Below are 72,089 nucleotides of genomic sequence, written 5' to 3'. Positions count from 1 at the left end.
CTGAAACTGAATCATGCAAAGGCTATGGCGCGGATGGTTATAGGATAGGAAACAAATATGGTATTGGACTATGGGATAAAAGAAAAAACACTCGAACTAAGGGTAAGATGCGAACTTGACGGTATATCTGAAGCTCTGGTTACCACTTAATGTAGACAGGGATCCTGATCTTCCGTCAGGTTCAAGATAAACAATAATTTGTTCGGAGAGCGACACACCGATCCAGTTTCAGATCACAAAGACCCGAATCCTACAACCTTAGCACCACGTCTCCTCTGGTTATCAACCGTGTCACAATCCGGTTGACCTCGCCAAGAAGGCCAATCCCTGCTGTGAGTCGAAGAACACAAGCAAGAACAAGATAAAACACAACTCAATTGAAGTGACAATTGCAGATGAATGATTAAGCACTCGAAGTTGGGGCCTTGCAAACCGATAACGACGATTGTTCAATGACAGATTGATCTAAAACAAAACCCAAAACCTAAAGTAGGTGGTGGCTACTAATTATATAGCCTAAGGGATGTCCAAGGATCCCTCTTCACGTCCTAAAGGTGTCCCAACACGTTACAAGGCCCAACAGCCCAAAAGACGACGACGCAGCGCCATGACAGATTCTAGACGTCAACTTGTTTCGACGATTCCCATTGATTCTGATGGAATTTTGATGTGGGACCACTTCCATTGGTTTCCTTATGAAATTATCTTTCCATCCATATGTGGATCATCAAAAATGGAGTTCGTATGCGACCTGGACGTCCGTTTTACTACACGCTGGTCCTGGAGCCCGAGATGGACTCGAACTCAAGTTGGACTGGGCCTCTGGCTTGGCTTGGACGTCCTTGTTGGCCTCCTAAGGTGGTGGTCAAGGATGATGACGTCCAAGGCCTTTCTTGGTGGGTTCTCCAAGTCCTTGGGTGTGCTCCCACTTGGGTCAGGGTCCCAAGGATGAATAACAAGCCCATAACGACAGTATAGCTCCCAGCAGAAATAGCGACAGAATATCTTGATGGTTTGGAGGCCTTGCTAATGTGATATTGAGATGAGATCAGATCTATTTGAAATATTATCAAACAAGCTTTCCATCAAGTGCTCATTGACCTCGATCGCACTCTAGATGGCTGAGTTATGGCCTTCCCAATGATGCACTGTTGAGCTGCCGATGAATCGAAAATTTAACTTTGATGAACTTGCACGTTGAGACATATTTGTACCTACATTCAAATAACGACATGTACATGTGGAACCAAGTGAATTGTACCAAAAATCACTATGCAAATGTAGGAACGAGCTTATCTTATAAACAATGGTCGTATCCAATGGTGTCATGTCCTCATCAGTCTCTGGAACCCTCGTCCTTGCGATCCTGCATCGAGGGATTTTGGGAAGCACTCTTCACACGGTTGATCCTAACTTCCATGATGGATCGTCTTCTATCCAAGTCAAGGAGAGCAGGTCTCTGGAACCCTCATCCTTGTGATCCTGCATCGGGGGAGGAGGTTTTTGGAAGCGCTCTTCACATGGCTGCTCCTAGCTTCCACGATGGATCGTCTTCTATCCAAGTCAGGCAGCGCTACGTCCTGACGTATTCGTCATCAACTGCTCCAAGCTCTTCCTCTGCCATTCATCGATGACTTCGTAGTGCGCTGCCACCATAGTTTCTCCATCCCGAGCGCCTCCATCACCGATGATTAGGAAAGCAGGTCTCTGGAACCCTCGTCCTTGCGACCCTGCATTGGGAGAGGAGGTCTTTGAGAAGCGCTCTTCGCACGGCTGCTCCTATAGCTTCCACAACATATCATCTTCCATCCAAGTTAGGCTACGCTATGTCCTGACATATTCATCGTCAACTGCTCCAAGCTCTTCCTCTGCTACTCATGGGCAACTTCGTACCACCATCAACAACAGTGTCTCCACCACCAGTAGTGTCGTCTCCCTCTATAGGTGAGAGGTACACACCCCATGATCCAATGTTGTCGTTCATGTTGTTTAATCTAACTAGTATGCGAGCAATGCTCATACTAGTAGTCTTGTTCATGCTGTTTAATTTAACTAGTATATGAGCAATGCTCATACTAGTATTTGTGTTCATACCATTTAATTTAACTAGTATGTGAGCAATGCTTATACTAGTATCTGAGATTATCGTGATTTATGTTAGGTCTGTTTGGATGTAGATATTGGGGGAGCTGGAATTGAATTGGGTTCAATACTAAAGCGACCATGGTATTGAACTGGCTGCAATTCGAATAATATTGTTTGGATGACCATTGAATTGGCTTTTGGAATCCTAGCAAGTAACTCAATACCATTTTGTGTTTGGATGCCAAAGAATGGAATTGAAATGTTGAGCCATGGTAGGGGAGCTCAACTATGGCCATGGGGGAGCTTGACCCCAGCAACGACGAGAGGACCTCAACCTCGACCAACATGGTAGACGAATCTCGCGCCGCTGGTCATGGTGGACCTTGCGACGCCGGCCTTGGGGAAGAGGAAATGTAGGCCGTGGTGCCATCCATGGGGAAGAGAAAGCGGATCTCACGCTGCCGTCCATGGAGAAGAGGAAGAGGAGGTTGTCGACCATGGGGAAGACGAAAAGGAGGTTGCGCCATCATCCAGGGGGGAAGAGGAAGCAGATCTCGCGCCTCCGGCCATGGAGAAGAGGAAGAGAAGCTCCTCGGGCATGGGGAAGAGGAAGAAGAGCTCGCCGGCCACGGGGAAGAGGGGCGCTGGCCACGGTGACGGGGAAGAGGGCGCTCGCGCCGCCGCTCGCCCGCTGTCGAAGGGAAGAGGGCGCTCGCTGGCCATGGGGAAGTGGGGCGTTGGCCACCGGCGACGGGGAAGGGCCACTCATGCCGCCGCTCGCCCACTGCCAACGGGGAAGAGGGCGCTCGCCGGCCATGGAGAAGAGGGCGCTCGCGCACGGTGAAGAGGCAGTCGGGTTCGATTCCACTCAATACGGAGGGGTCGGGCTCTATATTGGGATAGGCCCCTTTCAGTTATAGTTCAATACCAAGAAATTGGGTCTTCAATGCCTAATCTCGATTCCATGTGCATCCAAACAGCAGTATTGAGGAAACCTGATTCCAATTCCAATGTCTGGGCTCCAATATCTACATCCAAACACTACCTTATGGTTTTAATTTAAAAATTGCTTGCTTTCTCAACAAAAGGTTTCGATTAACATGCTATGATGATGCATGGTTATAGATATGAAGACTAATCTTCCTTTCATCAATGATTTGAGCCTTGTGCATCTCCTAGCTACTACTCGTGTAAAAGTATATAACTCCATTGTCCACATAGCTTACTCTGATTTCTAATTACTTAGCAAATGCAACTTAAATAGTTTGCAATTATTCATCAAATTTCTATGTTATCTAAGTTATTTGTGTTATAGGTGATCAGCATCCCTGCAGAATCTGTATTCTCAGTTTTCATTGCCTTTCATATCATTTCAGAAGAAAACAAAAGCAAAAATTTGAGTGTTACTCAAGTCTCAAGGATGTAGGGATGTCCTTGGATTATTGTTGAATTCACCAATTGGAGCAATGTCATATACTCTTGCTTTCCATCTTTATGTTAAAGATACTCTAGAGTTCTTTGTAGTCATAACCTTAGGATCTTTGTTTTTTTTGAAGGGAAAGGGGACTTATATTAAATCTTGGCACAGTACATCCCCAAACTACACATGAAAAAAATCTAAAATAAAAAAATACATAATAATCTATTCAGATTCTTCCATCGTCTTCTTCCCTAATGGCTTCCCTCGAACGCCAGAGCTAAAGTGTAGTCCTCATGCCAAATCCAACGACCAACCCCAAAATATTGGACATGCTACAAAATCCAACGTTTCACAGTTAGTCTAAAATGCATCTAAATCATTGAAAGAATATCGACAGTTGCATCATCAGGTACGACATAGGATAAATATTCATCACTTGATTTTCTCTTCGCGACCATCGACAATGAGATCGATGCCCTAGAGTCGCTATCCTCGTAGGGGGCTCCCAGAAGCACCCCTCCCCTTGCAGCCTACCAATCAAATCGACACCTGCAACGAAGATCTCATCATGGTAATCGCTAAAGTCATCGCTAGAAACATGATCCTAGGAGAAATTCATCTGATTTCGCCGGAAGATTTACTTGACTAAAACCTAAGCAACTAGATATGAAAATCAAAACTACAAGAAAAACGATGGGTCCCCTCCCCTTCTTGTCCCCGGCCGATGTACCGGAGAGGAAGACGGAGAGGGGTCCTAGACGCAGCGGTGGCGGTGAGAGTCTCGGTGGTGGCAGCGGCTACGTAACCCTACGTGCGGCTCTGTGTCAATGATTCGTTATCCTTGTATGTATGGCTAAGAAGTTCTTAAAACCTTAGGATCTGATGCTTCATGGCTTCCTAGTGGCAAGTAGCAAATCAGGCACTGCTTAATATTTTCTCATTAATGTTGTTACTCGTTTGAATAATTCTTTGTGGATTTGTAAAGTTTCATAGCATGCAACAATTAAGGCTTTCATTGGGCTGTCGTAGTCTTATATGTCCATAGTACTCTCTCTACGTTCCTAAAAGAAGTCGTTTTGGAAAAGGTTTGAGTGAAATATTGGGAATATAAATCATGAATAACTTTTAAGTTGTTGATTTTGAAAATATGAAAACCATATGAATAGATTTGTCTTAAAAAATACTTTTATAAATATATATATATATATATATCATTTTTCAAAATATGTTTTATAAAAATAAGAAGTCAAAGTTATGCTTTGGAGACCATATCGCTATCCAAAATGACTTCTCTTTATATCTCTTCATGTTTGATCCATCCTTGATATTTCAGAAATGCAGAATAACCCTGAAAAGGCAGAAGTGCTATAGAACAGCATTGAATTCTTTATTTAGAATTTTCCATGCATGACTCAATGGTTAAGCAAAGATGTGTTGTTGAAGAAATGTTATTTGCAGTTTGCATGGCGGGTTGCGCGCGCTGTGGTCTTCAAGGAATTGTCCCATCCCCCATTTCATATTTGGCCTAGTTTTAGATTTTATGATGCTATATAAGATTCAAATAATTCTAGGCAAGGAACAAAAATGTAGAGCATGATTATTTTAAATAAAACCGGTTTCATATTTTTTGTGAGTAAAAACAATTTTTCTATGGTTAAATAAGATTTTCGTTAATTTTAACTATTTTCTAGAAAAATATTTGGATAAATTTTTAAAAGTTATTTCCGCATGTCACTTGATTCTATCTGTACAAATATCATGACCCCTGTGCACGCATGCATGCATGTGCGTGGCAGGGTGTATGCAGCCACGCAGGCTAACACGAATACTTTTAAAATTATTTAGGGTATTGAACTATTTCCCACTACAGTCCTAACAATGCTTTACTAGCGCTTTTGTGTAGCTCGGATGATCAATATCGACTAATTATAATAGATACGAGAATTTTTTGTACTAGAAAATAAGCACCAAAATGGGTCCATCAAGATTCAAACAATTTCAACCTAGGCACCATAACATAGAGCATGATTTTAGAAAATTTAAAACAAGTTTCAAAATTTTCTAAGCTGAAATAAATTTTCTATGAATTTTCAAGATTAAACTAGTTTTTAGGATTTTTAATTACAAGAACTTTCCATGTAAAAATATGTTTGAATAAATAATTGAACTTTTTATTAATTTTTAGATATTTTTATAAAAATATTTCTAGTCTGATTTATCTTCTTGAACTTTCAACTTCGTTTGATTTACCCCGTCTAACGTGGCGCCACATTAGCAAAACTACTGTCAAAACCATCGGGGTGCAAAAGTGAACGATTTTCAAAAGTCGAGAGTTTAGAAAATCCACCCTCAATACGAGTAGTAGCATGCACCTAGCGTCTTCCAAGTCAGCGGCGGTCTCGGAGTCTTCTCCATTGTCGGCAACGACGAGCAGCACGAGGTATAGGTCGGCCATATGGGGCTTGGTGACGTGCCCAACAAACGAAGCTGACGGCGGAGGAGGAGGAGAGGTGGTCAAGGAGAAGGGTACGAAGGGGATTGGCAACGGAAGAGGTATGCGGCGCTCGGAGGTCGGGGAGAGAACGAACGGGTGGGGAGAGAAAAAAAAATAGAAGAAATGGTCTCATAAATGATAAATTGGCCCCACATGTCAGGGGAGATATTGAGATTGAGATTTTCTCGTTTTATTGAAGATGAAGCTTTTTAAAACCCTCAAAACAAAATTATAGCTCTTTCTCAGTAACTAGTTTGGGGTGAGATTTTCTCCTACTCACGGTAAGTAAGTTAAGGTACTACTACTACTTATCGTACGTGTCGTGTGAGTTCGAACGCTGAAGTCTACATAACTGCTGGGCTGTGTGGGCCAGGAGACGAAAAGTGCCCAAGATGGAGAGGGGTTGGTTGAGGCCTGCTGTTTTGTCCAGAGAGGAGGGAATGGGCTATGGAGATCCGGCCCAAGCTAAGAGACGAGGAACAAAATTATTTACTCTCTGATTAGGTTTTTTTTTTTTTTGCGATTTACTCTCTGATTAGTTTGATCGAAACGTATCATGTTGTCCGTTAAAAGGTGGAGGTAGATTACATGTTAGTTATCAGGTGGAGTACATGTTAGTTATCTGAATTAGTTTGTCATGTCACGTTAAAACATCAACAACAACAACAACAAAGTCCCAAACAAGTTGGGGTAGGCTAGAGTTGAAACCCAACAGAAGCAATCAAGGTTCAGGCACATGAATAGCTGTCTTCCAAGCACTCCTATCTAAGGCTAAGTCTTTGAGTATATTCCATCCTTTCAAGTCTCCTTTTATTGCCTCTACCCAAGTCAACTTCGGTCTTTCTCTGCCTCTCTTCACGTTACTATCCTGACTTAGGATTCCACTACGCACCGGTGCGTCTGGAGGTCTCCGTTGCACATGTCCAAACCATCTCAACCGGTGTTGAACAAGCTTTTCTTCAATTGGCGCTACCCCTAATCTCTCACATATATCATCGTTCCGAACTCGATCCCTTCTTGTATGACCGCAAATCCAACGCAACATACGCATTTTCGCAACACTTAGCTGTTGAATATGTCATCTTTTCGTAGGCCAACATTCTGCACCATACAACATAGCAGGTCTAATCGCCGTCCTATAAAACTTGCCTTTTAGCTTCTGTGGTACCCTTTTGTCACATAGGACACCAGACGTTTGCCGCCACTTCATCCACCCTGCTTTGATTCTATGGCTAACATCTTCATCAATATCCCCGTCCCTCTGTAGCATTGATCCTAAATATCGAAAGATATCCTTCCTAGGCACTACTTGACCTTCCAAACTAACATCTTCCTCCTTCCGAGTAGTAGTGCCGAAGTCACATCTCATATACTCAGTTTTAGTTCTACTAAGTCTAAAACCTTTGGCCTCCAAAGTCTCCCGCCATAACTCCAGTTTCTGATTCACTCATGTCCGGCTTTTATCAACTAGCACTACATCGTCCGTGAAAAGCATACACAAAGGGATGTCCCCTTGTATGTCCCTTGTGACCTCATCCATCACTAAAGCAAACAAATAAGGGCTCAAAGCTGACCCTTGATGTAGTCCTATCCTAATCGGGAAGTCATCCGTGTCTCTATCACTTGTTCGAACTCTAGTCACAACATTGTTGTACATGTCCTTAATGAGCCCAACGTACTTCGTTGGGACTTTATGTTTGTCCAAAGCCCACCACATAACATTCCTTGGTATTTTATCATAAGCCTTCTCCAAGTCAATAAAAACCATGTGTAGGTCCTTCTTCTTCTCCCTATACCACTCCATAACTTGTCTTATTAAGAAAATGGCTTCCATGGTTGACCTTCCGGGCATGAAACCAAATTGGTTCATAGAGACCCGCGTTATTGCTCTCAAGCGATGCTCGATAACTCTCTCCCATAGCTTCATAGTATGGCTCATCAACTTAATTCCCCGGTAATTTGTACAACTTTGAATATCCCCTTTATTCTTGTAGATCGGTACCAATATACTTCTCCACTCATCAGGCATCTTGTTCGATCGAAAAATATGGTTGAACAGCTTGGTTAACCATACTACAGCTATGTCCCCGAGGCATCTCCACACCTCGATTGGGATACCATCCGGTCCCATCGCCTTACCTCCTTTCATCCTTTTCAACGCCTCTCTGACCTCAGATTCTTGGATTCTCCGCATAAAGCGCCTATTGGTGTCATCAAAAGAGTCATCCAACTGAAAGGTTGTGTTCATATTCTCACCATTGAACAATTTGTCAAAATACTCTTGCCATCGATGTCGGATCTCATCCTCCTTTACCAAGAGATGCTCCCTTTCATCCTTAATGCACTTAACTTGGTTGAAGTCCCGTGTCTTTCTCTCACGAACCCTAGCCATCCTATAAATGTCCTTCTCTGCTTCCTTCGTACTCAAATATTGGTAAAGATCCTCATACGCTCTACCCTTTGCCACACTTACAGCTCGTTTTGCAGTCTTCTTTGCCACCTTATACTTCTCTATGTTGCCCATACTCCTGTCATGGTACAAGCGCCTATAGCATTCTTTCTTCTCCTTAATAGCCCTTTGGACTTCCTCGTTCCACCACAAGTATCTTTAGCCTCGCGTTCCCTTCCTTTGGTTACTCCACACACCTCTGAGGCTACCTTCCGAATGTTGGTTGCCATCTTGTCCCACATATTGTTTATGTCGTCTTCTTCCTTCCAAGAGCCCTCTTTGATAACCCTTTCCCTAAATACCTGGTGAACTTAATTAGATTGTCACGTGTTACATTTACATCAAATCAAATAGGGTTAAAGGTGAAATCCAATTACCATTTAGATCTAACTAAGTGGATGATTTACAATCATTTTTGAGTATATAGCATAAAAACTGTCGAAACAATGCAAACGCAAATGCGAGATGATAAATGAAACGCTGAAGAACATGACACCATCTCTCGGTGGTGTGCGTCGAAGTCAAATCATGTCTTATTATGATTTAAGTTAAATTCAAGTCCAGTATAAAACTACATTTGCATTGTAAGTGTATCACATTTGTATATCTCAATAATAGTTACACACAAACACGAACTAAACTCAAAACCACTCTCCGGCAACCACAGAGATACAAACCTGCCTGCTGTGGCAGGGCGGCTAGATATTGAGAATCATCTATCTGGTATCAGTGAAGTTGTAAATTGTAACCAGTGAGGGAAGCCTTGTTAATGTTGGTGCCTATCTGCTAACAGATGTTTTAATCAGGCTAGTGACATATGTGATCGCCTGAATATCAGATCCGAATGCTGCTCGACTCCTGGGCAGGTCTTATGCCCTGAGGCGCAAGGACTGGTTCATAAGTCTACTGTTCAGCGATCCAGATTTCTTAGGTGTATGCCTGATCAGCCTACTGACATAAGGAGATTGATCTTTGTCCAGATGGGCAGCTTCAATCTTGTCAACCAACGACGACGATGACCAAGATGTAGAAGCTGGAATAGAATCAGGCTGTACCACTCCACTCTTCTGCATTGCCTCGCTAGGTGAAGTCTTGCCCGCATAGGTCCGCTTGTTGAACAGGGAGCTGATCCTGGAATACCTTTGCCTCAGTGGTGTCGGAGTCTCTTCATGGCTCCAGGTCTTGGCAGAGTCCACGGACGAGGCATCATCATCCAGATCCTTTTGGCCGCTGCCTGATTTCTTCCATTTGCGGTGAGGCCATCTGAGTAGGACTTTGATATGCTTTGCTGCATCTTGGAAAGAATTCAGCTTCTTCAGTTTGGGTCTCAGGATGTCAGCATCTACCCTGCCAATAATGGAGGAAAATGATACTGCTCTTTCGCTGATGTCCGGCACGTCAATTCCAGCATCGAGAAAGATCTCAGCATCTGATATCTTGAATGATGTCCCTGGGCTCCCTACAATGGAGTGCATCTTTATCTGCGAAGCGATAACTGACCTAGTCTCATGGTCCCTTGAGTTTGTGAACCCACCAGCCAAAATCAATTGTTTGATCAGTATTTCTGATGACGTCGTTCGTGGCTGTTTCCTGAGTAGATCAAGAGGAGTCATGCCATCATTGTCACAGATGTTGAGGTCAATAGAAGGCACACTCATCAAGTGTTCAACAAGGTCTGGATGCAGATTGCCAACCACAGCTAAGTGAAGAATTGTCTTTCCATCATAATTTTGTGCATTGATAGTACTGCTGATATCCACAATTGCTCCACCAACTAATTGCCTAATAAGTTCCATCTGACGATCAAGCCTTCGGAATTCAGGAGTCCCAAAGCCAGTCAGTGCCATGTGAAGGAACGTGTCACCAGCTTCATTTATTGCTGATATAAGAGATGATGATGCAGTAATGAGAGCCTCGACCACTCGAAGATGGCCTCGAAAGGCTGCTATATGCAATGCTGTGTTCCCTTGGTCATCTACAGAGTTCACTATATCAAAAGATGCAATGAGATCCTTGACAACCTGCAGTGTTTTGTCATAAATTTAGTTTAGTACTTTGTAAACCGTCTGTACATAGAAAATTAAGCATAGGGCCCATTCCAAGGTTTAACTGTGGAGCAACAAATTGAAGGAAAGGTCATTAACCCCTCTAATGATGAAGAATCATCTCGAATGATCATCCTTCAATCAATGAACATAACAAACACAAAATGTTCCATGCGAGCAACATAAATGTAATGACTAGGCACGTGAACCAAAATTTCCATTGCCAAAGCATCAATGAATAAAATCAAAAGTGTTCATTGTCATAACTCTAAATTCACATGCTACCAAGCAAATCTTAAGTACTCTTTTGCCGTGGAATTTTGATGGCAGAAAACCTTTATGAAACTCCAATCCAGTGTTAAAAGATAATGTGAGTGCCAACAAGTACAGCCATTAGTTTAATCAAGACATACCACAAGTTTAATGCATATTTGAATGATCAACTAACAACCTGGCAAGCATGTGCATGGGATCAACTTTAAGGGCCAAAGTGGGAATAATATCAAACACTACGGGATAAACAATTCTTAGATTACAGATCAGAGAAGCAGTATTGACTCTAAATGAATTGGAGACAATGATCAACATGCTTTTCCCACTCAATTAAACTATGCAATATAGAACATATGTAAGAACAAGGATATCTGTGAAGGAGACTGCTGACAACCTGGCTAAAATGTTCTGAGTCAATTTACAAGGAGAATCAAGTGAAAGACAACATATATTTGTACAGAATTACTAGGCTATATAGATCAGGCCGCACGAGTAATTTCAAATGAAGCAGTGAAAAAGTTAAAAAGACTGAATGTTCCATGAGACTGAAGTTTCGCGGGACATACATAGTACTGTAGATTACAATGTACATTCATTTCATCCTGAAAGAAAGAATGAAGCTGAGAAGGAAAAACTGCAACTGCAACTGCAAGACATACCTCAACTTGGCCCTTTGCAGCCGCGGCGTGCAAGATGGTTGATCCCTGCGCGTCCCGGTAGGCCGCGGCGTCGGAGCAGCCGCGCAGGAGGTCCCTGAGCACGTCAAGGCTGCCTCCCCTCGCGGCGGCGTGCACGGCGCGGCACATCATCTCGCGCCTAAATTCGTCACCCCCGACCGGAGCCGGACACGACGCCGCAGACAGCACGGCATCGAACAGGAGGCGGAACACCTCGGAGCGTCCGCTCCTCGCCGCGGCGTACAGGATGTCCGTGACGCCGTACTCCCCCTCGCCGAAGACGAGCAGCGGCTGCGCCGCGAGCAGCTCCCGCACAAACCTCTCGTCCCCGGCCGCGGCGGCCGTGTAGAGGAGCCATCCGCCGTATCCGGCCCGGAGGAGGCGGTTGGCGTTGCCGTCGCCTCCTCCCCCGCGGGGAAGGTGGTGGCACTTATCGGCAGGCTCGCAGTCGAGCAGGAGGCGGCGTGCGACGGCGGCACGGTTCGTGGCGGCGTCGTGGAGGCGCGCGTCGTCGTCCCAGACGGACTCGAGGCGGCGGATGCGGCGGAGGGAGGTGAGCTTGACGAGGAGGTTGGGGTCGAGGCGGAGGAGCTCCCGGACGACGTCGTAGTGGCCGCTGGCCGCCGCCCAGTCGATGGGCGTGGCGTACCACCACTGGTCGCCCGTGCTCTCCCACCGCAGCGGCAAGAACGGGTCCCTCGGTTCCTCCGTCGTCGCCACCTGCACCTCCATGGGCTCCAGCAGCTATTCTTGACTAAAAACTGGGAGGTGATTCGCACTGTGGAAACGAACAATGGAAACGCAAGTAAAAATCAGGCGGCGGCGGACGGCCGGAGACGCATCCGGAGCCAACCGTCCAAGCTTTTTTTCTGGTCGGCCCCGCCAAGCGGAGGAACACCACGAGATCGAGATGAGATGGTAGTTAAAGTGAAGAAGTTTGGGAATGGGAAGGAAGGACAAAAAGCCCAACCATGACCAGGTCATTCCATTCCATTTTCTATCTTTTTTTAGTAAAAAAATTATGAAACACCATAGCACGAGCCAGGAATGCAGGCGCAAGTTTTGCAGCGGAAGCAACCGTCTGGATGATACTCCAGAAAAACAGCAAGGGAACGAGAGAGCAGGCACGGCGGATTTGGGCTCACCTGTTGCCTGCTGAAGCTATTTTTTACCCGCTGATCGACTCTGTCCAATTTTTCAGCCATTTGGCATCAGTTCGTGCTCAGCAGCGTGGTGGAGCACGCTTGCAGAGAGTAAAAACTCGAGGAGTTACAGAGAAAAAAGATTTCTGCATCTTTCCGGAGTTCACGTACCGGCGGTGGAAAGTTTGAGTGGAGACACGAGAGGACGGGAAGGGCCTAAGGAATACGCATCCAGGATAATGATGTGGACCGGCATCTCGGGAGCCAACTGCTCCCGTGCTTGTTCCTTGGAAATCCCGGTGACAACCGAAGCTAGGAAATGATACGATTGTTTTTTTTTTCTCCGGTGTGCTATAAGTAATTGTGATTTTGTCCTATTTTTTTTACTTTGTGATTTTGCTCTTAACTGTTCACAAGTCAACGCGATTTTGCCTCTGGTCAACGGTAAAAACAGGGACAAATTCGCGTTGACTTATGAACAGTTAATGGTAAAATCACAAAATTAGAAAAACGAGAGCAAAATCACAATTGCACATCTGTGTAAGGGGCAAGAACATAATTTTTCTTTTTTTTAAGGGGGGCAAAGACCCTTGGCTTGTTTTTGGTTTGTTTCCGGTCAATGAATAATATTTTTCTCTCACACCAAATTAGCTAACAGTACTTTTAGCCATAGCTTATAACTCAAACACGACCAAACGAACATGCTACTTGTTTATTTCCGCTTGTAAGTGGATTCTCAACTATAAAAAAAACAAGAATTCAACGCAAAAATTTTGATTATTTTTTACCATTATACTTTAAGAATATTTTTGAAGAATCCCTACGATAGGGACATGCTATATTAATTAATATATCTAAATCGAGTGTCATGTACTTGACTGATCTGATTTAATCAAATTAACCTCGTGATCCCTAGGAGATGTCATCCACATCTCCACTACGTCGAGACATTGGATTCTGATTGTGTATCAAACCAATATAGCCGCCACAAATTAAGATCATATCTCAACACAAGATTTCATAATTTAGTGAAAACATGTATTACAAATCTCACCAAGTTAATAAACTAATTGTACAATATTAATGAAAATACATACTAACCTATGTGTAGTGAGAACCTGATGGCTTATCTTGCCATGCTATACCTAGGTTGAAAGCCCTATGCTATGAATTAAGTGTGTGTGTTTGGTTGAGTCGTGGCTTCTGAAAAGCTACTTGTGAGATGTGGGTTGTGAAAAATTGTTTTAGGTTATGGGCAATGGAAAAAGTTGTAAGCTGTTTGGTTCATACAAATATAAAACTTACTTCATATCTCCATTTTCCTTGAAACAACGGTGAAACAACTCTCTATTTTCACCATTTCAAAAGACAGAAAACCAAAAGCCAAAAGCATGGTCTATTGTGCTTTCAAAATTGTACTACCCAAAAGTAGTTGATTCTAAAAAAGTAGCTTCTGGTTTCCACCTCTTTAGTTGGCTTTTGGCTTTTCGGAAGCAAAATCAATTCCCAAAAGCCTAGCCAAAGGCACCCTAAATCTAACTAGTTGCTACCTTGCCCATGGGTGTCACCACCGTATCTTAGACGACTTCTGCCATTCACCCACTTTGCCAGCATCAGTGGGATGACATGGCCACAAATGTCCTTTAGATACTTGTAAAACAATTTAATGGCAGCACCGTGAGTACGGGATTGTACTCCGCACGAAACAAAGGAGTATGCATTTGACATTGGCAAGGAATAAAAGTTGGGTTGCTTAAATAACATTTTATGCATAAGGTAAATGTTGTCTATCATCTACATGTAAACATAGCAAAGTATAGCAAGTATGAGCATTAAGCATAAATGAAGCTCGATCTTTCTTTAGTCCTTCATCGCAACAAGCTACTCTGAATCTAGAACTAAAAACAACCAAATTCGTTCGAGCACTTCAAGTATTCGAAGAAAACTCTACAGAGGTGTATAACTATACCCACACTAAAGACTAGGACGATGAACCTCCATACCCATGTCTGAGTAAGGGTTGCCTCAAGTCCCTAACCTTTCACACGTGTGGCCAAATCGTGCCGGCAAGCACATGAACCTCGGGAGAAAAAATCTTTGTGTCATTTGTCTCCTTGGACCACTTGGTATTCTTTGATCGGTTGTCTTTTACTGGGATTGGTAACTATCTCTATCACTTGTATTACATTCTTCTTTATCTTGTGTAGTGATAGTTTGAGTAGAGTAGCTCTCTTGCTTAGTTAGTTGTTTAGCTAGACTAGTTTGTGTAGTTGTATTAGTTTGCTAGCTAGCTTAACTAGAGTAAGAGTAGTGACTTAGCTCTTTGTATGTGCCTAAAGATCATAATCTACTAGAATTATTGGAATAGGTGGTTTAGAACCTCTGTAGAGCTAGAGCAAAAAAGCTTTGCTTATTAATTGACTAACACTTGCTCTAGTATTTTGTGAAAATTTTTATTAGGCTATTCAACCCCCTAGCCATTAGGACCTTTCACCTAGCATTCTGAACTGATGCCACCAGAAAGGTTTTTGCCCCACCAAAAATGTCCGATGCCTAGCACCAGCATTTCAGTGCCTCTTCGAGCACTGCCTAACACTCAGCCGTGCAGCCTATTCTCCGATGTTGCCCCTATATCAACGCCGAGTTATTTGGTTATGCTTTAATAGCTGGCCCTAAGTCAAAGGCATAGTGCACGTGTGTCCAAGCATTTTCTTCGGTCATGGGGCACCTCATAAGTCCAATGGTCCTAAAAACAACACACCGAACTCATCGCTCAAATCTCTTTTCAAATGGCTAACTCCCAATAGTCACTACTACAGTAAGAGTTTCTCCGGACGAGCAAAAATGAATTTTGGAGGCGGACCCCCATTCAACATGTGTGTAAATCAATATTTACACAGGCAGATGCCTAGCTGCCTATGTTAATAAAATAAAAAACAAAAAATGATGAGTCCATCCATGAGGCCCACCAGGCCCATCACGTGTCGCCGCCGCTCACTAGATCTGCATCATCACTGTCGCTCATTGCTCCACTCGGTGAATTTGCACTGGGCCAAAGGAGGGAGCCGTGTGCAGGCCGACGGAGGGCCTGCACGCCATCGCTGTCATAGGCCCATGCGAGGAGAGAGGAGAGAGCCAGAGGAGGAGGAGGTGCTCAACGCACCGGATTAGATGGTGGTTCGATAGTTGCTAGGGAGCTCGAGGAAGTGCTTGCCGTGGATCCACCGCTAGGAGGCCCCCACCACGCGGCCGACGACGGGAGATCCCGCACGCACGCCGTTGGCGTGAGGGCCTCGCACTATGTAACACCCACACCAGAGAGAGAAGAGAGAGAGAGAGAGAGAGAGAGCCAGTTGAGAGAGATGATGAGCATCCAACCCCTAAGCAGTCTTATTTATACACATGGGAACAGATAATGGGCCTCTTGGTCCTTTTGGACCTCGGCCTTTTTTTTTGAGATGGGCCTCATAAGAGGTCCGTCTCAAAAAATGGTCTCCATTTTTGGAGGTGCCTCCGTAAATCAATTTGGACCTTGGGCTTTTTTTTTCTGAGACGGGCCCCATAAGAGGTTTGCCTCCGTAAATCAATTTTAGGAGACGGTTACTTTTTGACCGTCTCCATAAATCTATTTTAGGAGATGGACAATTTGTGATCGCCTCTGTAAATAAAATGACCGCCTTCGAAAATCCTCAGCTATTTTAGGAGACACATAAGTTTTGTGACCACCTTCGTTAATGATTGGGCAGTGTCTCACGAAATTATTTTTATAGTAGTGGCTGTCCCACAAGACCACCACACCTTTATCACTATGTTGTCATTTTTCAAAAGTATTTTATAGGTTTTGCTCTTGCTCCTTTCCATGCTAGTCGATATAAATGCAACACAAGTTAGGTCTCACCTAGTGGCACTAAATAACCATTTAGCTCCCAAAAAAGCCCCTCTTGATAGTACAATTACCTATCCTAAATCTAGTCAAGCACTTCTCTACTCAACATTGGACCGATGAAATAAAATGCCCCACAAATATACCTTTGTCTTGCGCATTCCATTCCATCTTCACGTCAGTGATGCTACACTAGCATCTAACCTCCATGTTCATCAAATGCTGAACAATTGTCATCCATTCATGTAGCTAACCATGCTACCTTGACCATTGCCTATAGCATGAAGCTCCTTCATCATTCTTCATCAAAGCCACCGGCACAAATGAACACTTGAATTTATCTTCCATGAATGATATGATCCACTTGATAGCATCGCATGGCCTTATTGGTTCATCGATTACAGCCTCGCTTGCTCTTCACCATTGTCTTGGTCCATTGGTGCCAAGCCCTCTACTCATGCTTCAGCGTCTCGACAGTCCATCGTGCCCGAGCCTTTAGCTTGCCCTTTCACACTCGTAGCCTGGTCCTTCATCGCCAAGCCTCGCCGCTTGATCTTCTCCACCTATCCATATATATGACATCATGTCATGTCTCATATGCAATGAGCTCCTTCATCTTCACTAGTTGAGCCCTATCATCACATGTTCAAAAGCCACCTCTCCACCATGGCTCTATATATGTCTTGACCACACTAGTGTACCTATCGACTAAGTACCTTATTTATCTAGTCCACCTAAGATTGTCATCAATTACTAAAACCTAACCGAGACTTTCACTAGGTTCCAAACTCAACTAGACCAGGTTTCACAACTTCGTCAACCGTCACCGCATTTGTACGGTACACACGATCTAGCATTTGAGTCGTCAACATAATTAATGTGCGCTAACAAAAGCACAAGCTCCACTGCTACAATTTTATCTTGTGGAAAGAAAAGATATTTAATCAAGACAACTTGGGATAATTTGAGTGGACATAAGCAAGCGATCAAGCAACATACTTTGATCAGTTGAATTATTTGAATCAGTTCGTGGCTCACACCATTCTAAATTTCCAATCCATAACAAAGTTTCCACCCACCGAATTTATATATTGAAATTAGATGTTCTCTGCTTATTTACATACCTTATAAGGAGCAAATTTTTGCCATCTCTTCCTCACTCTCTCCTCTATCTATTTGCCCACCTTGTTCTCACAATCCTATCTCTCTTGGTCTAGTCACTATTTCTCCCATCCATCCATCTCTCACTCCCATACCTATTCATCTATCCCTTAACCTATCCTTCCACACCTCTTCTTCTGTCACTCACCCTCACCCTTCTTCACTTTTCATAGATGAAAAAATAGACCAGTGATAAGGGCCCAACCTCAATAGAGATAGATTGTATCCACCTCTGATACAAACAGTGGTTATTGTTCCCATGGTCCTACCCGTCTTGGTCTGTCAATTTTTCTCTTTTCCATTTGTCTCTCACTTTTGAACCTATTTTTTTGTCCTCATTCCCATCATTTTTAACCTATTCTTTTGTCCCTCGCTCCCACCCTTCCCACACCTCTGCTTCTATCCCTTACTCTCCTTTCTCGCTTTCACATATGGAAAACGCAAACCCATTACAAGAGGCTGAGGCTCAGTAGAGATAATAAACTATATCCCCATACAAAACGACGTTGATTTTATTACTGTTTGGAGATGCAAAACTTTTGGTGTTGGCACACCACTCGTGTAGTGGCTTGGATGTCCGAGCCCGCGAGTGTTGTGACTCGGAGCACGCGCGCACATGTTTCTCACTAGCCATGTTTCTTAACCTTGCAAAGGTGCAGTATATCAATCCATATAAAGGCCTTGGATGTACATGTATTCATCTCAATACACATATGTTGATGTGGATTGGAGTAGAATTAAACTGAGTTCTATTCCATTTCACTCTAACAAATGTGAATTGAAGTGGATACACATGCTTCCGAACCAGACCTCAGTTGAACCAATCTCCAATCGATCACTTTCCAATACGAGAATAATCTTTTATTGCACGTAGCACTATTTACAAACCTTAGAATCTATTTGATTTAAGTGTAAAGCACGAGTATATTTGAGAGTCCGTCCACCCTACCGACAGGTCTGATCTGTTCTACGTCATCCTTAATTGGGCCGAATTAGCAGTTAGCCTAGGCCTAAGTTACGTCCACCAATCCAAGCGTGCTCCCTGCATGGCTGAACGGGCCCAAAGCTTGTCTAGGCCAAAACTGAAGTTGGCTTAGCCTGAACGGCAGTACTATTTTCGTTTCAATTTTAATGGGCATTTTTATATTAACCAACCGGATATGTCTGCTATCTTGACTACTGTTTGTAAATTTAACTCGTAATTACAACGCACGATCAATTCTTAGTACTTGCTACTAGTTGAGAATAATATGCTAGCTAGCTAGGTGAAGAACACACCTTAATATTTTTGAAAGGTTGGCACCACGTACTACGTTTTGCAAGCTAGTTGAACAAGACAAGATAGTGCATATGAAATGTTAAGCTTTCAAATATAGTCATAAAATACATGCCGTATGATATGGATTGTGTTTTCCATAATTACTTTTGAGCAACAACAACCTACCTAAAGATTACAAAAACACCTCTCGCAAAACAAAACTACAAATTATCAACTTGTAAGTATCTTATTTGAATCTCAAACAGTACTTTTCAGTGATCGGACAGTGTTTTTCTCTCACAACAAATCAGCATAAGCCAAATTTCAGCGAAACGAACACGGCTATGCTATGAGATAAGTGATGCACGTGGTTTGAGAAGCATGTGCACGTGTAAGCATAAATTTTAAGAGGCTGCTAGTTGTGAGAAGGCTAATATTGAGAGGGACACTGACTAGTGAGAGCCGCGGTGCCGCACGCGAGGTCTAGCCTATAGGCTATAGCTACATAGAACATGTAACGCCATGTTTAGTTCATCCCAAACTCTCAACTTTGATACTATGCAAAAAGAAGATTCTCCGTCACATTAAACTTGTGGTACATGCATGGAGTACTAAATATTGATAAAATCAAAAACTAATTGCACAGTTTGGTTGTACTCTGCAAGACGAACGTTTTGAGCCTAATTAGTCAACGATTGGACAATTGTTATCAAATACAAACGAAATGCTAGTGTTTTTGGCGGAGCCAAATTCAGGCAACTAAACATGGCCTAAGCGCGACACAACTGTAGGATTGTAGCAGTTGGGCAGGACGTGCTAACAACGTAGGACCAAGCAAAGCAAGCCAATCAGTGTGCGCTAACAAATGTGTGGATCTCAGCGAGCGAGCGACATATTTTCATTCATCTCTTGGACGGCTCGCACGATTTCAGTCCATAAACACCAATTCAAACAAGCTGGTGGTTGACACGATTTCAATACATATATAACAAAGTTCCAACCAAGTATACATTACATAATATATGTACTGGTGAAACAAGAGTATGCAAACGGTGTGGTAGTGGAGGGAAAATGCCAGAAGAAGTAAGTGGTAGGGGGGGGGGGGGGGGGGGGGGGGGCGTACGTACGTGTGGCCTCTATATTATATTATATATAAACGTTGCAAGTGTGCCACAAAATTGTATCGTGTGCTCAAGGAGCCGCAAAATTATACAAAGTTTGGAGATGCAGACAACCGCGTGTGTCGGTCTCGCCTTCCTCCCCGCGAAGCAGGTAGGGTCCAAGGGGAGCCACCACAAAGCAGCAGGTGCCTCCGCCGCTGCACCACCGCCGGTACTGATCGGCGGCGTCTTGGAGTCCAAGCCGGTGCTGGCTCGGCGACTCCCGTGTTTTTCGTGGAGCCACCGTGTTCGGACTTGGGCCACTGCCGCTACCACCCCACGTCAAGACCTTCTGGACGAAGAGGGACATCAAATTATTAGGAGGAGGAATGTCTCAAATTTTGAACCTTCCGTCTGGGGAGATTTCTTCCTCACCTACTCCAGTCCTTTGGCTTCCTCCACCGAACAGGTACGTTTTTAGCTAACTGCTTAGAGCATCAGCAATGTATTTTCACTGCCTCGATAGGAAGGTGTACGGCTGGACGGAAAACTCGAAGCTCGTTAGCTCGTTTGGCTCGTGACTGGCTCGGCTCGGTTCGGCTCGTTATGATAACGAGCCGAGCCGAGTCAAGATTTTAGCTCGATAGCTATAACGAGCTAACTCGAGCCAGCCCGCGAGCCGCTCACGAGCTAAGCTTATAGAAAAAAGTATCAAAACTTATATTAGTTTTTGTATTACTTCATGCCTTGCACTTTATAACTGACTGGTAACTGGTCTAGACCCTATAAATTGACTGGTAACTGGTTTAGATGCATTTTTATGCCTTACACTTTATAATTGACTGGTAACTGGTCTAGAGCCTATAAATTGACTGGTAACTGGTTTAGATGCATTTTTTATATTATTATTATTCTCAAATTTTAGATAAATACAAATATTATATTTAGTGTATTTTTATACCTGGCTCGCGAGCTCAGCTCGAGCTTTTAATGAGCCGAGCCGAGCTGGCTTTCTGACTCATTAGGATAACGAGCCGAGCCATGCTAGCTCGTTATCTTAATGAACCAGAACGAGCCATGCTAAAAATTAATTAAGTGGATTAAACTTGCCTATAGCTAATAGGACAACAAACTAGCTAGACACCTAGCTATCTCATTAGCTGGCGAACCTAGAGCCTGTTCGGCTGGCTGGTTCTGGCACTCACGAAAGCACTGTTCATGTCCTGCCAGAACAGTATTTTTCTCTCACAACAATCAGCCGAAACAGTATTTTTCAATCCTGCCGAACAGGCCCCTAGCTAATATATTAGCAACTAATTGATGGTACGTTAACCAAAATATATGTGCCCACCTATTGATAAAGTATAGCAACTAACTATTAGCCGTGCAATAGTAAAAAAAGGGTATTTTTATAAAATAGCACTCTAACCATCTATTAGCTAATGAGATCCAAACACCTTGCAGCTAAGAATTAGCCCGCTAATTTTAGCTCTGAGCTACCAGCAAACTAACTATTAGTTGCTTGCGGATCCACTCACTACCTCAGATCTGGACATCACTGTCGGTTCAAAACCCCCCTTCACTGTCGGATTTTGAACCGACAGTGGCATACCGGCAGTAATGGGGGGTTGACATCACTGTCGGTTCTTAAAAACTGACACTGATCTACAGGAAACAGTGTCGGTTCCTAGCTTCACCCGACAGTGTCTAGTTGAACAACACTACCGGTTTGTAGTCCCAACCGACAGTGATGTTTGCTTTAAGAGTGTCGGTTCTTGGCTCAAGCCAATAGCGTTGAGCAAGCCTACACTGTCGGTTCATGGCTCAAGCCGGCAGTGTTGAGCAAGACAACACTGTCGGTTCATGGCTCAAGCCGGCAGTGTTGAGCAATCCAACACTGTCGTTTCATGGCACAAGCCGGCAGTGTTGAGCAAGACAACACTGTCGGTTCATGCTCAAGCCGGCAGTGTTGAGCAAGACAGCACTGTCGGTTCATAGCTCAAGCCGGCAGTATTGAGAAAGACCACTATCATTTCATGGCTCAGACCGGCAGTGTTGAGCAAGACAACACTGCCGGTTCGTTGCCATCCGCCAGTGATGGCCCATTGGCATTTTATTGTTTTATAATTGATTTTAATTTATATTTTTTCGTGGAATCAGGTTTCGCTTTATATACGCTACGTAGATGATAGGTCCATCAATATTAAACATTACAAATGTTACGGTTACAGTTCAAATGTTCTTATCTAGATCTCGATCCCTCAAAACAAAAAAGAAATGTTCTCGGACTTCACAGATTGTGCAATGCTTCTCGGACTTCTTACAATAATCTAGCGAGCCGCTCTGGGCCATACTAGTCCTTATACCTCACGGATTGTGTAATGGAAAATACTCCATCTTTTTCCAATACCTCGGCTAAGATAAACTTTGCGAGCTCCGATTGCAGTGTGACGATCTCCATGTCTAACAACCTTTGGTGGTTATATTTTTTGCGCCGTCGTTCAAAATAGATGATATCCAAAGAGGAACAGTAAATCATTTTATTGAATTATTAACAGATATAAATAAAATGAGGATTATACACACCAACTTATTGGCTTATTCCGATTTTCCGCCGATGTAGCGAAGCATTGCCCATATTACATAAAACCCACATTCATTGTTTTTCACCGGTTGTGGCAGGTACTTCTCCTCCATTTCGACAACCTTGAATGGGACCTGCCTCCCACCGATATGTCTTCTTCGGACACTAAGCAACATTAAAGGGAGAAACATTAGAAAGCGGTATGTGTGACTAGAAAATAATATGTTATTAGGATTGCTTACTAATTCAGCACTGCCACTAGTGCATCCAGATGATGAAATGGTTTTTTCTTTGAGTCTCACACCTCGATCAGATTTTTGGCAAGATTGACACAAATGAAGATGAAATGGTTGTTACAATCATAGAATCCTAATTATCGAATAATCTTAACGAAAAAAGAAGCATAAAATTAAAAGCCGAGAACACATACTCGCAGTTGTAGGCTAGAAGTATGTGGGTTTTCTTCTTTATCGTGAATTCATCGAAAACAGCAATCAATCTCTATTTCAGGTCTTCCACGTCACATCCATAGAGGTCTAGACATGTCCTTTCGTTGACTCGCAAGGGGTCCAAGAAGCCTATGTAATCTCATTTGCTTTTTACAATGCAAAATTTTGATATACACCTACATAAAATCATGGGAAGTGCTCAAAAGTTAACAATTTGTCTCGAGAGAGTAGTTAATTATAATATCGCGCATGTATGGTACTTACATAGTCCACAACGTCAACATTTGAACATCGAGATCGCGTTTCTGGTATAGCTGGAACAAGCACTCCCACTCGACATCGAACTTCTCTTCTTTGGGATAATGGAAAACATGTGGCGAACGGATAATAACCTCAAAACCAAAGTCGTCCGTCTCTGTTGCTTGAGCCATGTAATATTCATGCAACTGACGCATATATGTTGTCAGATTTTTATACTCGTCATCAGGAACCAAAAGATTGCCCCTTTCATACTTCATTGCCGGTGTTCCCGTCCCTTGTATATCATAATAGATCTTCGCGGCCTCTTCCATGGTTAATCCTGGGTTGTCTTCGACGTACTTCTATATGTTCCTTAAATCTTTATTGTGTATTTCTTCGTCTCTTGTTGTAGCGTATTTATTCTATGTTTACCTTTCGAATTCGGACGTCAACATATATGAAGGCAGTGAGGCACAGAGATTGAAGAAAATAACACAATCTTCCTTCGACATGTGTGCTGTAAATTTTTCTTTCATCAAGGTGGTAACGCTGCCACTGAACGACCTCTTTCTTTTCTGTTGGTCCACTTTGGGAGCATTAGCGACCGAATCCAATGACCTTTTCTACGACTGCGAGGATGTCTTTAATCTTGTTTTGGGATTAGGTGGAGGAGGAGGACGACGACGAGAATTCTATTTTCCTAGCGCTGATGAAGATGGAGGAGGAGGGGGAGGAGGAGGAGGAGGAGTCTCTTTTCTTGAGGCTGATGAAGATGGAGTCAGACGAGGAGGAATAGAAGGAGACCTCTGTCTTCTCGGGGGTGATGGCTCCGGATGAGGAGGGGAGTGATCTCTGTTGGGAGATGGTGAGTGATCATTGGGGGTGGGCGAAGATTCACAGTCGTCCTCATCATCAGAGGACAATTGATGGTCAATCTTAATGAAGCGCTTGCACTAGGCCACTTGAGAGCCCTTGTTTTGACCAAGTTTTGGCCTGTCTTCCGCTATGGGGTACTCAATGGGTATCTTGTTAAACTTCTTATCAAGTATTCTATCAATGGTGATGTGAGCGTACCCTAGTGGAATTGGGCGACCATTAATTGTCCTGTCTCCTGTAGGCCAGGCCTGGCCGAGCGCCACCTTGTCCTTTGTCCATTCCTAACGGATGTACAACCTGACATTGATGGGTTTAGTGATGTCGTCCACCGGATGAGGCACATTCACCTCTTCTTCATCGAGCAGGGTCGATCCACAGCTGCGACCCCTAAACTGTGGGCTAAAGGCACTAGGAGTAGGGTTTTGTGGTACTACTGACCCCTTGGACAGCAAAATTTGCTCGACTCATGCTTCAACGGTCGCCTCAATCCGTGCTTCCATTCTGTCTTCTATCTCTTTTATTCTTCTAAAATACTCTGCCTCATGTTCCGCTCTACCCCTCGAGCGGCTCTGGTAAGTGTTACATTCTTGGGGGAATGCTAGTTTCCAAGGAACAACACCGGTTCCTCTAGTGCGACCAGGGTGCTCCTTGGTTCCGAGTGCTTGGGTGAGTATGTCTTTCTCCCTATTAGAAGTGTGAGTCCCTTGCCTCACCTCCTCAGTTACCTAGGAGATCCTCTGGATGAGTTCACTCATGGGTTGATTTGAGGAGCTAAAGCTCCCGTCCTCGGCGTGCCGTACATTTCTCCCCATATAGTATAATACCGATTTGGGCTCCCAATTGGTGGTCTCAACCTGAATGCCTTCCTCAGCAAGGTGATCCATCTTTTGAAGTTCTGCTTCAAATTCTGGCATCTTTTTGGCGTAGCCACGAGAGCCGAGATGATGAGGATTCGTCACTTTCTGCAAATTCTCCTTATTCTTCTTGCTTAGTTCTAAGTACTCCTCGGATAACCTGTATTCCTTAAAATCCTGCCAGAAGTCCTTCTGCTTGCTAAACTATCCACCATCGAAATCTGGCTCTTTATTTTGGAGGACAAAATTCTTGTACAATGTCCCCTTGAAATTCTTGAAGCATGTCCCCATGATTTCTTTTACTTTTTTCTTGACTAACTCCCTGTCATACTCGGTTGGGAAAGTGAAATACTCTAGGATCTTGACATCCCATATGTAATCCTTCTCGCTTTCAAGAACCCTCCACCGGTCATCATCTTTCCCAATCCACTTCCTGTACTTAATCAAGATGAAGTCCCTAACAAGTAACCTAAGGATAGTCTTGTATTTGGTCAAAGGTATAGGTGGTGAGAGTGGATCCCTGAATTCATCGAACTCAGTAATGTGCCAGTGTGCATTCCTACCAATAGGAATCTTTGACACGCCTCGCTTGGATCTGGCCTTCCTGCTACCCGAACCCTCTGGCTCCTCGGCCGGCAGAGGCTCCTGCTAGAGACACTAAGTAAGCTATGACCCTCTCAATTGATTAGCGTGTGTGGCTGCATAGTGACATGATACCAAAGTTACGTGGCCATCTTGGTCATTTTGACCTAGATCGAGCAGGCCAGACGGGGTCCATGGCTGCTCGTTCTCACCGACCTGATTGACACCGTCACCGTTTGTCGGATCATGTGGCTCTCCCATCCCAGCGATATCAGCCGCTTCTTGTTGCCGATCAGTTCTTCGGTGATGGGGTAACAGGCGATGAAATGTCATGACCGTGACACGGTCATGGTTAGTTTTGGCCATGGACAACTACTAATAGCATATGTTCATATATATATATAATATGTTTAATGCAAAGTCTAATAATAAGTCCACATACAACAAAGTCAAATAATAGCATATGTTCACCTAGAACAAATTCATTGTTTGATTGACCACATACAACAAAGTCCACCTACTCTTCTACGAAGCTAAGCCTACATCAACTTCCAAATAAGAAAAGCGATGACCATAGCCATAAATAAAAGCATGACATCTTTCCAAGACCAAGGAGCAATTCTCCTAATCTTCACATCTCCGGCGGGTGGCTTCTCTTCGATCTCTAGTGCCAGCAGATGGCCATGGTTTGCATTCATTGGACCATAGGAGGCCGGTTGCCCATGGTTTGCAAGGTAGGCCGGATGACTATAGTAGGTCCTCAAAGCTTTAGCTTCTGTGTTGTATTTTTTGTGCAAATTACCAGGGTAGCGATTGACTTGAGCATAGCAATCTTCCCAGGTTCGATAAATCCTAGGCATGTGACCAACATGCACTACATACCATGCCATGGTTGCCTATACATTTAAGTAAATTAGGTTGTCATTCAAACATGATGTATTCTTATACAATTTAATATATTTATGAATAACACACGACCATTGCATAGATAGGAGTGTTTAGAAAATAGCTATTCATGTGCCTTAGTAATAGTTGTTAGATGTAGGAAAGATATAAAGAATATTTTTTATTTATTAAAAACCAAATGATGATTTAGAGAGCCAGTTTAAGACTTTTGGATATACTCCTAGAGATATCTAAGAGTCTTCAGTCTCACTATAAATCCCCCAACCATCGGTGCGAGGTTCTTTCACAAGTATTAGTGCAGGTAAGCATCTTTCCAAATTAGTGATACTTTGATCTGAAACTTACATGGTTGGTAGGGGCAAATATGGATCTCATACTATCCTAGGAAAGTGACATGCAAAAACTCATAATAAGATAGGATTGTTGGAAAATATTCCCAGTTTAATGCATAAGGCTACATAACTATGTATTACTTGTAATCTTGCATAAGTTAATAATTATGCATCTTTATGCTGATAGCATGGAGAATTCCATGACAAGTTTGGACATATATTAGTTCTATAGGTCTAAAGTATATATACTCCATCCTCACATCCAAAAACATTGAGCATCGGTGGTATAGTTCCAAAAACATTGAGTACCTGCCTGATGGGAGCGCAGTTGCAATTGCAAGCTACGAGGTGAGGCCAACCATTGGTTTCACATATGTATCCGGCCAAGCTCTAATGATGCACAAGATGGTTTCACAGAGAAAACGTAAGTTTGTTTCATAGAGAAAATACGTCCAGAAACAATGTACTACTTACTAGCAATGCATCCAGAAATACAAAGAAACAGATAGCACACACTGTGTGGCAAACCTAGGTTCTAGCATTCACAGCTGCATGATCAAACTGTATGACAGCACACACTGCATGATCAAACTAATTCAATTAAGCAGCTATGGGACATTTCATCAGACACATAGCGGGCAGTGAGCCATGCACTCACCATGGGGGTGGGAAAGCAGCTATCTGTGTGCTCCTGAAGGCCTCGGCGGTGGGATGGACGGTGTGGTGCTCTGGATGGCGTGGTGCTCTAGCTTGGCACGGATGGCGTGGTGCTCCAGCTTGGGGCGGTGGATGACATGGGGCAGTGCTCCGGCGTGGGGCGTTGCTCTGGCGTGGGGCGCTACTCTGACGTGGGGCGGTGCTCCGGCGTGGGGCGGTGGACAGCATGGGGCGATGCTCTGGCGGTGCGGGGGGAGGGGTTGGTGCGGGGTTGAAATGAATTGGGATAATTTCAACCCGCGCCACTTTTATAGCAGTAGCTCATCACTGCCGGTTCTGGTTGTAAACCGACAGTGATGGGGCACATCACTGCCGGGTCACTCCCCAAACCGGTAGTGATGTGATGTAGCAGTTAGGTGTTAAGTTAGGTGTTAAGTAGGATAAGTTTTCGTTTTCTTTCAAACTCCTCCTACTAGCGCAACGGTTAAGACCCCTCAACTTAGCCCCCGAGACCCATGTTCGAGTCCCAGGCGGCCCAAATTTTTTTGTTCTATTTTATAAATTATTAATTTATTTTGGGAAATAGCTCATCACTGCCGGTTTTGTTTGCAAACCGACAATGATGGTGTACATCACTGCCAGGTCATTCCCTAAACCGGCAGTGATGTTGTGTAGCAGTTAGGTTTAACTTAGGTGTTAAGTAGGATAAGTTTCCATTTTCTTTCGAACTCCTCCTACTAGCGCAACGGTTAAGACCCCTCAACTTAGCCCTCGAGACCCGTGTTTGAGTCCTAGGCAGCCTGATTTTTTTGGTTTAATTTTATAATTTATTAAGCGGTCTAAAGGCCAAAAAGATAAAATAAATGTGTTGCATCCCTGAATCGAACCAAAGCCTACAAGTTCTAGAGCAGCGGACAAACCATTGAGCTATCACCTGATTTCAGAAAGTTTGAAGGAATTTATTCCTTTGAGTGATTATCTGTCCCTGCTTTGCGCGTAGGCCCTTCAACTCCCCGGCCACGCTGGTCGCACGGTTTCCCATATGAAGAGCCGCTGTTTTAATTACCCGGTCCATGAAGCGCGGTTCCCATGAAGAGCCCTTCAGTTCCCCACGAAGAGACGCCGCGTTTACCCATCCATCGGCTGCTCGTGCTAGTTCCCAAATGCAGGCGCGCTCTGTCTTCCCAACGCAGGCGCGCTCCGCCTTCCCAACGTAGGCGCAATGGCGGTTCAACTACGGTTCCCAACATAGGCTTACATATTGGATGTTGCATTTTGTATGACCTCGTTTTGCTTACCTCGTTGTCACAAAGACCGTAGTATATGATATGCTACGTACCGGAGATCGAGGGGGCCGACAGGACTGTTGCTCTTCTAGATAATACTGTGTTGCAGCATGTCTGTCATCTATCACATCACTGCCAGGCCATTCTTTAAACCGGCAGTGATTTTCGTGTGTGGTTACAACATAAGTAATTATCTTTTCCACATCTTTCAAACACCTCCTACTGGCTCAACGGTTGAGACCCCGCAACTTAGCCCCCGATACCCGTGTTCAAATCCCGAGCGGCCTACTTTTTTTGGTTTAATTTTATAATTTATTAAGCGGTCTAAAGGTCAAAATGATAAAATAAATAAACCATGGCACACATCCTATACTAGCGCAGCGGTTAAGTGTCTGAACTCTGTAGCCCGAGACCCAAGCTCAAACCCGAGGGCTGTCATAATTTTTTTTAATTTTTTATATATCACTGCCGGTTTTCAAAATAAACCGACAGTGATAACAAGCATCACTGTCGGTTTCTTCTCATCACTGTCGGTTTCTTGAAACCGACAGTGATGTTTATATATATTAAAAAAATTCTTTTATATACTGAATAAATAGAAGCATATATATTCCTATGTCGAAATGACTTGAATTTTTTTGACAAGCGTGTACACCCAAATTAAGATCCCACACATGAACTTAGGTTTTTCTAATCATTTTTATTAATTATATTTTTCATTGTGCAGAATGAGACAAAAGAGGGTGAATTTCATCTTGGACCCAATAGATTTTTTCATCCACCTCCACAAAATTCTTATCCCTAGGGCACATTAGAGCCTATGTAAAAGTTTGGCACCATTCCGGATCTTTTCGTGGGTAGACTCAGTTCAACCTATAATTAAACGGTCTCGTCGCGCGAAAATTCAATTAAACCTCAGAAAGTAGCAAACATTCTCTGAAAAATCTCAAACTTGGTGTTTTCTTCACACATAGCACGTGCAAGCCTAAGAAAAAGTTTGAGACCAATACGACACCGAAATGCCTATGAACCATAGAAACCTTGATAACCTATGTGTATAGTCATGGTTCGATGAAAGGGCACATGTACCTCTGTGAAGCATGTATACTTCGCCTATGTCGAAATGACTTGAAATTTTTTTAGCAAGCATGTACACCCAAATTAAGACCCCACACAGGATCTTAGTTTTTTCTGTTCATTTTTTTATTTATTATATTTTTCTCTGTGCCAAATGAGATAAAAGAGGGTGAATTTCATCTTGGACCCAATAGATTTTTTCATCCCCCTCCACAAAATTCTTATCCCTAGGGCACATTAGAGCTTGTGTAAAAGTTGGGCACTATTCTAGATCTTTTCGTGGGTAGACTCCGTTCAACCTATAATTAAACGGTGTCGTCACACAGAAATTCAATTAAACCTCAGAAAGTAGCAAACCATCTTCGGAAAATCCTAAACTTGGTGTTTCCTTCACACGTGGTACGTGCAAGCCTAAGAATAATTTTGAGACAAATACGACACCGGAATGTTACACGAATTACATGCATGACAATAATTAAACACACAAAGCCGTATATATTAAAATTAGAACCCAATTAAACTACGACCTTGAAAACCTAGCTAAATAAACGTTTATTACTATCGGAATCACTGCCGGGATCGATCGGGCCACGCACACTAACATGCCTTTGTAGCCATATATGGTAATTGATGTCACGGATTATGTATCCACTTGTATCGATGAAGTCCAATACCCTAATGAGTGCACTCTCTCGTGCATCACAATACCAAAAGAATGGTCGACCATAGATGTAACCTACTGAACGACCACTGCCCCTGTTAGTAATCCTTATGCAGTACTAGCATCCTTCTATAGTGAGCTGGCCGAGGTTTCCATTGCAGAAGTCCCAATCGTACCTGAGTTGCTCCGTAGCTTGGTCTAGAACGGCCTACAAGCCACATGCAGCATAGATAAGGTCCTGTAGCACAATCTGCATGTGGAGAAAAAGAAAAAAATTAGAGAATGTTATTACAATAATAAACAACAAATAACCATGACTCAGGTATAAGTGACCATTTTACCACATCCGCATGGTTGTAGCTCGCAAACCATTCACTTGCTTACAGGATGGGGATATCACCAGCATTCAAAGCAAGTGCCTTGAAGTGCGAGAAATCAGGCATATCATAGCAAATACGTCGAAGTGCCTCTAAACAAATGCACACGACACTTAATTGGTCGCTTATCATGTTCGGGCTCTATATTCCTGTCCCGTGGATATGGTTTCGATGATTTGAACCCCTCACAGGGATGAAAAAACTGAGTTCACACGTCCATAGCCAACCACTTGCATTAGATGCCGTGTTCTCGACGATGTCCGAGATAAAGAACTAGCTAAGTGTTGTTCGCAGCCAATCTATTAGGGATATAGTCTGCGACATATATGCATGCAACAATGATTTTAAACTAATTACAGTTATTTGTTAGCATAAAAAAACAAAAGATGTTGGAAAATATTTCATACAATAGCTAGAACAGGGAACCGTGGAATGCCCATATTAGGAGCGAATGGCTCATCGCCAGGGTGGAAACCTGGTTCTTGTGGTGGGGGAGGTCCGTTGTTCATACCACCTGATCGATAAAATGCAAAAAAATATGAACATAAAATATATTCACAAAAAGTTATTCCAAGTAAAATGTGGCAACATAATTAAATATAGATCGAATGCAAGGAATATGAATATATATAAATGTAGAATGCAAAGAAACATGAATATAAATATAGATCAAATGAATATAGATAGAATATTGGAGAAGACAACATATCAATACCATTGAAAAATACAGGAGCCATGACCAAATCACGTAGAGAGAGAGTGGATGTCTTGAGAAGTGAGAGTGAAATGTGAGAAATGAGACTAAGAGAGTTCGTGGGTGGGTGGGATCGATGTATGTGGCCGGTAGTTTGTTTTATATAGGGGGGCATGGACATCACTGCCGGTTTTTAAATAGAACTGACAGTGAAAGTTACTATCACTGCCGGTTTTTAAATAGAACCGACAGTGAAGGTGACTATCACTGCCGGTTTCTAAATAGAACCGATAGTGAAGGTGCATATATGTAAGGGATATATTTATTTAGATACTACAGTGGGAAAGTTTTAACAACAACGATATATTTATTTAGATAGTAATGAAATACATCAAAAAATTAGAAATAAGTTACATATACGATAACGAAGACCTTACACTAAAATTACATAAACAATAACAAAGACCTATTTGCATACAGGTCAATGTTACCATCAATGTGTATCAACACATTATAATTTAACCACCTCAGTAGCATTCTTCTAGCACCAACTCCGGTCAAACAACAGCACCGAGGTGGTCTACGAGCTATACCGGTTGGAGATGATAAGGTGGCATCGATGAATCCATGCCTCTACTATACAGTCCAGAGCACATCGGATTCAGCTTGGCACCACAACAGATGGCTCTATGAACCTCATGGCATCTCCAATCTTTGGCGTTGCTCTATCTTCAGTAGTATTCTTCTAGTACCTCATGTGTGCACCAATTTGGTGGACTACGATGCATAACGATATCTGTGGTTTGTTATGAGAGAAAAACATTGTATCATGGCTGATAAGGCCTGGCTGAAACCAACATGCATGGAGAGGCTAGCTCCTAGCCGAGGGCCATTTTATAGGGGCTAGCAGTCGTGGTACATTTTTATTTCTGAACTAAAGTTGTCGGGGTAGGTGGGAGCAGTGTTCCAATGGTTGTGGTCATGGGAGCACTGTTGGCATGTGAGGAGCATCTACACATCACTGTCGGTTTTAGTTTAAAAACCGACAGTGAATGGGGCCTTCTGTGTCAGTTTGAGCAACCGACTGTGATAGAAGCTATCACTGTCGGTTTTAAAACCAAAACCGGTAGTGAAGGGCCCTGCTGCCAACTTTAGGTAAAAAAATATAAAAAAATAGTGTCGGTTTGGAGCCTGCCATCGTAGCCTTTTGTAAAAAATATAAAAAAGTTTGGCCTGCCTGAGATTCAAGCGCGGGTCATGGGGCTGAGAGTGTGCGGCCTTAACCGCTGAGTTAGGATAGGGAGTTCGGTTAGAATGGTTTTATTTTTTCTTTTATCCCATTGTAATGCACTACTAAATAATAAATGTAAAATCAAAAAGTTTGGCCCACCTGGGATTCAAGCGCGGGTCTCAGAGTACAGAGTGCGCGGCCTTAACCGCTGAGTTAGAATAGGGAGTTCACTTATTTTGCTTTTCTTTCTTTATTTATTAATAGAAATAATGCAGTTAGTTTATATTCTAAAATAACACAAAAATTTGTGTCTTGATTATTTAATTCTATGATAATGAATTAATGGTCTATAATTATCAAATAATTGTGTTTGTGAACATCATCTTAATATTTGATTACATAGTCAATAATTAAATTATAGAGATGCGCACAAAATATAAATTAAATATTCAGTGCGAATTACTGATACAACGTCTGCATAATGATTACATAGTTAACAATAATCTAACTATCTGTAGGTCCATCAACAATGAGGGCCTCATTGTGATCAATTCGTACGTAAGCAGGTTCGTCACCCTCTTGAAGGATAGGTAGGGGTACGTTCGCCCTGAATGGAGGCATTTCCTGATAGCCCCTATAGTCTTCTTCGTCCGTCACTCCATCGACACCGATAATCTTCCTTTTCTCTTCTAGGACTACTTTTAGCCTTTCTTTTGTCTTGTTGTCCCTTGCATAGAAGACTTGCATAACATCTCTTGCAAGGATGAAGGTGTTGTCTCTGTATGCGGTCTTAGTGAGATCAACAGTAGTGAACCCTTCACTATCAGTGTTGATTTCCTCGAGCCGGACCCACTAGCAGCGAAAAAGAGCTACCTTCAACGGACCGTAGGCTAGCTCCCATATCTCCTCTATGAAACCATAATATGTCGTCTACACATTGCCATTCTCATCATGAGCATCAAAACGAACACCACAATTTTGGTATGTGCTCTTTCCATCTTGCTTTTTTGTGTAAAATGTGAATCCATTGATATCATACCCTTGGTACTTAAGATATGTACTCAAAGGTCCATTGGCTAAGGCATCCAGTTAATTACCCAACTTTATTCCAAGCAAGCGACGTCGCAACCAGCTGACAAATTCATCCTTATGTTTTTTTATCCAGCCAAGCTTGTGACCTGCTCGAATATAGAGTTTGCAGCGATTGCCTGTGCTCATCAATGTATGGCATCACACCCTCGGCTTGCTAGAGAACAATGAACTATGCCTGTCTGAAAGAAACAGGGTCATCTACTGTAACAGATTTCTCCCCGACTGTTCCTTTGCCACGTAGTCTTCCCTCATGATGAGATTCTGGAAATCCGACCCTTTTGATGTCAAAATAATATGTGTAGAACTCAATGGCCTCCTCCATTGACCATCCTTCAACCATGCCCCCTTCTAGCCTGAATCTGTTCCTAACATACCTCCTGAAAACTTTCATCAATCTTTCGAAAGGAAACATCTGATGCAGGTACATTGGGCCAAGAGCTCTAATTTGGTCAACAAGATGAATGAGCAGATGCAATGAGATATCAAAGTAAGTGGGTGGGAAATGCATCTCAAGCCTAACGAGAGTTTCGGCTATGTCCTGCTACAGCTGCTCTAGCGTGGACACATCAATGACCTTTTTTGAGATCGTGTTGAAGAACGAGCAAAGCTTTATGATTGGGGCACAGACCTTTGGGGGGAGGATACCACGCAGGGCAATAGGGAGCAACTGAGTCATAATGACATGACAGTCATGGGACTTCATAGGGCCATAGTTGAACTTGAGTTCTCTCATGTTCACTAGCCTCTTTGGGTTCACACAGTAGCCCATCGGGACTTTGAGTTCATTGAAGAAAGAAATAAGCGCACACTTTTCTTCCTTCTTCAATGTCCATGATGCAACCGGAAGTTCAAACTGGCCATTCTCTAGCTCCACATGATGCAGCTCCTTCCTGATTCCCAAGTGTTGCATGTCCAGGCGTGTGGCTAGTGAATCCTTCGATGTCCCCCTAGTGTCCATCAAGGTGTTAAGAGTGTTAGCGCACACATTTTTAGTGATGTGCATGGGATCAAGACAGTGGCATACACTCAGAAATGGCCAATAAGGTAGTTTCCAGAAAACTGATTTTTTCTTCCAAACGCTCCCATCAGGCGCTACTACTGCATTGTCCCCCTTCCCAAGGACAACCTCCAGTTTGTTGAGTTCTTGAAGTATCGCAGGCCTATCTCGATATTTTGGAGCTAAGCGTTTCTCAATAGTACCGTTGAAATCTTTTCTGTTCCTGTGGTAAGGGTGATCCTTAGGTAGGAACCTACGGTGTCCCATATAAACTATCTTTGAGTTATTTGGTAGATTTACCGCATCGGTGTCGTCCAAGCACTCGACACATCTAGTATAGCCTTTCGTCTTCTCTCTGAACAACGAACCTCGACCTGGCAGGTCAGTGATTGTAGCGATAAGTACTCCCTTGATCATGACATGTTCCTTTTTGTACTTGTCCCAAACATCCAGCACACCATTTTCAAACATCTTCACTAGTTCATCGATCACTGGTTCTAAAAACACATCGATGTCATTCCTAGGCTATCTTGGCCCTTGGATCAGTAGTGGCATCTGGATGTATGACCGCTTCATACAAACCCAAGGTGGAAGGTTGTATATACAGAGCATCACTGGCCAGGTGCTATGATTGCTTCTAACCTAGTCGAAAGGATTCATCCCATCTATGCTCAAAGCAAACCAAAGGTGCCTTACCTCTCCACCGATGTCCTTATAGAACATAGTATTGACAGTCCTCCAGTCATGCCCATTGGTGGGGTGCCTCATCATTGTATCTTTCTTATGCTCTTCGCCATGCCAGCGCAACAGCTTGGCTGACTTTGCACATGCAAACAGCCTATGCACCCGGGGAGCTATAGGGAAATACCAAATGACCTTTACAGGACCTCCTCTGGTCTTGATACCCTCATCTGACGACCCTTTCTTGTACCGTGGAGCTTCACACTTGGGGCACTTGTCCAAGTCTTTGTATTTTTTTCCACGGTACAATATGCAATCATTGGAACACGTGTGGAGTTTTTCAACCTCGAGGCCAATGGGGTAGATCATTTGCTTGGCCAAGTATGTCTTTTCTGGCAACTCATTTTTTCTGGGAGCATTTTCCTTATTATACCTAACAACTGATCGAAGCCTTTATCGCTCAATCCGTTTATCGATTTGAACTCTAACAGCATGATGTCGGTTTCCAGTTTGCTCACTGGACAATTCCTATACAATGGTGTTTTGCCATCTTGTCTCATTTTCTCTAGCTTTCTTAGTGAAAGGATCAAGATGCCCAAGAGGGGGGGGTGAATTGGGCTAATTCTAAATTTTCTTACAATAATCAAATCCTACGGATAGCCCAATTAACCCCTTGTGCCTAGAAAAGTGTTTTTATCAAATCAACGCACAAAAGACTTGCAACCTATGTTCCAAACTTACTCTAGCATAGCAATTCTATGAATGTAAAGACAAGTATGGAATTGCTCAAAGTAAATACTTAAAGTAAATGCTCAAAGTAAATGGAGAGAGGAACGCGGTGATATTTTGCCGAGGTATCGGAGAGTCGCCACTCTCCACTAGTCCTCGTTGGAGCACCCGCGCAAGGGTGTAGCTCCCCCTTGATCCACGCAAGGATCAAGTGCTCTCTACGGGTTGATTCTTCGACACTCCATCACGGCGAATCACCCAAAACCGCTCATAACTTGAGTTGGGTCACCCACAAGCTCTGCTGGGTGATCACCAAGCTCCCAACCACCACCAAGCTATCTAGGTGATGGCGATCACCAAGAGTAATAAGCACGAACTCTCACTTGACCACGCGAAGCCTAATGAGAAGATGGATGCACACTTGTCTACTCTTGATTCACTAATGAGGTTTCACTCTTGGATTCTCAAATCACAAACACTTCACTAGGACCTTGCTCTTCTTGGCACTCACAAACATGTTTCTCAGCTATTGGAATGAGCAAAAGTGACTCCACTCACGAGTGGAGCTTCTATTTATAAGGCAGCCTGAAAAACGAACCGTTATGAGCTTCTGCGGGGTGACCAAACGCTCCGATCATTTTGACCGGACGCTCTGGTCAGTTCAACCCGCGCAATAGTTTTCATGTGATGACCGGACGCTGTCAGGGTCCGGTCAGTACCGACCGGACATGTCCGGTCGTTCTTGGATGCTTACTATAACCGACCGGACGTTGGATACTCAGGGTCCGGTCACCACTGACCGGACGCGTCCGGTCACATTTTCTCAAGTCTGGACCCTTACTGGAGTCGACCGGACGCTGGCCCTCAGCGTCCGGTCACACGACCTTCCAGCGTCCGGTCACTCCAGACTTGTTCTCCTTAGTCAAATGAACTGACCGGACCCTACGGCCAGCGTCCGGTCACACCGGAGCCAGTGTCCGGTCAGTATTTGACCCTCCATTCACTTCCAACTTTTGATCATATGTGAATGAAGTTTGCTCCAAAGGATCTTAGGCATTCATAGGAGCTACATAGAGCTACTTTTAACAAGTGTGCACCACACCTAACTCACTAGACTCAACTAGGTCAAGCTACCAGTTCATACCCCCCTTCATAGTATGGCCAAAGGAAAAACAAAGTCCTAAACTACTCTAAGTGTCTCTCCAACTTCAATTGACACTTAGAACTAGTTATCCTTAACCTTGTCGTCCATCCTTTGAAAACCGAAACAATTTCCATCGTAGGGGCATGACAACCTCAATTGCCCAATCGATCTCCATTACCATGACCTAACTTAATTGCCTCTGCAATACACATGTTAGTCATAGTAATCTTGTATTGACATTAATCACCAAAATCCACTTAGGGGCCTAGATGCTTTCAATCTCCCCCTTTTTGGTGATTGATGACAATACCACCTCGAGTATGTTAAAGAGTGAGGTTTTTGAAGGGCTTGGTTCATATAAGCTTTTGTTGATAAGAACAAAAGAGTTAGGCAAGCTTATATGACCCAAGCCAACACAATGTACTCAAAGAATATGAATTAAGCATGAGTACAAGTAACAAAGCTCATTTGCTTTGAAGTATAAACGCGAAAGCAAAAGCAAATGAGCATAACACAAGTGATATGACATATAGATAATGCAAAGTAGAAATCACACATGTCAAATATCACAATCACATAGATAGCACTATCACATATATATAATAGTATGCATGAAAGTAAACACACGAATGCATAAGTAATAGTGTATCACACAAATTAAACTCCAAATGTATATAATAAGCTAATACTATATAACTAGCTCCCCCTAAATGTAGCTCCCCTTGAGACTACATACTCAAACACCCTCTCCCCCTTTGGCGTCAAACACCAAAACCTAGGGCGGGGCTACAGCGGACGAGCCGGGCGCTGAAGAACGTGGGGCAAGCTGGAACTAGGCACCATCATCATCTGACCCTGAGCTCTGAACTGACTGACCCTTTGTGGCAGGAAGTGTTGCTGAAGCGGTCTGGGTCTAAGCTAGGGCTGGTGCTGCCTATGAAGCTGCTAGTATGTCTGTCGTAGGATCTGACGAGGTGATAGATGAGGGGAGCCTCTGAGTAGTCACTACGACTGGAGCTACTATAGATGGACCGGCAGTATGCATATGAGGCGGAGTAGGCATGCCGGTCAACTCACTGAAGGATGCTCCAAGACTCCTAGAGACTGATGTCTTAGGCACGAATAGCGAGGAAGACTGCTCTGGTGTGAAGCCCATCTGAAATGGAGTGAACTACGGGGCTACCACGGGTGAGGCTAACCACTAGGACACCTATACAAGAGGTGAAGCAAACTGAGCTGGAGGCTGTCCCTGACTCTAGAGCCCACTAGGCTGTACTGCTGGAGTCGTCGAAGTGGTAGGAGGCTATGCAAGCTGGGGCGAAGGCTGTGGTAGTGGGACCCCAATGGCTGTCACTACATGTTGCATGAATCCCATAAGCTGCTGCTGCATAAGTAACTGCTAGTGCTGAAGGAGCTGCTGCTGCCGCTGAAACTCGTACTGACGAGCCTGAAACTGTGCGAAGTTGGCAGCTGTCTCCTGTGCCTATCGTGTCTGGTCCTGCTGCATACGCTCAAGAATAGCAATGAGAGTGGGGTCTGTCTACGGAGTAAGTGGAGCAGAACTGGAGCTACCAGCCTCTGCATCGTGTCTGTGTGGAGGCATCTGAGGTATAGGCTGGTAGTCATCGTCAGAGCTATCACTATACTCGCTCACCTCCTGCTGTGCCTCTAGCTCCTCCTCCTCAGTGGCTACAATCCCTCTAATGATCTCATCCTACTGAGCTGCGGACTCTGGCATGTCAGGACGACGGCTAGGCTGTCTAGGTGCCTGAGGAGTGGTGTGTCTGATCCTCTATGATAGGTTGTAAGCTGGGAACTCCATGGTGGCACCTGTATACTCATCCATCATGCCAGGGGGCTTATCAAGCACTACTCTGCGGATGAGGAACATGATCTAGTGAGCATAGGGAAGCTGCCTACGACCCTTGAATCCCTCAGCTATTGTGTCCTCCATCTCTGAAAGTAGGAGATCCCAGATATCAAATACTGTCTGCTGCATGATGGCATTGAGAAGCCAGAGCTATAAGCGAGTTAGGCCCTCCCTGTATCCCAACCTGGGAAGCAGTGTCCTCCTAATGATGGCCTCTAGCACTCTCGTTGTAGGAGTCAAGTCACTGGGGTTCCTGCTCGACCCCTCTCCAAATGGCTCCTTGAAGCAATGTCGCACTAAATCTGTAGGGGGCACCAACCCTCCATGAGGACGCCTAGGAGGCTCCTGCTGTCCATAACAGACCTCATGCATCTTGACAGGCTGCTCCTGTAGCCTCAGTATCTCTCTGGCTTTGCCACTCGTCACTCTGTAGTCTTTGCCTTTGAAGGCAAAGTGAATGAATCTGTGATGTGGATCGATGTAGAGCGAAGCATAAAACTGACAGACCCAAGATGGTACATATATGCCCATCCGTCTAATCAAATCTGTTAGTCCTGGCAAATATGATAAGTATGGCCGAATGCTCTCTCCGGCTGCTGCCACAATAGACTCTATCTGACAGACTCTCTGAGATCTGAACACTACCCCACTGTTGAGATAAGCATTGTAGAAATCCTCCTGCAGTGGCGTGTAGAACCCCTCAGCTGCTCTCTCATCCCTCCTCGGAGGAAACCAAACCTCAAACTCAACAAAATGCAACTGCTGAACCTGCCTAGCGGTAGCGGCCCTCAAGTCGAGGTGTACCACTGGAGGTGGACCCTGTGGTCTAGGTGGAGGATGTGATCCCCTCCGCTATGTCGGCGGCCTCGGCGAGACTGGTACACGGGTCCGTCCAGAGCGGCGAAGCTAGGGTGCCGCCTCTGTCTCCTCGGCCTCCTAGGTCTGCTGAGCCTGCTCGCTCTCCTGAGTCTGCTGAACTGGCTCCTACGCTGCTGACGGACCCTCCTCAATGGCAACCCGTCATCCTGCAAACGTGGTAGTCCTAGCTAGACTACTGTGATGACACTCAACATCCTCAATCACAGCTCTCAGTGCTGGTGAAACTGGCTGATCTGCAATGACAACTCCGCTGCGGGCACCACCTCTCTCGGCACGCTCTACGGCCTCTGCAATAGCTGCTGCTCTCGCTGTCTCTGCATCGGGGTACTTCTGCTTCTTGGATGTCACCTGCTTGGTTGACTTGCCCTTCGATCCGGTTGGCTGGCGAGGCGGGGGCCTCCGATCATCATCACCTGGGCCACCACCAACATTCTTGGTGTAGGCCATCTGAACTGACAAGATGGTGAACTGACGCTGATGAGGATCAACAGACAAACTGAACCTCTCGAGGCTTGGCCTCGATCCTTACTCACGAGCTTGGCTCCGAGTTGATTGCCAACTGCCAAAAGAACCACAACGGAGCTGACTCGCTGCACGATAGAATAGATGGATATACAAATAAATACCATATGTCTAATAGATGTGAAACCCTAATAGAGAAAGCAATGTAGATGTGAACTTGAATCGAATGGCTTTCTACCTGACGACCAGTGATCCGAGAAAAGATAAGAGGTCACGCGGGGGATCCTCGGAACCGAGCTAGGGTTAGGGTAATCAAGGCACTGCGAGGAATTGGCTGTGGATCAGTGACACTGACGAAGTACGGGTTGCAGCGCAAAAGATGAGTAGCCTAAAGAATCGGCAGAAAAGGAAGGCTTACCAAGGGTTAGGGCTAGATGACTCCGACAAGCTTCGGCGGCTTCGGCGTGGGCTGTGCTGGCGAGGTGACGTGCGTGGCCGGTGTAGGAAGCTCGGCTGCTGGGCACGGCCGCTAGCGGTGCAGGCAGGATAGAGCGTGGGGAGGGCGTGGTGCTGCGACGCGGCGGTGCAGCGAGCAACGGTGGCGTGCGGCTAGCGAGCTAAGGAGACGCAGGAGGTGGCAGGGGCTCGGTCACGGGGATTAGGCGGCGCAGGTTAGGTCAAGGAAAGGGTACATGAAGGCGCGGTTTATATGAGGATCCAAAGCGCAACAAAGAAGGAAACAGAAAAGAGTCCTGAAAACACACGAGATCCACTGACCGGACGCTCCGGTGGTAGCGACCGGACGCTACCACCCAGCGTTCGGTCGATTCCAGAGAGGTCCAAATCCTCTGGAATCAGGACCGGACGCGTCCGGTGGTCCATGACCGGACGCAGGCAGGGTCCGGTCAGTACAACTTGGTCTTCCTTCGATCGACCGGACGCAGAACCCTTCCTGACCGGACGCACAGACGCAGCGTCCGGTCACTCCTTCGGCAGTAGTTCACCTCCTGTGAACTGACCGGACGCTGGACAGCAGCGTCCGATGCAGCGTCCGGTGCACCTTTTCTAGCAAATCTTCAAACTTCCTTCGCGCTGCCTGTTCCCAATCAAGTCCCAACTTGAATAAGATCCAAATAAACACCAATTGGGACTGATATGAGTGACCTCTCTCAAACCCTCATATTTTTCAAAATATTTTGCCTTAGGCTATAATTCTTTTTAAGAAAATAGGCAACAAGAGGGCAAATGGAACAAAATGACAAACAACATTCATGCATATGCAATACTTGTAATTAAAACTAGTTGCTTGTCAAGTTTGATCCAAGGTTAAGCTTCTTCACACGCTTTTGGGCGGTTATCTTAACCATGTTAGACAAGCCCTATGTGCATTGCCACAAATTAAACATGTTGTATATTACAATGAATGCAAGGGACAACACAAGCTCAATTTTTAGTGAAGTTACTAAAATCAAGTACATTGAGCTCATTCCGCAATCTACAAAATGTAGCCTCATCTAGCGGTTTTGTGAAGATATCCGCTAATTGATCTTCGGATCTTACACCTTCTAGTGATATATCATTTTTAGCCACATGATCTCTTAGAAAGTGATGGCGGATATCTATATGCTTGGTGCGAGAGTGTTGAACCGGATTATTTGCAAGTTTTACCGCACTTTCATTGTCGCACAAAAGAGGTACTTCTCTAGAACTACTCCATAGTCTAGCAAAGTTTGTTTCATGTATAATATTTGTGCACAACAAGCACCCGCGGCAATGTATTCCGCTTCGGCGGTGGACAAAGCCACACTATTCTGTTTCTTGGAGGACCAAGACACAAGTGATCTACCAAGCAAATGGCACCCTCTGGATGTGCTCTTTCTATCAACTTTGCATCCAGCGTAATCCGAATCGGAATAGCCAATTAATTCAAATAAAGCTCCTTTAGGATACCAAAGACCAATGCTTGGTGTGTGCTTAAGATACCTAAGGATTCTTTTTACGGCAATTAAATGTGTTTCCTTAGGACTAGCTTGAAATCTAGCACACATACACACACTAAACATGATGTCGGGCCTAGATGCGGTTAAATATAACAAGCTACTAATCATAGAACGGTAGAGAGTTTGATCAACCGGGTTATCTCCCTCATCTAGGTCGAGATATCTATTTGTAGGCATTGGTGTCTTGATTGGATTACATTCATCCATCTTGAATCTCTTGAGAAGATCTTTTGTGTATTTCTCTTGAGAGATGAAGATGCCTTCTTTCATTTGCTTGACTTGAAAACCAAGAAAGAATGTAAGCTCACCAATCATTGATATCTCAAACTCCTTCGACATCAATTCACCAAATTCTTTGCATGAGTCTTCATTTGATGATCCAAAGATGATATCATCAATATATACTTGACAAATGAAGATATGCCCATCAAGCTTCTTGGTGAATAGTGTGGTGTCGACCTTCCCAATGGTGAAGCCCTTCTTAATGAGGAAGTCCTGAAGGCGCTCATACCAAGCTCTTGGAGCTTGCTTAAGCCCATATAGTGCCTTGGACAACCTATAAACATGATTAGGATATCTAAGGTCTTCAAACCCGGGAGGTTGATCAACATAGACTAGTTCATTTATAAAGCCATTTAAAAATGCACTTTTCACATCCATTTGATATAGTTTCATTTCATGATGTGATGCATATGCAAGAAGGATACAAATGGCTTCTAATCTTGCAACCGATGCAAAGGTCTCTCCAAAATCCAAACCTTCAACTTGAGAGAACCCCTTTGCAACTAGTCTTGCCTTGTTCCTCACAACAACACCTTGATCATCTTGCTTGTTGCGGAACACCCACTTCGTTCCAATGACTCTTGCACCTTTTGGTCGCTCTTCAAGAGTCCAAACTTCATTGCGAGTGAAGTTGTTCAACTCTTCATGCATGGCATTGATCCAATCCGGATCTTTAAGAGCTTCTTCTACCTTGGTAGGCTCATAGCAAGAGACAAAAGAGTGATGAGCAATAAATGAAGTAAGTTTTTGAGATCGAGTCATCACACCCTTTGATGGACTCCCTATGATGAGATCTTGTGGATGATCTTGTAGGAGAGGTGTGTTTCTTCTATTGACCACTTGAGGAGGAGGTTGTGGAGCATCAACATCTTGTGCTTGTACCACCATTTGTTCATGAGAGATATGAGTATCTTCATTTTCCACTCTCCCATCTTTTTCACCATCTTGTGGTACATTTGATGAAGAAGGTTGGTCAATGACTTGTACATCATCTTCATCATCTTTTGGCTTGATGTCTCCCACCGAAATATTCTTCATAGCCTCCCTCAATGGTTCATCACCTACATCATCAAGATTCTCATGTGCTCCTTGGGAGCCATTAGATTCATCAAATTCCACATCATATGTTTCTTCAACCAAGCCGGTGGCATGATTAAATACTTTATATGCTTTGGACTTTAATGAGTAACCGACAAGAAAACCTATATCACAACATCTTTGAAACTTCCCCTAGGTGTTGCCGCTTCTTGTAGATGTAGCACTTGCAACCAAACACCCTAAAGAAGGAGACGTTTGGCTTCTTCCCATTGAGCAACTCATACGGTGTCTTGATAAGGAACTTTTGAAGAAATAGGCGGTTGGATGCATAACATGCGGTGTTGATTGCTTCCACCCATAAAGCTTCGGGGGTGTTGTACTCATCTAGCATTGTCCTTGCAAGAGTGATCAAAGTTTAGTTCTTCCTCTTAACTACACCATTTTGTTAAGGAGTATAGGTTGTGGAGACCTCATGTTTGATTCCAACTTCATCACAATAAGCTTCTATGTTTGTGTTGTCAAACTCTTTGCCATTGTTACTTCTTATCTTCTTGAGCTTCACTTCAAATTCATTTTGAGCTCTCTTGGCAAACTTCTTGAAACAAGATGCAACTTCGGATTTGTCATGAAGGAAGAACACCCATGTATACCTTGAATAGTCATCCACAATCACAAGACAATAGAGATTTCCTCCCAAACTCTTATATGTTGTTGGTCCAAATAAATCCATGTGTAGGAGTTCTAGCACTCTTGTGGTTGACATGAAAGCTTTGGTTGGATGAGTGTTTGCAACTTGCTTGCCAGCTTGACATGCACTACAAAACTTGTCCTTCTCAAACTTCACATCCTTCAACCCTCTCACCAAATCATTCTTCATAAGCTTCTTGAGTGAGCTCATCCCAACATGAGCAAGTCTTCTATGCCATAGCCACCCAAGTGTTGTTTTGGTGAATAGGCAAGTCTTCAAGTTTGCATCTTCGGAGGTGAAGTCAACTAGATATAAGTTGTTGTATCTAAATCCATTGAATATCACTTGTTTGTCATCTACTTTGGATACAACAACCTCCTTCTCGGTGAATAAACATTGGAAGCCAAGATCACACAATTGCCCAACAGATAGCAAGTTGAAACTCAATGAGGCAACATAGAGCACATTGGAGATGGAATGATCATTTGATATTGCCACTTTGCCCAATCCTTTAACCTTGCCCTTTGAATTATCTCCAAAAGTTATTTTCTCTTGTCCATCTACCTCTTCATCTAGTGAGGTGAACATACGAGGATCACCGGTCATATGTTGAGTGCAACCACTATCAATAACTCAATGACTTCCACCGGTCTTGTAGTTCACCTACACACAAGAGATTCAAGCTTTAGGGATCCAAACTTGTTGAGGGCCCTTCACCTTCTCAACAAGTGACTTAGCCACCCAAATCTTCTTAGGCCTACTCTTGTTGGGGGGTCCTAAGAACATGACTTTCATCTTTCCACTAGAATCTTTTCTAAGCATGTAGTGAGCATTGAAAGCAAAGGGTCTAGCATGCTTGGGCAAGGGTTGTGGTGGTGGAGTTTGACACTCATGAGCAAAGTGGCTTTCTTGTCCACACTCAAAACATCTCTTTGGCTTTAGCTTTGGCTTTGATTGTTGGTGTTGAGCTTGAGCCTTCTTCTTTTCTACACTTGCCATATATCCAATGCCACTTCTATCCATCTTCATGACGGTATTCATGAGTAGCTCACTTTGGAGATGCTTGCCTCTAGCAAACTTGCTCAATCCCACCTTGAGATGCTCTTTCTCCATCTTGAGCTTCTTGTTCTCTTCCTTGAGAATATCATTGTTCTTCTCTTCCTTGAGTTTCTTGTTTTCTTCTTTGAGCTTCTCATTCTCAAGGATCAACTCTTTGTCATGATCAAGAGTTTCTAGCACAATGGTGTTGTGACTTTTCATCTCTTCAAGATCTTTCATGAGCTTCTCATGGTTACTCTTGAGCTTGACATACTCATCATAGTTATTGCACTCAACCACTTGCTTGCCTTTGCTACTAGATCCATGCTCAATGCTCTCATCAATTAAATCATCACATGAGGTAGCTATATCAATCTTAACAACATGGTTAGTAGCAACATGTGGCTCATTAGGTAAGAATTCTTGTGCAATAACAAGGGTATCATAATTGATCTTTAGAGTTGTATATTCATCTTTTAGCTTGTTGTGACTAATGATAAGCTCATTGTGCACCCACTCAAGTTTATCATGTTTATCTTTAAGCTCTTTCTTGGAAGATTTGAGCTCCTTGAGTTTGGATGATATAGAGTCATTTATTTCTTTGAGCTCATCATTAGCCTTTTCCAATGTATCACACTTAGCTAAGAGTGAATCATTTTTAGCATCAAGTTTTTCATTTGTAGCTCTACTCTTTCTAATGATCTTAGTGTATTTTCTTAATATTTTGACAAGATCATCATATGTGGGTGAATCATCATCGCTATCACTATCATCATCACTAGCTTGCTCATCATCACTACTATCATCACTCTTAGTTACCTTGCGTTCACCTTTGGCCATAAGGCATAGGTGTGTAGAGGATGATGGCGATGGTGGCGGTGAGGATGCAAGATCAATAGCAATGGCGGCCACCTTCTCATTGTCACTCTCATCGTCGGATGATCCACTTGATGAATCAATGTCCATGAGCCAATCACCGACAATATAGGCCTTGACACTCTTCTTCTTCTTGTAGAAGTCTCTCTTTTTGCCATCTCTCTTCTTGTATGGCTTGTTCTTTTTCTTTTCATCTTCATCACTTGAATCATTTTTCTTGCCCTTGTTCTTGAACTTGTCTTTCTTGGGCTTTGTGCATTGATGAGCTAGGTGGCCAAGTTCGCCACAATTGTAGCAATCCATCTCAGAGATTGGCTTTCTTCTTGAGCTAGTGAAGAACTTTTTCTTCTTGCCGTCAAACTTGATGCCACTCTTGTTTAGCTTCTTTAGCATCTTGGTGGTCTTCTTCACCATGAGAGCAAGACTTTCTTCATCATCTTCATCACTTGAGCTCTCATACTCAAGTCTTGCCTTGCCCTTATCTTGGCTAGCTTTGAATGCTAAGTCCTTCTCTTTCTTCTTTGTAGAGGATGAGCCATCTTGTGGCATGATGTGCATGTACATCTCATGAGTATTGATCTTTCCCAAGATTTGTGTCAGTGTAGCGGCGGAAAGATCACCTTGATGTAGCACGGTCACAATATGCCCATATTTGTCAATGGGGAGAACACTCAAGATCTTTCTCACAACATCGGATGGTGACATTTGGGTAAGTCCAAGCCCATTGACTTCCTCTACAAGAACATTTAAACGAGAATACATTTCATTAGCACTTTCTTTGGGAAGCATCTCAAAAGAATTTAGCTTTTTAATCACAAGATGATAGCGTTCCTCATGCTCACTCTTGGTTCCCTCATGGAGCGCACAAACGTCCGACCATAGTGCATGGGCGTCTTTGTGGTTCCTTACATGATTGAACACATCTTTGCAAAGGCCTCTAAAGATGGTGTTGCGAGCCTTTGCATTCCATTTTCATAGTTTACTTCATCGCCTTGAAGTTGTGTGGCATTTTTAGGTGTTGGGAACCCTTGAGAGGCGGCTCTAAGAATTCCAACATCTAGAGCTTCTAGGTAAGCCTCCATGCGAATTTTCCAATATGGAAAATCACCCCCCTCGAAGATAGGAGGAGGTCCATCCCCATGAGACATCTTGCTCTAAGCGATTAGGCTTAAAAACATGAGCACGAGGCTCTAATACCAATTGAAAGGATCAAGATGCCCAAGAGGGGGGGGTGAATTGGGCTAATTCTAAATTTTCTTGCAATAATCAAATCCTACGGATAGCCCAATTAACCCCTTGTGCCTAGAAAAGTGTTTCTATCAAATCAACGTACAAAAGACTTGCAACCTATGTTCCAAACTTACTCTAGCATAGCAATTCTATGAATGTAAAGACAAGTATGGAATTGCTTAAAGTAAATACTTAAAGTAAATGCTCAAAGTAAATGGAGAGAGGAACGCAGCGATGTTTTGCCGAGGTATCGGAGAGTCGCCACTCTCCACTAGTCCTCGTTGGAGCACCTGCGCAAGGGTGTAGCTCCCCCTTGATCCGCGCAAGAATCAAGTGCTCTCTACGGGTTGATTCTTCGACACTCCATCGCGGCGAATCACCCAAAACCGCTCACAACTTGAGTTGGGTCACCCACAAGCTCCGCCGGGTGATCACCAAGCTCCCAACCACCACCAAGCCGTCTAGGTGATGGCGATCACCAAGAGTAACAAGCACGAACTCTCACTTGACCACACGAAGCCTAATGAGAAGATGGATGCACACTTGTCTACTCTTGATTCACTAATGAGGTTTCACTCTTGGATTCTCAAATCACAAACACCTCACTAGGACCTTGCTCTTCTTGGCACTCATAAACGTGTTTCTCAGCTGTTGGAATGAGTAAAAGTGACTCCACTCACGAGTGGAGCTTCTATTTATAAGGTAGCCTAAAAAACGAACCGTTATGAGCTTCTGCGGGGTGACCGGACGCTCTGATCGTTTTGACCAGATGCTCCGGTCAGTTCAACCCGCGCAACAGTTTTCACGTGATGACCGAACGCTGTCAGGGTCCGGTCAGTACCGACCGGACGCGTCCGGTCGTTCTTGGATGCTTACTGTAAACAACCGGACGATGGATACTCAGGGTCCGGTCACACTTTCTCAAGTCTGGACCCTTACTGGAGTCGACCGGACGCTGGCCCTCAGTGTCCGGTCACACGACCTTCCAGCGTCTGGTCACTCCAAACTTGTTCTCCTCAGTCAAATGAACTGACCGGACCCTACGGCCAGCGTCCGGTCGCACCGGAGCCAGCGTCCGGTCAGTATTTGACCCTCCATTCACTTCCAACTTTCGATCATATGTGAATGAAGTTTGCTCCAAAGGATCTTAGGCATTCATAGGAGCTACCTAGAGCTAGTTTTAACAAGTGTGCACCACACCTAACTCACTAGACTCAACTAGGTCAAGCTACCCGTTCATACCCCCCTTCATAGTACGGCCAAAGGAAAAACAAAGTCCTAAACTACTCTAAGTGTCTCCAACTTCAATTGACACTTAGAACTAGTTATCCTTAACCTTGTCGTCCATCCTTTGAAAATCGAAACGATTTCCATCGTAGGGGCATGACAACCTCAATTGCCCAATTGATCTCCATTACCATGACCTAACTTAATTGCCTCTACAAAACACACGTTAGTCATAGTAATCTTGTATTGACATTAATCACCAAAATCCACTTAGGGGCCTAGATGCTTTCACTTAGCTGTCTTTCACTAAGACATCCGGTCTCTACATTACGTAGCAGCTGAGAAATGCCATTGTTATCCTCGGTGTCGTCAGCTAGCGTGTTCCTAAACACATTATTAACTGTGGCCATAGGTTCCGTGTTGACACCGGATTCCTCGTCAGCATCGTGGATGGCTACGTCAGGCATGTCTACATCATCATCATTTTCCCACAGAACATTCACACCGACCTCGCCATGCATAGTCCATGTCGTATAGTTTGGCATGAACCCCCTGGTAATCAAGTGCGATCGTATAGACTCAATTTGGCGAAAGTTCCTATGATTCTTACAATCTTTGCATGGGCAGAAGACAGGGTTCCCATTCTCAGCATGGGCTTTGGCATTGGTGATAAACTGGCTGACACCATGCATGTATCACTTGTCCGTTCGGGACAGATGCATCCACTCTCGATCCATCTCTGCACAAAAAAATACTGAGACAGTAATTACAAAGAATTAATAAGAAATCAAGCTTCATGAACAACAATTGTAGCTCAAAAGTACCATTTTTGGAAAACATTATTGTACACTAATAATTGAAAAATTGAAATTGGTAGCCCCGGCCCTGTAAATTAAAAATCGTAGTAAAAAACAATTATTGCACAATATTGAAGAACAACTATTCTACTCTACTTCTAAGAACTAATTATAGCATCACATACTAACAATGATGATCTTGACCACCATGGAATAATTAGCTAGGAATTTAAATGTGTTCATAGACACCAACCTTTTGGATGATGGATTCACCACAATTTGAGCCTTGCACAAATGTCCAATTGGAAAAGTGCTCTCTAGAATAGAGAAAGAACTAGAATGAGAATCAAGCAATGTAGCCATCAAAACAAAGCTAATTAAGCAACAAAATCAAAGGAGTGGATGTTTGTTACTAACCTAAAAGCAAAAAGATCAAGCCATTCTTCAAAATCCAAGCACTAGCTTCATGGTGAAGAGCAGCCGTAATAATGGTGGGAAGGGTCCAAACGCGCGCCTCTGTTCTCAGGATGGAAGAGAGGAGGAAGGAGAGGACGACTACAGCCTTTTTGTGTTGTAGGCTTATCACCGTCGGTTCTTGGCTAGAACCGACAGTGATAGAGCCCAATCACTGTCGGCTCTTGGCTTAAACCGACAGTGATGAGTGGCTGCCAAAACATTGCCGGTTCAAGCCACAAACCGACAGTGATGTGGTCCTTCACTGCTGGTTTTAGCCCAGCCCCAATCATTTTTTCATTTTCAAGCTCATAACCGGTAGTGAAGGTACATCACTGCCGGTTCTCACAAATCCGGCAGTGATGATGCCGGTAGTGATGTGCAAATCTAGCATAGTGACTCCTACACCCATCAGCATAGACAAACAAATACATGAAATCTTTATAGCTACTTGATGTGCATCATTAAAGATGGTGTCCCTACAGTTCATTGATTCAGAAACCTCATTGCCGCCGGTCCTAGATGCCCCTTCACTACTGTTTCACCATCGTTAGTGAAAGTGGGCATTGATAAGCAGGGTTATCACCATATGTTCAAAACCGATGGTGAAAGTACTTCATCACTGTCGATCTAGCTTAATTATGATCCGGCAGTGATGAGCTCTTCATCACCTCAGACTATGATCTGGTGGTGTTGAGCTCTTCATCATGATCGGTGTATGATTCCATGCAAACAACTTCGTATTTGAAGTTATTAATAACTCTACTATGAGATCCATTCGCTGGGTGCTTGAGCTTTTCATCATTCAAGCGTTTTTCAGCATGCCACCCCAACATCTTGGCTATCTTTTTATTTGCAAATAACCGCTTCAAGTGAGGAATTATTAGAAAATATCACACGACCTTTTGCGGGTAGAAAATAACCGCTTCTAAAATGACTGGGTAGATCATTAAGCTTAGCTTGGGCCTCTGTACCAACAAGGTCATACCCAGCTACTAACTTATTTTCGCAAAGTGCTTTTCGAAAAGAATATTATATGACAAGGTCAACAAGGGGGCCGTGCTTATAACATTTGCCACCGTGTCATATTTCATATGCATAATAATATTATATGACAAGGAATATTGCATCAATCATGCATAAGGACAATTAGCTACTCAAAACCGCCATCTTTTTCTAGTTCACATATGCTGATTCAATATTTATTTTCTCAGCTGACAAGGATGATAGAACGAGCGAATCATCTGACGAGAAATGTGTCTAAGACAATATCAGCTTCAAGTAATTGTAGCCTATATGAAAGGATGCAACTCATTAATGTTTTGGAACGTCTCTGCCTGGATCATCTTTTCAAAGAGGAGATTAATGTCATACTGTCTGAAATTTACAAAACTAATGAAGTTAGTGAGAGTGATCTTCAAACTACTGCTTTGTGGTTCTATCTACTTCGTAAACATGGATATCAGGTTTCTCCAGGTAATGGGCATATCCTATATGGATTTTATTCCTAGTTAAGTGTGTAGTACCCCCTATATTCTAAACATTGACCACTAGTCTTCATTGTAACAAATATGCTCATTCCACTTTTGAGCTACAATACCCAAAAATCACTTATTTATGCTTGAGTGAGTACCCTTTACAACCTTCAAAAATGGTAACAAGTCAAAAATTAAGATATAACGTTATCACTCTCCTTCATGCTCCAGATGTCTTTGCAAAGTTCACAGATGAACAAGGGAATTTTGCAGCAAACAATCCATTAGATGTACTGAGCCTTTACAATGCTGCATATCTAAGGACTAATGGAGAGAGAATTCTTGATGAGGTTGTTTCATTCACCAAAAGGAGTTTAGAATCAGTATTAACCAACCTACAAGGGCCATTAGCCCATGAAGTGAAGTCTGCACTTGAGATACCTTTCCCCAGAAGGGTAAGAATATATGAAGCCAAGTACTACATATCTGTGCATGGACAAGCCAATGAAGTGATAATGGAACTTGCGAAGTTGAACTCTAATATCATGCAACTCCAATATCAGCAAGAGCTCAGAATCATTACGAGGTGAAGTTACTGATCTCATTAAAACTAATCTATATCTGTCAAGTATCCCCAACACACAAAAGGCATTAATAAAAAGGGGAATTTTGCTGCAGGACATCGCTAAAAAGCCTAATATGTTGATGGACACCGCCAAGAGCGAAATTTGCCCAGTACCATTACAAAATCGCATCCATTTGCTGAAACACACCGCACCGAATATTTTATTCATTTATCAGATTTGCGGAGAGAGAAGGTGGGGAAAATAACTCTTTTGCCCTCGTCTTCAACCTTGGGCGCACGCTGGAACCGGCCCGACCCGCAGCACGCGTTCGTCACGTCCTTGAACCCTGCACGAGTGCACGTCAGTTTCAAATTTCACGTCAAACCCGGGCACCCGGCGGACACGACGATCCTCTCAAGCCTGAACCGCATCGATCAGTTAGCTGTTCAGGGGCAACACGTACGTACGTACGTACCCAGCCTTTGAGGGTGCTTCATGATGCTCTGCGCCACGGCATGGGAGCTCTCGACGAAGTACCTGAACCCCTGGAAGCTCAGGCTGAGGCCGTGCATGGCGGCCTTGACGCCCTTGTTGAACCCGCGCGCCAGCTCGTTGAGGACGTCGATGCAGGCGCCCAGCGGGTGCAGGCTCCACGAGTAGGGGCAGCACCCGATCGGCGGGACGTCGATCACCGCAAACTTTCTCGCCCCGAGCACGTACAGAGCTTGATTCAACCGCCGCCAGCCGGCCGGCCTGCCGCAACACACGTTTCGTATCAGCGAGGTTTCTCGGCGGGTCATGCATGGTTCAGAGAGAACGGGGCGGCGCGGCGACGTACCTTCACATGGTTCTGGTACAGCGCGACGAGGTTGCCGACGAACTGCTGCTTGTCGGCGTCCGACGGCGTGCTGTTCCACGAGAAGAAGGCGAACAGGTCGTTGCCGCCGTGGGCAGCCCAAGGTTGAAGATGAGGGCAGAAGAGTCATTTTCCCCACCTTCTCTCTCCGCAAATCTGATAAATGAATAAAATATTCGGTGCGGTGTGTTTCAGCAAATGGACGCGATTTTGTAATGGTACTGGATAAATTTCGCTCTTGGCGGTGTCCGTCAGCATATTAGGCTTTTTAGCAATGTCCTGCAGCAAAATTCCCCTAATAAAAAACAACTTATATCTTCAAGTACCCAACACACAAAAGGCAGAGCTTACTCTGTGTTTCCAAATTTTCTTTATGGACATGACAATTCATATTTAAGATAGTGGTTAATAAATATCCAGGTGGTGGAAGGACCTGGAACTTCAATCAAGGTTATCATTTGCTCGTGATAGAGTTGTGGAATGTTATTTTTGGATAGTAGGAGTATATTATGAACCAAGTTACTCACGAGGACGAATAATATTGACAAAAGTGCTTGCCATTGTTTCCATTTTGGATGACACTTATGATGTATATGGAACTTTACAAGAGTGTGAGTTATTTACAAGCTGTGTAGAAAGGTATGTATACTTAATCTCATATCCTTTTCTGTCGCATTGTTTTATCTTTTATGGTAACATTATTGGAACAATTTTATGTAATATGGATTTCTTGTCCAGTAATCATTCATTGATGCTTGCTCATTGTGATTTAATTAATAAACAATATGAGACAAATAAGTAGTTTGCCAACAATCACTTGTGGATCTGAATGGTAAATTCTATATCATTGATGCAAGTGACTTTTGTCCAGATGGGACCGTATGGTGGCTGATGGTCTCCCAGAGAACATGAAGTTCATTTTTGGGAAAATTATGGATACCTATCAAAGCATTGAGAATGAGCTATCACCTGAGGAGAAGTACCGCATGCCCTACCTAAAAAACTTTGTAAGTTATCCCTTTCGGTGCGCCAATTTCATGCTCTTATTACTATCATACTGATGGAAAATTGTGCCAAGGATGTAGTAAATAATCTGAAAGGTGTTCTTCAACAAAGACCTAGATCCACTTTTTATAAGCATAACAGAACCAACACGTGGTGTATTCGATTGTCTCAATGAGCTTGACAAATATGAAAATATATACTAAACTCTAGTTTCTTTAGTATTATGGTTGCATTACAAGCTGGTTCAATTAAACATGGCATTAAACTGCTAAGTAAAATATAGTATTAAAATCTATCTGAATCTACAAACATCTATGTTCTAATTAATTCGTTGAATCATGTTGGTGATTTCGTAATGTCATCACGAATTATCATTTTATATATTATAAGATGAGGAAATTAGGACATGTTGCTTAATGTCATCTCTACTTTAAGTAATCTTAATACTAACATTGAACTATGATGAGCTACCTTGCAGGATTTCTACATTGGGCATTCAAACATCATAAATCACACAAGAATTCTAATAAAAAAATATATAAGTTAATAATAGAAAGTTCTATGCATATGGCCACAAATTTTAGGCCTTCAAATGAACATAATACCCTTGAATCAAGGGAGGTCCGCCATTGTAGCAAGACTAACAAAGGCTTGAGTTTTTTAAATAGACTAAGCTACACTCTCTTCTTTGCTTGTTAACCACCCCTACTAATAGCTAGGTACCACTAATGCAGATTATAGATCTAGTTAGAGCTTACAATAATGAGGTCAAATGGCGTGAAGAAGGGTATGTCCTTGCAACAGTTGACGAACACTTGCAGGTTTCAGCAAGAAGCGGTGCCTGTCACTTATTGTCGTGTGCATCGTTTGTTGGAATGACAGATATAGCCACAAAAGAAGCTTTTGATTGGGTATCTAATGTACCTAAATTGGTGAGGACGCTCTGTATTATTTTGAGACTTTCTGATGATCTGAAATCATATGAGGTAAATATCTATCTTTTTTTGGGGTTCCTTATTACCATCATCTATACTATACCTTTGGAACTTGCTCGTAAAAGTAAAGTTTCAGTTTCAGCTTTTCATAAATTACAGTTTCACTTATACTAATACTAGAAATAGGTTTACCGTACCATATCATAAAGTTATGTAATATGATACCAGGTATATGCATTGTTGTTATACATTTCCCAGAAGTATAAGCAAGGAATTACATTGATTTGTATGCAGCGAGAGAAAATGACTTGTCATGTTGCTTCGACAATCGAGAGCTGCATGAAAGAGCATAAAGTACCAGTTCATGTGGCACGTCAGATTATACAAGACATGATAGAGGAAACATGGAAAGATTTTAACGAGGAATGGTTCAACACTAACAATCACGTGCCGAAGGAGTTACTCGAGAGAATATTCAACCTTACAAGAACAATGGAGTTTATGTACAAGCAAGATGATGCTTACACAAACAGTCATGTCATCAAGGACACCATAAGCAAATTGTTTGTAGAGCATGTTCCGATGATCTAGTCTTGATGTATATTTACAAATACAATACTATTTAAACATGTTCAATGTTTAATTAAACTAAACATGTTTGTTGTTTAACTAAACTTCTATTTGCATGATGACGCATACTGGCTTGTGTGGGTTTCCTTTTTCGTGCGTGAGCAAGGTACAATACTGCCCAAATTGAAGGGGGAGGGGCTAAGCTTGTTGATAGCGTCCATCTAAAACACCAACAAGATAGAGAGACAGCCGCCGCCCCCACTCCCATGCCATTGTGCCTCGATTCTTGTCCTCTCTTCCAATCGGTGACCCGTCAGTGGACATAGAAGCATAATCTAGCCCCTTCGTAGATTTAGTTTTTTATTGATCCTTGTTCATCTAGAGTTTAGTTTCTAGAATCATTGATGAGGTGGTGACGATGATGGTGTATTGGAATAAGGTCTCTTTGGTGTCTTCCTACCTCGATGATGTTCGATTCGGTGTCGGCGAGGGGCCAATAAGTGTATAGTTTGTCAGATCTATTGGTTCTCTTTAGATCTTGGCAATTGGTGTGTTTTTCATGGGAAGCAAGGCTTTCAATGCGGTGATTCTGATCTCTTCTTTTGGTCTATTCTATAGCAAGGTCTGGCATCTTCAACACTCTATTCTAATAGTGAAGGGTTGTAAGCCTGCATTCCATAGGGGTTTCCTCTAGCCAATGTTTTATGAGTACTAGATCTCGTTGTTCGTGATGTGTGGCTTTGTGGCAAAGCTTTGGATGGCGATGGTGTTTGCAGGTATCATTTTTCTTTGTTGTTGTCAGGATCAACGCCCTCCTAAGTGAGTACCCAATATGATAGTCCAACAGGGACTATTAGACTGGATATGCCCCTTAGTAGGTCATCCTGGTACACCTCCCATAAGATGTACATAGCAACCAACCGTCATCCAGGATCAACCCAAGAGAGAGAGAGAGAGAGTACATCACAACCAAGCTTAGGTTACATCATAGGTTCAAAGGTACTTAAGTTTACAAGCCTTAGTTCATCACACATGGTCACAAATCACATGTCTACATCGAAGTCTAGCAGAAGTCTTTTAACATAACATAGTTTATTGGTAACTGATGCATGGGTGTGCCACATCCACACATCTACGGAACATGAACTCCTTCACCACTCCTAATCCGGCTAGGACTCGGGAGCATAGAAAAACCATGCAGGGAGCTACATCACTTACAAAACTTAAAATCATATAGGACGAGTACTCAATTGTACTCTGCAGGACTTACCTAATATAGTAAACAAGGATCATGCATTTGGGTAGTAGCAAGGAATGCTTAGTTTTGCGTAAAAGCATTTGAATCATAAATCACAAGTGAATCTTGAGACTTAGCATTGCAAGCATAGCATAGGTAAATAAACTAAGCAATTAGCAAGTTGGAACTCGATCTCCCACGAGTCCTAAATTCCAAAACCAACACTAGTCCACATATAGAAGTTAGAACTTATTGCCTTCAAATAAACACTCTGTAGAGGGGTACAAGTTAACCCACTCAAAACAAGGGATATCATTGGTAAGACCCGTCGGTACAAAAGGGATACCTCGATGTTTCCCCCTTCCGCTAACCCGGCCAAAATATCACATGAAAGGTTTGATTGGTTCCTAGTTAATTCTACCACCATCTAACCGGCGATGCCTTCTTGCCAGTTCCATGGATAGACCGATCGTGATCAGTTACTTGGCTTGCCACTCCCATAAACGGCAAGTGGTCTCTACAATTTTATGTTCTTACCTACTATCACGGATACATGGTCCTTAATCGGTTAGCGAGCTATGTCATTCAAGAGATCACCACCTTCTTGCCATGATAGAACCCCTCGCCGACCATTCATCAACATAAGTTCATCATTGGTCAAGTTTTAGATCATTCTCCATTAATGTTGCTTAGTGGACAATCATGCCTAACATCACGCAAGTAATGAGAAACCCATCATTAACTCAACTCTAGGATCTAAGCATACTAAGCATGAATTAATAAAGAAATTCAAGCAATGGTTGAGTGTTGTGGCATCAACAAGGTATGATAGCTCAAGTAGGTAACTCTTGGTTTATCTAGTCATATAGTAACATATTGATGCAATAGATAACCATAGTTCATTATGCATTTAGCAAAGCATAGGGATGCATAGGGGCCTGTCTTGGACTTTGTCGCTTGGCTCATCGGTTTCCACCGCTTGAGGTTCCTCCTCAACCACGGCCTCCATGGGAATCTCATCACCTATACATGCATGATGCTCGATGAGTGCAAATGCATAAGGTACATGCTATGGGATGTCATGCAATGATATTACTTAGTTAAGGTTTGACTATGTATGTGTAAGTGTTCAAGTGTACATCATTGGACTGTCGGCATGAATCATCGGATAGTCTGGTGTAACTGTTGGACCATCCGGTGGTTCAGGGACTTAGTGAGAATAGAGCACTGGGTCCTTCGAACTCTTCACGACTGAACACAGACTCTTTGGTACTAGGTTTGTATCTTTGAGAATTTTCTCTAGGTTTCGCTATAATTCAACGGAATGTTCTGTCAGGGTGATAGATCATCCGTCAGGTTTGGTCTATAGGGTGTTGGTGTTGCTAAGTGTTCAAGTTCATCAGAACATTCCACTAGAGGTGACGAATTGTCCGATAGGAACTAGTCACACTCGGGTTTCTTACTGACTCTGGCTAATAATTCAGCGGACACTCTAGTGAAATCGATAGACACTTTGTTGTACCAAGTCTATAGCCTAGGATCTCTATCTCTGAATCATAATGCAACAGACACTCCGATAAATATGTTAGACACTCTAGTGAATTATAATGTGTTTGGTTTAAGTGCAGACTGACATACATTTAGTGTTGACGGACACTCTGGCAAATGCGTCGGACTCTCCCTCATATCACTGACAGTGAACATTTCTGTGAGCTAGATATGTGTCGGACACTCTGGTGGTGCTCTATGAGCTAGATATGTGTTATGATAAGTGGGGCCAAGTGAGATCCTAAAGTGACACCTCACATCTGTTGCATGGGTTGGTATACCAGATAGTCCGCTGTTCTGTCAAACCGTCCAATGGTGTCGAAGTTTAATTGATAGTGCAGATGATGTGGTAGATAGTTTGGTAGTGCTGGCGGACTGTCTGTCAAATCAATAGTGGGCAAACTAAATGCATATTTTAGTGCAGTCAAGTTTCTAGAATTTGGATTTTAAATGCAATAATGGTCACGATGCTGATGATTTTAGGTGTGTCAAGATTGGGTCATGACAATTGTCTTTTGAATGTGATTTTCAAGCTCTCAGTGGACGATTGAAGGAAGAAGATAACCAAATTAGTTTCTAATATACTATTATTTTTTAGAGGTTGTTTTGTGTCATGTTGTTCATCTTTTGTAAGTACTCTTCTGAGGTCTTTATCAAGAAGATAACCTAGCATGAACACCATTAGCACCCTTGGAAAGTAAATAACAAGAATAAAATTTGATGGAGTATATGGTGTTAGTCTTGTTCTTACATTCCCTCTCTAAGTGCCCCACTTGCTTGCACTTGTTGCAATACTTGCCATTGCTCTTCACAAACTATTGTGATAGACATAGGCTTTCATGCATTTCATAGGGACATAGCCTAAGCCCTCCTTGTTAAGGAAAAACCTTTGGCTCCCTAGACATTCCTGCAAGAGTGGTTCACCCATATATGCCTTGTTCAATGCATGGGTGAGCTCATCATCCTCCTTCTTGAGGGTCTTATTTTCCATAATGAGAGATGAATCAGTGGTGGATCACTCAAAGGGGTAGCTTTGCTAGTGCTACAAGAAAGGTTACTAGCAACAACAATAGGAGCACAAATATTTTCAATAATTAGATCACAAGTGACTCAGATGCTATCTTTTGCAATAGGCTCATCCCTTTGAGCATGAAGAAAGGAGTGAGCATCATCCTTGAGCTTCTCATTAGAGTCAAGTAGAGCCTCATGAGTAGCCAAATTATCTTCAAAGGATTGCTCAAGAGCTCTATGTCTCTTGTGTCATTCTTTGAATTCCTCCCTCCTTTTGTTCATGAGAGCACTAAATAATGTGCCCGCTAGCCACAACTGCAGCGACCCATTCTTCCCGCTCACCGAGTCAAGGTTGCCATTGGTGCACAGCCGAGCTCCTCCACCTCTCATCTAAAAGGTCCTTGTGTGGTTTTGGTAATTGAGTGACAACCTAGGTGGACTAATTGCGTTTATGTGAGATACACAAGTGATTAGTCCACAAGTACATGTGTGTGAGCAACATATGCCATGAAGGTGGAAATGGCTCGGAAATGTTGCAAAGCTTACACATGTGATGATGAAGGAGCTTATTGCACATGAGACATGACATTGAGTCATGTGATCAAGGTGGATAAGATCAAGACATGACTTGGCTTGATGGACCGGTTGCAAGCGTAAAGGGCAAGTCAGAGGCTTTGGAGCGATGGACCGCGTGGCGGTGAAGCTTGAGCAAGACTTGGCGCCGATGGATGAAGGCAATAGTGAAAAGCAAGTGAAGTCAAGATCAATGAACCAATACGGTCACGTGATGATATGAAGTGGATCATATTATTTGGTGATTGATTGGTGCATGTGTTGCATTAATAATGGAGGAGATGGAATGGAATGCTCAAGGCAAAGGTATAACCTAGGGCATTTCATTTCACTGATCATAGGTGTGTAGAGAAGTTTATGACCAGGTTTAGGATAGATGGCCGTACTATCAAGAGGGGCAAACTTGTTTGCATATCGGTCATCTAGTGCCACTCGAGTGATCTAACTTTGCATCGTCGCTAGGATCGAGTGGCGTGGCAAGTTGAGTGGCTAATCCTTTGGAAAATGTTTGTGAAAATGCTAACACACATACACATAGTGGTGTACACTTGGTGGTGTTGGCACATTTGCAAAGGAGAAGAAGTTGGCAAAGAAAAGGAGTTAGTCGCGCTGATCACGGAGTGACCAGACACGTCCGGTATGGTAACTATTCACCCCCCCTCTAGTCGCCATCTCGACCTTACAAGTGGTATCAGAGGTAGGTCTCTCATTTATGGTCTTTACGACCCGAGAGGATGGCGAACTTTGGGCTAGAAGTTATTTGTGGCTCACACATTTTTGATGGCACACACTATGCACGGTGGAAACATCATATGCTTGATCATTTCCATGAATTGGGTCCCAAGGCATGGTGAATCATTGTTGTTGGTTTTTCTCATGATGCTTTGGATAAGGACAACCTAACCCAAGCACAAGAGGATTGCTTACAACTTGATCATCGTGCTCTTTATTATCTAATGTGTGCTTTACATGGCGATGTTTTTAGACGTGTGTGGGACGTGGAGAGTGCTCATGATATGTGGATGGCACTCCAAGCCTTCTACGGTGACTCCTCCACAAGTGATGATGGCAAATTTAAGAAGGAGGATGATCGCAAGGTGGAGGCACATGAGTGTGTTGAGCATAACCACAATTTGGTGATTGTGGAAGATTGCTCCACCTCATGGTCAAGTGATGTTGATTATGATCGATCTACTACAAGTTCACTTGACAAGGTTGATGATGATGCCACTAGTGTTGCATATGAAGATTCTACCTCAAGCACACTTGGTGGTGATCTTAATGATGTTGGTTCATGCTCAAGCCATGATGATGATGCTACTACAAGCTCTCCAACTATACCACATTGTTTCATGTCACAAGGTGACACAAAGGTATCAAATAATAATGTGGTTGATCATGTTGATTCATATGATAAGCTTGTTAGTAGACTTGCTAGCATGACCGTGTCTTTAGAAAATGAGAAAGCTAAAACAATGAAATTAGAAAATGAAAACTCATTTCTAAAGAACTCTTATGAAGAACATAAGAAATTACTTGATGCTTATAAATCTTCACATGATGAGCTAAAATTGAATCATGAGACACTACTTGCATCTCATGATAAATTATTAGAACAACATGCTTATCTCATTAAAGTGTTTACAAAGAAACTTAAAAATAATAAGAGCTCATCACATGGATCAAATGATAAATTGCAAAATGTTGCTAACCCTTATGATGTAGGCAAGAAGCATGTATCCACCTCTTGTGATGATTTATTAGAAATGCCATATTCTTCACAAATAGATTCTTGTTCTACTCCTGTCTTGTGAGACTAACCTTTTGAAGGAGAATAATGAGCTCAATGAACAAGTGAAGAAATTGAGCAACAAGTTAGAGAGGTGCTACAACTCTCAAGTCACCTTTGAGCATATGTTGAAGACTCAAAGAAACTTTGGTGACGAGTGGCGTTGGCTTCAAGACTAGCAAAGTCAATCATCAAGAAAGCCGCAATGACATGAGGGGCATTGGCTTCAACAAGAGCAAGATCAAGGGGAAGAGATGGGGTAAGAGAAGATATGAAAGAGAGATGAGAAGCTCTCTCATTTCATGTGCTTCAAGTGCCATGAAGTGGGACATCTTGCAAATTGTTGCCCACATGAAGAAAAGCTTAAGTTGAAGAAAGAAGAGAGGCTAAGGCATGTTAAGTGCTTCAAGTGCCGCACATGGGGTCATCTTACCTCAATGTGCCCAACCAAGCAATTGATGAAGCAACTAGAAGAGCCTCAACCAAAGCCACAAGTTGAGCAAGAGAAGACACCCCAAGAGCAAATCAAGATCAATCATGAAGATGGTAGTGATTTGATGATAAAGAAGAAGAAAATAAGAAGGGGTGAAAAGGCAAGGCATCCAATGCAAACTCAAGATGCCAAGATGATGAGCAAGAATAAAGATGAGAAGAAAGATTATGCTCACATTAAGTGCTTCAAGTGTGGAAGTACATGACACTTTGCCTCTAAGTGTCCTACCAAGCTTGAGAAGAAGGCTCAAGCAATCCATGAGAGGCAAGGCAATGATAAGCACCACATGAGCAAGGAAGAGAAGGCTCAATCAAAGAGAAAGTGCTACTCATGCCGGGAAAGGGGACATATGTCATATTCATGTCTTCTAGGTAACACTCCTAAGCGTATTTCAATGGATCATGATTCTATGCTTAGGAAGGATGGTAATGGTACCTCTATGGTTGCTATTGCAAAACATTCCGCTGCTCATACTAAGGCTATGCCTAAGTATGTTGCTCCTAACTTGAGAGGACCCACAATTATTTGGGTACCATCAAAAGGTGGATGATTGATTATATGTACCATCGACATTGGAGACTTGAATCAATTAATTTTATATTGATCATCGTATGTTGAGTCAAGTTGTGAAGCTTAGTGCACATCCTATCCCAATGCCAAGCCAAGAATTAGTAAAGTCCAAAAGTGCTACAACATACAAGTATCATATTCAAGTTGTGGTGATTTATTGGATTATTCGATGGCTTGCAAAAATATTTAAGTTGAAGCTTGCTAGTTAGATGATCATAAGCTAACCAAGGTATATCTGTTGTTAATCATTTCATTTGGGTGCATATGAGTTGATTGGATTGGATAAATATGGAATGTTGCTTGCTATAAGATGTTTGAATGGATAAATAGCTTAGTAATCAAGTTTGGATTGATTTGTGTTGGATAAGTTTATAAGATGATATTTAGTAAGTGAATTGAATGGATTTATGTCTTATAAAAGTATTCAAACAAGTTAGTTTCAAGTTTGATTCACATTTGATGAAGTATAGCTCAAGTGATTGAAATCTGTCCTATATTGAAAATCTGAGTAAGCTGTGATCTTAGCCATGTTTGAGTGATCCAAACTTATTAGATTGGCATAAAAATTGGTGTATATGCTCTAGACTTATGGTATAAGATGCTGTAAAAATTTCATGAGGATTGGATAAGAGATGCTTCTGTTTTGGAGTGGATCTTGTCAGCTATAGTGCAGCAGTTTTCAGCATATAACAATGGTGGAAGAATTGAAATCTGATAGAAGTCTAGAAGTCAAATGAAGCTCAAATTTTTACAGCTGCTAGATAACGTAGTGATGCACATCTCCACCAAATTTAGTAGTATTTGGATTTTTACTTTGAGAGATATGTATTTTTCTTTGAAGAATACAAAATCTGCCAGAAAAGTGATAAATATTGGATTAATCTAGAGTCACTTTGATTGAAAGATCCTTAAATTGGAAACATATTTAAAAGTAATTGAGGAACCTAAGTTTGGTTTTGAGATGATCTAGAAGCATGACAAGCAAAGAGTACAAGGTCATTTGATTATGGTGTGTATGTTGCACATATTTGGTACTCAAAATTAGAAGATCAAGATCAAACTTAAGATGAAGATAAAGTTTAAGTTCTAGTGACTACTGGAAATCATTTAAAAGAAAGAAAATGACTTAAAGAAGGAATTAAGGTTACTCATCAAGTTAAGCCCATCACTTGGATCAATCAATCAAGTCATTTTAAGTGAGTGTCAAGAATGGTTCTTGGAGAAAGATCACTTCTCCCTAGTGTAGGGGCTTGCCGCCTATGTGTAGGTAAACCAAGTATGGTACTTGTAAGGCTAACATGGAAGTGGTGATCCGAGGGACATTTGAGATGCTTAGTTGAAGCAATCAAAAGGATTGATCAAGAAAAGCAAGCAACACCCAAAAGAGAGTCAATCATGATTTTTCAAGTGGTATTCTCACTTTGATGCTCTCATGCAAGCATTGATCAAAATATGAAGCAAGCCAACCACAACAAGAAAGTGCACTTGATCATAAGTGGTATTCATTTCATATGGGTGAAGAATGGAATTCAAAATGGTGTCTATTGGTCTTCACCAAGCTTATAATTGGACATCACATTACTATTGGAGTAATGAATTGGAATCTATATGACTATCCTCTACTCCAACATAGTAAAGGTATCATTGTAATGTGCATGATCATTTCATTCCTTACTAGTATGCGGTTAGTGCATATAGTTCATACTTCATAGGTTCATGCATAACAAATGAAATGTTTAAATTCATAGCCTACTACTATTGCTTGAATGATTAGTTGATCTAGTGGTTAGTATATGAATTTATTCATGAGCTAGTGAACCCAAGTATTTGATTTAATTTGGATTGATAACAAGTGACAAGTACAACATTGGCAAGATAACCCTTGCAAGAGGTGTGAAGAAGCTTGTCATTGGTTCAAACCAGACTTGGTAGCTTAGGCAAATCAATTTAGTTTAAGTCAACCATAGAAGCTCATGATAGTGATAAGAGTACAAGCACAAGACAACAATGCAAATGGATATCTAGTTTGTTTGTTTCAAGTGGTATCTAGACTCAAGTATTTCATCAAGAATTCACATGTGATGTCTAGATCAACTCACAAGTGATATCCTATAAGTGGTACTTATGAAGATAGCAAATGTTCAAGAAATAGTTTTTATTGATAAATCCAATAAGTGATTCCATACTAGAAAATTCTTTCAAGTGGTATCACATCTACACATGGTATCAATCATGCAAGACGATGGTTCCACAAGTAATCCTCAACTTTAAGTGATCATCAAATGAAGAATGCATCCCTCACCTACAAGAGCTCTAGTGTATCAAATGGATGACCCATGCTATGACATAGGGGGAGGTGTCACACAAATTGATATCAAGATCAAAGATCTTATGAGTGGTATCTCAAGAAGCCCTACACAATATACAAGTGGTACAAGTTACAAGTGGTATCTACAAGTGGTGTCATTCCAACAATCAAGTGATGTCTATAAAAATGCAAGATTCAAGCCTCAACCATCTACCCCGAAATGCAAAACTTTGCATCAATGAGATGCACATCTTTCATGGAAATTGATGACAAAGGGGGAGAGATTGTACAAAGATATGAAAGCTTTAAGATTGAGATTGCACAAGGGGGAGAGATAAGATATAAAAGCTTTGGGAAAGATTGAGACAAAGAAGTAGAGGTTGGACATGGACATGGACAAAGAGGGAGCAACATTAATGAAAAGAGATGGATCAAAATTTTTGGACAAGAGAAGCACACAAGTAGGGGGGAGCAAGCTCATGAACTTTGATTGGTTGCATTTGATATGTGCATAGTCATATGCTTGCTTGCATTGCATACGTTTTTAAATTCAATATGCATGCTTGTGTGGTGTATGCTAGTTGTAGAATTTGATTGATGAAATGAAAACTAGCATGCATAGGATGATAGCTTGACACTTGGTATGCTTTTCAAGTAATGCTAGTACCTTGCTTTTAATGGATAGCTAGACACTTGGTATGCTTTTCAAGTAATGCTAGTACCTTGCTTTTAATGTTGATCTCATGTGGTATCTAGTGCTTTTATTTCCAAGTGTTATCTAGCTAACCATGGTGCTAAGGATGAACTTAAAGGTGCAACTCCGATTGGTATCACGCTTCAAAGGATTACTCTATACACCTTAGCATCATTTGGTAGTAATTACTCTCCCATAATTCCAATATATGCATATGTGCAAGCTTCAAACCAAACACTCTAGCACATATGTAGGGGGAGCTAATACTACCGTTTTGGGTTAGTGGTACTTGTCCAAAATCATTTACACATGGTAAAATTGCTTGGGCAAGCAACATGAATCCAAAAGAGCTTAATTTCCATATCTTTATAGAGTTGTCATCAATTACCAAAAAGGGGGAGATTGAAAGGTCCTTGTGTGGTTTTGATAATTGAGTGACAACCTAGGTGGACTAATTGTGTTTATGTGAGATACATAGGTGATTAGTCCACAGATACATGTGTGTGAGCAACATATGCCATGAAGGTGGAAATGGATCGAAGATGTTGCAAAGCTTACACATGTCATGATGAAGGAGCTTATTGCACATGAGACATAACATTGAGTCATGTGATCAAGGTGGAGAAGATCAAGACATGACTTGGCTTGATGGACTGGTTGCAAGCGTGAAGGGCAAGTCAGAGGATTTGGAGCGATGGACCGTGTGGCGATGAAGCTTAAGCAAGACTTGGCACCGATGGACGAAGGTAATAGTGAAAAGCAAGTGAAGTCTAGATCAATGAACCAATACGGTCACGTGATGATATGAAGTGGATCATATCATTTGGTGATTGGTTGGTGCATGTGTTGCATCAACAATGGAGGAGATGGAATGGAATGCTCAAGGCAAAGGTATAACCTAGGGCATTTTATTTCACCGGTCATAGGTGTATAGAGAAGTTTATGACCGGGTTTAGGATAGATGGCCGTACTATCAAGAGGGGCAAACTTGTTTACATATCGGTCATCTAGTGCCACTCGAGTGATCTAACTTTGCATCGTCGCTAGGATCGAGTGGCGTGGCAAGTTGAGTGGCTAATCCTTTGGAAAATGTTTGTGAAAATGCTAACACACATACACATAGTGGTGTACACTTGGTGGTGTTGGTACATTTGCAAAGGAGAAGAAGTTGGTAAAGAAAAGGAGTTAGTCGCACTGGTCATGGAGTGACCGAACGTGTCCGGTATGGTGACCGAACACGTTCGATATTTGGACCTGAGGTGAGCGACTAAGTGTAAGCGACCAGACGTGTCCGGTCGCCATTCTAGACGCGTCCGGTATGAATCAACGAGTATCGGTGTTCAGCGTAACAGTTGATCGGACGCTAGGAGTGTCTGGTCTGGAGTGACCAGACACATCCAGTTGGCCTAGAGTGGCTCTAGGAGCTCTCTTGTCTCGACCGGACGCTGCGTCTCCTACGTCCGGTCCAGAGTGACCGGACATGTCTGGTCGGCCCTGATAGCTTACTGGACTCACCCGGACGCTACGGCTCAGCGTCCGATCATTTCGAATAGCGCGTTCGATGCGACATGTCAGAGAGAGCCGTTGGCGGCAACGGCTAGTTTGAATGGGACAAGTGATGGGTCAGCTACGACTGGACGTAGGCGACCGGACGCATCCGGTGCAAACGACCTGCGTGTCCGGTCGTCCTGAAATTTGCCCATTGAAGGGGTAACGGCTAGTTTAGCCCATGGGGCTATAAATAGAAGGTGGTCTCGGCCATGGCTTGAGTTGAGCACCTTGGGGGACTTTGTGTCCATGCTTGAGAGTGCTTGGGAGCACTCCATCTCACATATGCTTGATAGTGATCATTCGATTGTGTGAGAGAGCGATTCTAGTGTGATTGCATTAAGTGACACTAGGTGATCGAGTTGTAAGCCGGTGGTGCTTGTTACTCTTGGAGGTTACCACCTCCTAGATGGCTTGGTTGTGGTCTCTGTTGAAGCCTGCAAGAAGCTTGTGCGGTGCTCTAGAGAAGAGCTTTGTGAGGGGAGTTGTGCTCGCCCCACGGGAGCTATGAAGAGCAACTCTAGTAAAGTGAGACACAAAGGGCGACAAGTGGTCCGGCCAGGTCAAGTGTTAGAGCTTGTGGTAAGCACTCCACGTGGGAGAGTGTGACTTGCGGGTCACCACTAGCAAGAGGACTGGCGACAACCTTGGAGCTTGTCTCAATGGAGACTAGCGTGTTGGGAAGCACGTGAACCTCAGGAAAAAAATCATCGTGTCATCCTTGTATTCCCGTTGGTTTGCATCCTCGTTACACAAGCTTGTAATTACTTTCATATACATTGTGCTTGTGTAGTTGCTCTTGTAATTAGTTATTTTGTGTAGCTTGCTAGTTACCTTCTATCTTGTGTAGCATAGAAGTAGCTCCCTTACGTGGCTAATTTGGTTTGTGTAACCTTGTTAGTCACATTGCTTAGTTTGTGTAGCTAAGTATTTGTGCTCTCTAATTTGGCATTGATTGCCTTGTAATTGAGCATTGCTAGTGAGCTTAGGTGGCTTTGTGCTTTTGCTTACTAGCATGTGTAGGAGCTTCCTCTTTGCTTGAAGTACTAGTGGCATAGGTTTGTGTGACCTTGCTTTAGAATTGGTTAGGTAAGCTCTAGCTAGCCCGGCACCTTTGTTGCCTAACTAGGATCCTAATAAGGTGCTAGTGAACTTTGATAGAGGGGTGTAGTCTTGGCTAGACCGAATTGTTTTAATTCCACATTTGTATTGGTTATCCAACACGATTAAATTTAGAAATGACTATTCACCCCCTCTAGTCGCCATCTCGACCTTACATCATCCCTCACCCCCTCGGTCCTATAAGAGGAGATCCTCGACACCACCCCTCCTCGCCACCATGCCACTCCTCTCTGAGATCCCTCTCCTGCTCCAGAGCCTACACTCGCCACCGCCGCCATGGACGAGCTCCACCCCGAGCTCCCGATCTCCACGCAGGCACCACCACTCACCTCGCCGCCCCTTCTTTGGCACCGCATGAGCAAGCTGAATCCTCCCTGCCGCATCGCCTCACCGATCCGTGGCCTCCTATGTGGGGCCTGTGCTCGCCATAGCTTTCCATCGCCGTCCATCTGCCCCACCGCCTCGATCTCCCTCCTCACTACATCCTTGTCACTGATATCCCCTCCGGTGACTTCATCGTGATCTCCTACCCCTCCCTCGCCACCACTCGCCTGAGGCCGTGCTTGCTGGAGCACCCCCTGTGCACAACCCCTGCTCCTTGTCCTTGGCCACATTCGTGTTGAAGATGGACAAAAGTAGAAGATGATGGTGATTACAAAATTGCCACTGATAATTAAATCCCCGTGGTTTAATTGTTTTAACTCCATTTTGGGTTGTTCTAGCTGTGTTAGATTCACCTCGATGTGGCTTTATGCAATAGTGCTAACATTTATCATGTCACTCGATTATGAATTTATTCAATTTAAATGTCAATTTGAGTAATTAATATTTATTCAATAGTTTTTTTATAATTAAAAGCAACTTAGGGCTTAACCTTTGGCCTTTCATAAATCAAACTTAACTTGATTAATATCAAATCAAATGTTTATTTATTAATTATAACTTGATTAGTCTAAATATGAAACACATAATAGTTCAATTAGTTATCACACATGTTCTATGTTTTCAAAACTAAGGTCATATCTCGCCTTTCAAAATTTGAGTTTCAATTGACTTAATTGGACTATAGATGTTTCTATGAAGTATCCTCCACCTTATTTCGTTAACTAAAATAAATCAAGCATGTAGTTCATCTTCTTCGTTATGTTGCAAACATCTCGATGGTCTCATCAAGTCCTTTCCAATTGTAGCTTCGTCGTTGTTCATTCTCGCGCTCTCATGATCGTAGCAACGAGCCCTCTTTTAGCACATTGTTTATAAAGCTTTTACTATGATTGGTGTATGTTCTTAGTCATGTATTTGCTTTGCCTGTTTGTATGTTCTTTGTGCTTGGTGTTTGCTATGAATAGAAGAGAACCGTACGTAAGCGCTGGAGGCTGGAAGTTGCAAAGGAGACTGAAGAGTTTCTATGAGCAGTTACCTTGAGTGGAAAGAAAGTGTAAAAGGCAAGTATAGCATGGGATCATCCTTGTTAGATATTGAATCACTTAATTCATACTGCATGTGTCTACCTTGATTACCACTAAGCTTATCCTAGCTATTGTTACCTTTATACCTTGATACCTATAGGTTATATGCATTGGGTAGTATTCCTGCTAGTGCTCAATTAAATTACCATGATCTGTAACTTATGCTTTTTAGCAACATGGACAGAAGGGTGCTGGAGTATTTGGCTACTTTCCAAATGCTTGAGTGTCTCTTCATAAGGACTTATCTGTAAGTGATAATCTAGGACTTATAGTACAACCACAAGCTATATGACTCTAGCTTGATTCAGTATCAGACTTTTAATAGTCTATGGCCGCTTACCAAAAAGCGCAAGAGGGGCTCTGATTTGTATGATCTCGGCTTGCCAAGAGGGTGCACTTTGGTTTATTTGTATTTTTGTCAGTCACCCCTTGTAGGGGAGTTCATGCTTATTGATGGGGAAACCTTAGCGGGTTGCTACCTATTAGTGGAACCTATGAACGGTCTTGTGGTATGCCCTACCACACTCCCTTGGAAGAGGTGATGGCATATGGGAATCACAACTTGTGGTGAAAGTGTACAACCTCTGCAGAGTATAAAACTGATATATCAGCCGTGCTCACGGACACGAGTGGCCTTAGGATCCTTATGGAATAGATGATCACTTATACTTATTGTTTGTTGCTATACATTATTCTTGTTTACATGATCATGTGGTTATTTGGGCTTGTGCTAAACTTGTTGCTACTCAATTGCTAAAATTTTAACTCACTAAAAGCTAATCGCAGTAAACCAGTGTTAGCCTTTTGAGCCTCATGAACCCCATGTTATATTGCTGAGTACGACATGTACTTACGCTTGCTTTACTTTTCATTACTTGGACAAAAATCCCGGATGGGTACTAGATGGAGGAGCTAGTGAGTTTTCTGAGAAGTGCTAGGCGTATGTTACCCCTAGTCAACGTCCCTATGGCTATGGAGGCTTCACCTGAAGATTAGAATGTGTATTTTCCGCTACTTTGATAAATAGTTGTCTCTATGTAATCGTCATTACTCGTTATGTAACAAATGCTTGTCTCTTGATACTATTGTAATTTGTCGTCTTATGTGTGTGACTGATCCCGGGGCACACATAGGATTATGTATCCAATTTTGTCCTTAAAATCGGATGTGACACTTGGCTTACCATTGGCTTTTTGGAAATTTGGAAAATGGAGGAAGAATATAAATTGTAAGGTGATCCCAATGTCTCTTCTTTGCTGCTTTAATCATAGAGATATATGTGTATCCATAGTTAGTTGATTTATGGATGACAAAAACTAAAAATGTTAGTTAACTCTACTTGAAAGGTTAATCCATTTTTAGTATGAGAGGTAGGCTGGAAATGTGACATCCGCTCTAGTTTGGATTTGGCCCTTAGTGGTCCATGTGTATATTTTTGTGACATTGTGGGGGACATGTACTATGATCACTCACTTTCCTCTAGTGATCTAATCACATAAGAAATAGACTTTAGATGAAGCACAACATACAACACATGGCACAGTCCAAGTGTAATAAGTTCCCAATAAAGATTAACTTATAATATCGGTAGCAAGATACTTGTAGATGTCACCAAGCTTTATACTAGACGACTAGCTAGATAAATCCATAAACCCTAAACCTCATAGGGAGATTGGTCGGTAGGATGAATCCTTATGCCTAGATAGATCTGATCAGCAATGCTTTGTAGCACCACTAATAGTTCTTGATCTGCAACGTTGGCATGGTGTTGCCCCCCTAATTTCAGCTCCCTTCATGAACCTCTGTTCTATTTACCCATGAAGATGTATCTTCAATTTATAGTGTCATAGAAAATAAGGTTAGTTCAGCATATGATTTCCTCATGGCAACAACCCGAGACCACGAGAAAAAAATAAAAAAAAAATCCAGTTGTCTCGACCTTTCTCACTACTTGCTTTATATTATTCTTTGATCATATGTTTCTTGTGTGACAACTAGGAGTTATGTTGGTGTGCTTATCATAGATTTCATACGCTATCTAAGG

The 72,089-nt window shown here is 42.9% G+C and overlaps 2 protein-coding genes across 2 annotated transcripts; one reads left to right on the top strand and one right to left on the bottom strand.

Moving 5' to 3' along the window:
- Window positions 1-8,959: 8,959 nt before the first annotated feature.
- Window positions 8,960-12,842, bottom strand: LOC136477434 (uncharacterized). The gene is made up of 3 exons (XM_066475596.1): window positions 12,589-12,842; window positions 11,426-12,221; window positions 8,960-10,469 (listed from the first exon to the last, which is right to left on the bottom strand). The coding sequence occupies exons 2-3, from the start codon at window positions 12,173-12,175 to the stop codon at window positions 9,318-9,320; spliced, it is 1,902 nt and encodes a 633-aa protein (XP_066331693.1). The 5' UTR covers window positions 12,176-12,221; window positions 12,589-12,842; the 3' UTR covers window positions 8,960-9,317.
- A 7,243-nt stretch (window positions 12,843-20,085) lies between these two features.
- LOC136477436 (alpha-terpineol synthase, chloroplastic-like) lies at window positions 20,086-55,756 on the top strand. Its single transcript, XM_066475597.1, has 7 exons — window positions 20,086-20,456; window positions 51,491-51,752; window positions 51,983-52,337; window positions 53,594-53,812; window positions 54,045-54,180; window positions 54,913-55,164; window positions 55,408-55,756. Exons 1-7 carry the CDS (start codon window positions 20,112-20,114, stop codon window positions 55,702-55,704), a joined length of 1,866 nt encoding a protein of 621 aa, XP_066331694.1. The 5' UTR covers window positions 20,086-20,111; the 3' UTR covers window positions 55,705-55,756.
- The last annotated feature ends 16,333 nt before the right edge of the window (window positions 55,757-72,089 follow it).

Source organism: Miscanthus floridulus, chromosome 8 (assembly GCF_019320115.1).
Source record: "Miscanthus floridulus cultivar M001 chromosome 8, ASM1932011v1, whole genome shotgun sequence".
Classification (NCBI taxonomy): domain Eukaryota; kingdom Viridiplantae; phylum Streptophyta; class Magnoliopsida; order Poales; family Poaceae; genus Miscanthus; species Miscanthus floridulus.
This window is presented reverse-complemented; position numbering and strand designations above follow the sequence as displayed.

Bases quoted from the DNA above. Each gene is read 5' to 3' on its own strand.
- LOC136477434 (XM_066475596.1), bottom strand. From the start codon at position 12,175: ATGGAGGTGCAGGTGGCGACGACGGAGGAACCGAGGGACCCGTTCTTG. The intron at 10,470-11,425 runs GTATGTCTTGCA...AAAACACTGCAG, and splicing joins CTGCAAAGGGCCAAGTTGAG to GTTGTCAAGGATCTCATTGC.
- LOC136477436 (XM_066475597.1), top strand. From the start codon at position 20,112: ATGCAGACAACCGCGTGTGTCGGTCTCGCCTTCCTCCCCGCGAAGCAG. The intron at 52,338-53,593 runs GTGAAGTTACTG...ATAAATATCCAG, and splicing joins GAGCTCAGAATCATTACGAG to GTGGTGGAAGGACCTGGAAC. The intron at 55,165-55,407 runs GTAAATATCTAT...ATTTGTATGCAG, and splicing joins ATGATCTGAAATCATATGAG to CGAGAGAAAATGACTTGTCA.